This window comes from Vombatus ursinus, unplaced genomic scaffold, assembly GCF_900497805.2.
Source record: "Vombatus ursinus unplaced genomic scaffold, bare-nosed wombat genome assembly UNPS02006779.1, whole genome shotgun sequence".
Lineage (NCBI taxonomy): Eukaryota > Metazoa > Chordata > Mammalia > Diprotodontia > Vombatidae > Vombatus > Vombatus ursinus.
This window is the reverse complement of record NW_020946557.1, coordinates 18,948,896-19,020,984: the sequence shown is the minus strand read 5'-3', so window position 1 is coordinate 19,020,984 and position 72,089 is coordinate 18,948,896. Positions and strand designations below refer to the sequence as shown.

At 37.7% G+C, this 72,089-nt stretch overlaps 1 protein-coding gene across 1 annotated transcript; it reads right to left on the bottom strand.

Annotated features, from left to right (window-relative positions):
- Positions 1 to 12,412: 12,412 nt before the first annotated feature.
- Positions 12,413 to 67,668, bottom strand: RSPO3 (R-spondin 3). The gene is made up of 4 exons (XM_027848582.1): positions 66,969 to 67,668; positions 24,990 to 25,181; positions 21,146 to 21,292; positions 12,413 to 12,711 (listed from the first exon to the last, which is right to left on the bottom strand). Exons 1-4 carry the CDS (start codon positions 67,063 to 67,065, stop codon positions 12,413 to 12,415), a joined length of 735 nt encoding a protein of 244 aa, XP_027704383.1. The 5' UTR covers positions 67,066 to 67,668.
- Positions 67,669 to 72,089: the final 4,421 nt, after the last annotated feature.

The window sequence follows — 72,089 nt, the reverse complement described above, 5'->3', positions numbered from 1 at the left end:
ATCTGGGACTAGACAATCTCAGATGTCCCCTTTTTAGCAGTAAATCTTACAAGAATGCATATTGCCTTGATTATGATGTTCAGTTGAATGGTCAGTCCATGTAATCAGTCCATCAATACATCAATCTTGGTCAAGCAATGCATAGTGAGCTGGGCCAATAATTGGAGAGTAGGAGGAACATAGGCTGGATCACCTTCGAGTAACTACAGAGTGTATTTGATAAGCCAGGTTGTTGTTCCCTGATTTAAAAGACCATTTTTAAAAATGCCAATATTCTCCACTTGATTCTATGCAACTGCAAATCACGAAACACTACAATCTAAGAAGAATCTAAATACTCAGGTCACCCAAAGGGGAATAGGAAGACACAAGGTGAGTGTAAGTAGGCTGCTGCATATTACTAGTGATGATTTGCTCACAATAAAGTGACATAAAAGAGACATCTTCAATAATATGAATGTCTAGGAAGGAAGGTAGTCTAATTATGCAGAAAGAATGAGCTTTACTGGGACCAATAGAATTTAAAAAGATAGAAGAAGGTCTTCAGGACTATGTGTAGATACTTTGTGAATAAATGAATTATAAAAAGCATTTATTAAATATTAAATTTATATATTAAATAATTGTACATAATTATATATTAATAATTTCTTACAAATGGGATTCTAATGTAGCTTATTACTGAGTCTATAGGAACTCAAATTATAAATTGTGTCTCCTATTGGAGCTATTTCTTGTTTATAAGTTGCATATAGATGCATAATTATATCTCTATTGTGTATATGTTCCAACATCTGTTTTACTTTGGGAATTAGGAATTGTTCTTTCCCCCCCAAGTACAGAATGCAGTCTTATGGAAAGGATCCTGAATTTGGAGTCAGGAGACCTGGGCTCAAGGCCCAGTTACAACACTTACTAGCTGCATGACCATAGGCAATATTTTTAACCTTTCCAGACCCCAGTTTCACTACCTGTAAGAGGGAGATAACAATCCTTGCATTACCTATGTTACATGATTTTATGAAGAAAGTATTTAATAAACCTTGAAATGTGAAATATTAAAATGTGAGTTTCCATTTATCTATCTATCTCAACCAGACTTATGATTTCATTGGTGTATGGACCTCCTTGTGAATGCTGAATGATTGATTGATTAAAGATTTGCGTAGGGGTACTCAGAGATTAAGGGACTTGCTAAGGATCTTCTATTGAGACAGCTCAAATGGCATCTTCTGCTGGAGGCATTTCTATTCTCTCTCCTTCCCATTCCCTGTCATTATAAGTGCCTCCCCTTTTGAAATTATTTACCATGTACTTTGAGTGTATCTTACATATATTGAGTTATTAATATGCTGTCTCCACCGTTAGAATGTGAGTTCCTTGAGTGTAGGGACCGGTGTTTTGCTTTTCTTTGTATTCATAGTGCTTAGCACAGTGTTTGATGTAAAATAAGCACTTAATAAATACTTGTTCACTAACTCAGGATGTAAACTCATCTTCTGTAGGCTCACTGAAAACATAAAGTACAACTCCATAGCAGATAGGATATCTATATGATATTTCATCATCATCATCACCACCACCACCACCACCACCACCAAGAATGATTATTATAAGGATAATTTATTTATTATAGTAATTTGGTTTTTTATAAATATCCATCAAAAGTAAAGAGTAAGTGGGCCAAATGACAAGGCAATGTGATGTTCAGAAAGCTAAGACTAATGATTATTTTTCTTGGAAAAAGGAGACCATATTATCTAGTCTAACATCTTATTTGACAGATGAGGAAACTGAGGCTTAAAGAATTTAAATAATTTGTCCAAGGTCACACAGATAGTAAATGATAGAGCCAGGATTCAAAGCCAGGTCCTCTGACTCCACAGGAAGCTTTCATGTCACTGGATTGTGTTGTGATGTACAAAATGGTAATTATTCAGTCTGTTCAGGAGTTTTTCACCCAATCAGATCTCTTGCAGAGATAGGGCCTGCAGGCTCTTTTGCAAGAAGGGAACAACAAATAAACAGAACAATCCTTCACAAGACAGATTCCTCAATTATGGAGTCCAGGCTCTCAGAAGCTGAAGTTATGACCCAGCAGCGTATGTAAAATGTAAACATGAGGATACAGTAATTAGCTTTGAGTTAAATTTGAAGTCTTAGTGGTCTGGTGGGTAATCAAGTAAGAGGTCATTAACCACAGTGGTGTCTCTCAGAGGGAACACACTCACACAGCTGCTATTGAACCAGAATGGGCATGTCTTGACTTGTACATGCATCAGTCTTGTTTATAGTTCCTCTCATCACCATACCTATGAGGATTAGGGAGAGTAAAGGATTCTCTATTGTTTTTGAAACCATTTTATCCACTAGCCACATTCTAGTGAATGAAGACATTTTTACTAGAATTCAAAAACCATGAAGAAGGTTTATTTAAATGAAAAATATCCTATGTATTGTGCCAAAGATGAGCATCCTGGCTAAATTGTATAGATAACACACCAAAATAGATAGACCAGTATGTTTAAAATAATTTTAATTTTATCTTTTCCTTGATGGTTGTCAGCTTATACTTTTGCTTCCAACAAGATTAAATCTAGCAGAATTTCATAAAATGGGCATATGTAAAAGCATATGTACACACATATACATATATGTACATACATGCACATATATATAGTTGGATATACCTATATATATATATTATATATATCACCCTAAATATATAGCAGAGACACAGCTAGAAAGTTTAATGCCTAGGGCAAATGGTCAATTAATTTGGGGTGGGGAGTGGCAGAGATTAAGACACCACAAAACTGGTGCTATGGAGGCTCTATTGCTGGGATAGGGAAATAGGATGGGGGTCTGACTGGAAAGGAGCTTATCTGGATTGTGACCGTCTGGTAACTTCTTTTTTTAACTAGTTATTCTTACTAATTCTCTATGAAACTCAGTTGTTTCTATGAATCTGAAGGACTGGAAGAGCTTCCAACACCTCTCTAAATTTTGATCCCTTTAGGCAAAGCCTCAGTTGCCTCATCCTAGTTATAGCTCTGATGTATATGTATGTTAGGTATACATGAACCCATGGCCGTCTAAAGTTGCGTGTACTGGTGACTGATTGCTATGTCTTTAAATGGTTAGATTAGAGAATTGGCAAGGTAAAGGAAGGGCATTTTTGAAATAGTTTACCAGAAGAGGAGAATTTAAAGGAAAAAAGTTTTAAGGTAATAGAATGAGAATGAAATGAAATTTTAAAATGAAAGAAAATGGGAATTCAAGGTAAAATGGGTAGGTAGTGGAGAATAGGATGGATTACGGGGCTCTGAAGAAGATAATATTGAATTCGGCTCTTCCAGGTACGAGTATGGGAGCCATCTAAGCCTGCCTATGGCACTTGTAATATGTATGCTATTGTTTTACATGCATGGGTTTGAGCAGAACCCACAAGTATCAACCACTGGAGAGAAAAGTCCATATTTATTGAATGAAAATTTTAAGTTACCTCTATGATACTTAAACACTTCAGAATTTATTAAGATAATTTCTCTGTTCTTACGATGTCACAAAGAAATCGTTCATTTAATAGAAATAAATTATAGTCAGGATACATCATTTCAAATCTGAGTTCAGCTACTTACTTACTATGTAGGGAAGCCATTTAAGCTTGCTAAGTCTCACTTTCCTAGGATTATTATGAAGAAAATACTCTATACATTATAAGTAACTACAAATTTGAGTTACAATTATTATTTTAGTTGTCTAGATAGTACATACTGGAAAGTCTAGGGAAAACTGGCTATTTCTCTTTGAAATCTAGTCCTTCAATAGCTGGTAAATGAGAGTTTAGAGGAAAGGAACTCAACAACCTTATCCAAGAATATAGTAGTTATTTTATCTCAAGGACTTTGGAATGTGTTAAGTATAAAGGAGGGTTTTCTGACATGACAGTGAGTCTACTCTGAAGAATGAGAAAGAAGAAGTATGAAATGAAGAAAACCATCTCTGCTGGAGATTTTTTTTAATTGGTAAAGGCCAAGGAATACTTTTTCTGAATTTCTTTGGGGGGAGATAGAGAATTCCAATTAATGTTGATACTGTCCAAGTTGCCCTTTTGAAATATTATTTCATGGAAAGAGAATTCATCTATTGAGCATGCTACAAATGAAGCCAAGGTTGTGGGTCAATCGTCAAATGGGTCACTTAGTTTATTATACCTGTCCCATGGCCCACCACTATAAATTTAACCCTTTTCAAGCCATTTTTCAAATGTATCTTACCATCAAAATGGTGGCCAAAAATAAAATACATTTATTAGCCTTCAGAATGATAAACACAATTCATAATTTTCTCAGCTTAAACAAATATACTTGTTATGTGCTAACTGGCCTTAATGAAGATGGAAACTGTCAGCTAAGTGAATAAACCATGAGCTTGAAAACAGAAACATCAACAATGCATAGTAGGCATTCTACTAATAAGCTGACTGTTGGTGGACATTAGCTGGTTGACCCACTTTTGCCACGGTATAAACACCTTGACTTGTTTTTTAATCAAATGTTTTGATTCTATTCCTAATGAAATTGTAAAATTAAATAGTGTTAGCCACCCACATGGCCAGAATGTAACCATCACATTCTTCTTGCTGACAAACAAATGAACAAAAATTACCAACTATACCCAGGATTTAAGTAAGACATACTACTGCTTATCACTTTGAGAATAGGATAAAAAGGGTGTTTCAGATAATATGTGTATCATGGTATTTATTATATTGACAATTGCCTGATAGGTTCCATAGTGTATCTATTGATACAATGAAGGTATCACAACAGACTTCCAGAGAAGAAAACCCCATGGAACTCTACTGTGGTAACTAGGTGGCTCAGTGGATAGAGCACCAGGTCTAGATTCAGAAAGACTCATCTTCCTAAATTCAAATTTGGCCTAAGATACTTATTAGCTGTGTCACCCAGGGCAAGTCACTTAACCCTGTTTGCCTCAGTTCCTTCATCTATCAAATGAGCTGGAGAAGGAAATGGCAAACCACTTCATTATCTTTGCCAAGAAAACCCCAAATGGGGTCATGAAGAGTTGGAAACACTGAAAACAACTGAAAAACAAAAATGCTACAATAAATGCAATTTTTGCATTCATCCTCAGGTTATGTCTAGATACAAAAAGTAGAGTCACTTTTGCTTCACTTCTGGACATTTCTCTTCACCAAAGATTGTCCCAGCACAAGCCTGACTTTGTAGAATCTAGATTTATCTAGGGATTATACTCTGGCTCTGAGCAATAGCCCACTCAAATTGCCTTGGCCCTAAACACTCACTCTGAATACACAGGGATAGACTTAGCTTTAGATGTGGGAGTGGGGATGGTGGAAGGTGAGCAAACACTCATTGTTGTGGAATATATTTTCCAGTTGCACTCTTGTCCCCATTCCATCTTTCATCATACTTTGCCTTCTTATTATTCTGGTTTTGGAACAGAAGTCTAATGTGTACTTCATGGAATAACCTATAAGATTTGGGCTGTATATAATGCTGAATGGGGTTTTACTCTATGTAGTTGTTTGTGGGGAAGTGAATTGACCTATGTTATATTCAAGTTCTCCTGGTATGGTGTCCAAAAATAGAGTCTCTTTAAGCTGAATTCTACATTTATTATTGTTTGGAGGAAGATTCCAAATTACTGATTATGAAGAAAATTATTTTGGAAATTAGAAATGAGACCTCTGTTATAAGTGATAACATTATTTGTTAAACATTTTCTATCAATTAAAAAAAAGTTCCCAACAATGCACAAATATAAAGAAGTTGTACATTCTTTACATTTTCCACATTTCTTTTTTCTGCCCTCGGAATTAGAATGATACCTTTAATATTTTAATTATTTTATAATTAATTTTTTTTCTTCTCTACTTTTCTATTACACCTCAGGAGAAAGAGTAGTCCTTCCCTTGTTCTCCTTTCCAGCCTTTACTCACTCCCCAAATGAAAACAAAACAACAATGCCTGCTCTCCTAGGATTTGATCCTTTTCTTTGACAATACTCACTTGGAAGAACATTTGGCTAAAGGTCCTTGGTTTGAACCCTGCTCTTGGCAGCTCATGAGTCAGGCTCAAGTTTCTGAGGGGCAATATAATGTAGTAGGGAAAAAACTGGATTTGAAATCAGGAGACTTTGCTTTGAGTCCTGCCTGTTGCTCACTGGCCATGGGACTGTTGGGCAATTGATTTAGTCTATTTTAGCCTCTGGTTTTTCCTTAAAATGTGAACAATAATACCTGCCCTACCTTATCCATAGTTCTGATATGGAGAAAGTACTTTATAAACTGTAAAGCACCCTTGTAAATGAAAAAGTACTATATACACATGTGCTATTATTCTAAGATACTTTTCTGACCTTTATGTTATAATGGCTCCGTCCCTCAGTCTGACAAATTACCTATCATTCAGTCATTAGAAATTCATTCAAAATTTATCTCATTGATCAAACTATTCTGAACTTATTAGAAATGTAAATAAACATGTCTGTTATGTTTCTTTTCCCACATAATATGCAGCTGTCTGTTTGCATCTCTGTCTCTGTCTGTCTCCCTTTTTCTGATTTGGTTCTATATCAGCCTATTCCCCCGCCTCTTACTTCCTTAATTGTAGTTTCTTGTGGATTGGATCACTTTTCTGTATTTTGTAACTCCAAACTTCATGAAGCCTAGAAACATGGCCCAGCAAGGTGGTGCCTATTTGTAATCCTATCTACCTGGAAGTCAAACCTGATGGATCTCTTGAGTTTGTGGTTCCAAGCTGCAATGGCCTAAACTGATCAGGTGTCCATGTTAAACTGGGCATTAATATGGTCAGCACCTTGGAATGGGGGAGGGTCACCAGGTTATTTAAAGAGGGGTGAACTAGCCCACATTTGAAATGGAGCAGGTTAAAACTCCCTAGTGATAGGGCAATCAGAATGGATCTGGGACTATGAGTATCCCCTGTACTTCCATCCTGGGTGAAATAAGGAGACCTAGTCTTTTAAAAAGAAAGAAAAAAAGAAGGGAAGAAAGAAGGAAGGAAAGAAAGGCCAAGAAAAATACCAGCTACCTATTTAGTACATGATGAAAATAAATTGATGATGATTTTGTGTTTGGATTTTAGCCTTTACAATTCTTCAGATTATGTGGTGCTTTCCCAAAGTTCATTTTAGACATTACAGAAGTATTATTCAATAGGGATAGGCTCTGGATGGAAACAGCTGCAACCAGCTGAAAAGTAACATAATGAAACTTTTTTTTATTAAAGATAGGAACCACGGAGAAAGCAAATTTTGATATGACTAAATCTCATATCAGACTAAGAGCAATAATCCCAAATGGTTGATTAATAAATAGGAAGTACATCAAGTGTCAGACAGGAAATCAGATTTAGCTTGGAGACTAAACTATTATATTTATCTTACTGAGAATATTTTGATGGAAATATTCTAGACAGTGATACGATATACATACACTGAATTTTTACAATCTACTTTTCCAAAGTACTATGTAAATACAAGGCAACTACTTCATGTTTGAACAATACGGCCCATCTGTAGCATATTACTTTTATTCTTTACATTCCCTATATTCATTTTGATGGTCCATTTTTAAGCTCTAGTTTTGTTTTGTTTTTGACAAATGGTGATTAATAAGAAGAACAAAGCTGATAGTGTCATGGCTATGATCTTCATGTTTTCCTTATATGAATTGTCTACCTTTTCTGTGTATCAATAAATAACCTTTTATGCCTCATTCAGTGATGTACATTGAAATTTCATTTCCCTCAAATAAATTTTGCAAGCTTCCTCCTCATCTTCTTCCTCAGTCATAAACATGGACCTAGTATTTCCTGAACTCTTAGAATCTCATGGATCCCAATGAATCTCCTTCAAGTACGTAAAGACCTGCTTTAGTGGTAGATACAACCATATCTATCCTATCTGATATTATTCTTTTCCTTGCAGTTGTTATTTGTTTGTTTGGTTTTGGATGGGACATTGGATTTAATTGGTATAGGAAACTGACAGCATGGGAACTCCTTCTACTTATGCAGACTGGCACCTACTTTGCAATTTTGGTCTCAGAGAGTTGCATGGGGCCACTGAGGAGTTAAGGGATGTTCCCAGGATCACATAGCCATTGTGTGTGGGTCAGAGGTAAGACTTGAACACAGGTCTTCTTGACTCTGAGGCAAGCTTTTTATCACAAATCTAAGCTGCTTCTAATGCAGATGCTTTATATTTTTTCTAATGTCCATACTACTACTAATAACAAAAGATAATTTGCCTAGAGAAATTCTATTTTTAATGAGATAGAATCTGAGGAGGGAAGTATTTCATTTGATTTGCCAGTGCATCTTTTTTTCTGTGCATGTCTCTTATTTCTGAGATCACAAATTAGTTGATGACAGTAACTAAGTCTTTCAGTTGTTTCATTAAAAAAAAAATTCAAGCTCACACTGATATATTCTGTCCAAAAGTTAACATTATACTCTGATGTATGCATTACTGGGACCTCCAAGCTATAATGGCCTTTCTGGTAGGTATATATAAGTTTAAAAATAATACTTGATAAGTTGCTATTAAGAGAATTTTAGATTGATTTTTAAACTCTGGAATGTATTAGAGAAGGGAATAGAGGATAGGTAAGGAGGGAGGAAGATTTGAGTGACCTCTGAACTACCCTTCTATCCTTGATTCCGTGAAAAGTAGTAGGTAGGTGAGGGGGTTCAGATATAGAAAAGCAGGTATACAATGGGTGAATGAAGAAATACAGGGTTGAAATAACTGGGATTTTGTTTGGGAAAAAAATCACCACATTTCCTGGTTGCTAAATTACCACTGCAATAGGATGATGATGACCTCACAGAAAATTTAATCATCAGATTTTTAGTTTTATATTTCTGTCTCTTCAGTGCTAAAGATCCCAAACGTTATGCTTAACCAGGGGAAAGAGTTAGGGAGAAGGAAAAAGAGAGAGGGCAGGGGTGAATGGAAAGAAACTATTAATAAATCTCTATTAACCAGTATCTAATCTCACATCACAGCCATGGGCTACCATTTTATGGGATTGTTTATTTCATTAATCACTAGTTTTAAGAGTATACATATAATATTATATAAATATACTTATATATTTACGTAATATATTTAAAGAGTATAACATGGATATTTAAGTCAACTAAATGCTAGCAAGATGTATTTTTTGTAGACCAACATTCTCACCCCAATGAAAAGACAAAAAAAGCAATTGATTTTCATTTGCCCATACTACAGATACTTTATTGACTTCATATCATAAAAAGCAAATGATATTAAATGCTGATTAACCTAGTATATTTATGGAAAGATTAAAATGAATAAAAGCACCTGTAATTCATTTTAGTCAACATAAGTAAATATAACATTAATGGGAAAGTGCCAGCAACTGGAGTGATGAAATGTTTGATTCCCAAATCCACTTCTTAAATCTGAGATGTTTTTAATTAACTGGTAACAAGCACCAGAAAGACCCACCACATTAGCCAACTTTCATTCTTTATACTAAATTTTATTTAAAACTTTATTTATTTTTATTTTTGCAAATCTCTAAAATCCGCTCAAAAACCCAGTGGCTTCAAGACCTTACAGGAATAACTACTTAATTACAAAATGACTAACAGAAAGCTTCAAGAACTCTAATGCTGCCAGAATCTTTTTATTTTGTATCATAAGGCCCTTTGTACTTTCAAACTAATCCAGCACCTCCTGTCTATGCACAGTTAAAGGGCCCATGGAATCAGTAGACAGGTCTATGGAATATATCATAAAAATAAAGTTTGTTAGCTTAAATTCCATCTGTGCAGACTGCCTAGATAGGCAGATATATACATAGAAATCAGCAACAGTTATTTAAATTAATTTTCTGAAATTTCATTGGATTATCATCAATGACAATGGTGTCACAGTCTCCATGTGTCATTTTTTGAGGGAAATTTTTAAAAAATATTGTTAAAGATCAAAACTTCAGCCCTTCCAAACCAGAGATTTCTCAGACTAAATTATATGGAATAGCATGTTTCTTCTACACTACTGTGGGGCAAGAGAATCTAATGCTGATACAGAATCATTTAATATTGTCTTACTAATACATGGAAATGATCTGAGGTTATGTTTATTTTTTAACCATATTCATGAAATACTGAAGTAGCTGATTATTTTGAATGTATATGTGATCCTATCTTCCAGTTATATTGTCATTAAGACACCATTGTAGGACCACTTGCTAGAGGTTATGCAGGTAGACAGAAGAGCCTAAGGACCTTAACTTTTGGGGAAAAATCACTGGGATACTAAGGCAAGTAGGAAGTGTGACTATGCTCAGGTCTTTACATGGTTTGCCAAATCTGTGAAAAGTTCGAGATGGGAATGCTGACCCTCTTGACATTAATTGCAGAGAACAATGGGGCAAGACTAGGTGTAACAGTGAGGTCCTTGTTTAGAAAGAGTAGACTAAGGGAGGAAGCAAGGGACTGACAAGATGAACGTGGACAACTGACTGGAATCTGCATCTACAGTAGTTGGTGAGAACAAAATCCAGCTCACAGCACAGTTATTGTCCCATTCTCTGAAAGGGAATGCTCTGACCTTTTTTTTTTTTTAAATGCTATTTGGTAATGCTATTAAAGTCCATGTATCCTAGCTTATAAGACTTGAGATTGAGAAAAATGAAGCTGACAGAAAGGAGAAGAGATTTTTCTTAGATTGGACTGGGGTAGGGGAGAGCTGATTAGAGAGAAATTTTTGGCATTTTGGGTAAAATTGAACATAATCATATTCTCTTTAGACTACTTATGAACCCAGAGAGAAACTTAGCAAGGAAATAAGCCTAAAAATGAAGATGAATGGGGGTTGTTGTGGATTACATTCAAGTGCCCCCTGTTGACCCTACAGCCTGTACTTAGCTTTGTCAACATTAGACTGCTCCTCATAGCACTCATATGGTACTCACTCCATGTGGGAATCCTTCTTTTAATATAGTTATTATTTTGAAAATACAAAGTATCTTTGCAAAAACTTCACAGTGTTTTGTAAGTAATTTTTAATTAATCAGTTTGTAACGTTCCTCTGTTTCTGTTTGTAAGCAACATAGGGAAGCAAAAGAGAGTTGCTGGTGTCTGTTCACCATTGTCATCACTGGATGGATGGCTTTCTAGTCGCTAGTGCATGTAAATGGTTTAACTTAGCTATTCTCAGCAATACAATGGTCCAAGACAATCCCAAAGGACTCATAACACAGCGTGCTATCCACTTCCAGAGAAAGAACTGACGTTGTCTGAATACTGACTCAAATATAGTATTTTTTCACTTTCTTTCTTCCTTTCCTTTCTTTTGTTCAAATCTTATACAAAATTACTAATATGGAAATGTTTTACATGATTGCACAAGTATAACTTATATTGGCTTGCTTACTGTTTGGAGGAGATAAGGGAGGGATAGAATTTGGAACTTAAAAAAATGCTAAAAATTGTTTTAAAAATGTAATAGGGGAAGAAAATAAACATTATTTTAAAAAGCCCCTGCAATGTAACCCAAGTGGTGAGAATGCAATTCATCTTTTCCCTTATTAGCTAGAGACCCAGAGCCTCAGCTCTTCTTCTAAAGGGATGTTGTCAATGGATACCTTATGTGAGTTCTACATGTAAAAACACTCTATTCTTGCATCCCAAGAACAATTAGGTACATATGGAAGCATCATACCAAAGTAATATTAAAAGGAAGCTTCTTGTGGAACTATGTGAAGTTTTTGGGGAAGAGCAGATCTGTGATTTCATTGGTACAGAGAAAGAAGGAAGGAAACAGATATCTATTAAACATCTACTACATGCTAAGTGCTTTATAAATAATATTTCATTTGTTCCTCACAATAATCCTGGAAGACAGGTGATATTATTATCCTCATTTTACAGTTGAGGGAACCAAGTCACACAAAAATTAAGGGTCACAGATCTAATAAGTATCTGAGGCTAGAGTTGAACTCAGGTCTTTGTGACTCCAGGCCCAGCACTCTAACTGTCCTACCTAGTTTCCTCTGTAGATAGGAACTCTGAGTGGTAAAATTCCTTGCACGAATTGCAGATTGACAACTCATTTGTACCTTATAGTCTTAGAGAACTGCTCAGGTCATTGGGAAATTAAATAACTTGCCCAGGACCACATAACCATATGTGTCAGGACTTAGACCTTGGCCTTCCTAACTCCCAGGCAGGCTACCTAGCATACCTCCCTCCTTCCCTCTTATAACAAATACAATCTACAAATTGAAAGAATCATTTTCAAGCGTTGATATTTGTCTACCCAATTGTAGGTAGGGGCTGATGGAGAGTTAGTGTTGTCAAAGGGACAGATGCGTGAGACAATTTTGGCAGTGCTCATACTGTGTCAAATTATGAGAGCTGAAAACACAAACAATGTGTTTAACTTCGATTGTTGTACCTCGTTCTCCCTTTGGACACTTCTTTCTTTGCACCACACACTTTCTTGTCTCGCTCGTGGGTGGACATAGGTTGCCCTTTGCAGAAGGATGTTGTATGATTTCTCTGACCCGTGTTTCGGTCCCTCTTTTGAAACCACATGTTTTTCCTTTTTTCATACATGGGCTCCAAGGACTCCACTCGCTAGCTTCACAGTGCACTGTAATGGAATAATAGAAACATTCTGAGTTGGCTAATAACCATTTTAATTAGTAATAAGTAAATGGACAGGTTGTTTTTAATCTTCATTCATTGGGACTTTGAAAGGGAAACTCCTTCAAACTTGAAGGTAGGTTGGATGACTTGGAGAAAATAAGAAAAAATAAAGGGAAGGGAGGAGGGGTGAAGAAAGACAAGAAGAGGATGGCATGTATAAGTATGTGTATATGCAGGTGTGTGTGTGTATATGTATATATATATATATGTATATTAAAGACTATAAACTGCAGTGAAAGTGCTGGCTGACTGGCACAGATAGAGGGAGTTTCATTCCCTTTAAATCATTCCCTGATTAAATAAACAAACAAACAAACAAACAATGAAGGGATGAATAACCAAATATACACATGCACATGTGCATACAGGTCTGCACTTTAACTGATATATATGCACAAAACACACACATCTGCATACATACATGTGCATATATAAATGCATGTATAGATGCATTTAGAAATATATGCATATAATATAGTATGGATGTACACACAAACAATGCACATACATGCACATATACAAGCACACATATAGATATACACATGTATATATACACAATACAACACATACATGTGTGTATCTCTGTCTATCTATCTAAGCAGACTTGTGATTTCATTGGCATAGAAAACTTGCTGATGAAACTCCTTCTACGAAGGCAGGTCAGCCAGCACCTTCTCAGAAGCTTATAGCCTTCAAAAGCTACCTGAGATAGGGAGACTTTAAAGTTGCCCAGGGTTACAAGTATGTGTCAGAATCCAGGTCCCTGTGACTCCTCTCTGCCTCTCTCTCCCTCCCTTCCTGTTGATCTGTCTCTCTGTCATATTCATGCTTGCCTGGCAGGTTTTCTCCTCCTGGGGCCAGCTTCAGTTGTCCAAGTCACTAAGGACCTGCTAGGTGCTTGAGCAGCAGTTACTGAAATGAATCTGAATCGTCTCTGGAAGGAACTCCCAAAGGTTCTATTGAGTCTGTCCCTTCCCTTTGCAAAACATCAGTTGCTTCTTCTCAGTTATATCCCATTTCAGCTCTCACAGAAGGAGATTTGTGTCCTACTGATGAAGAAGAACATCTGGAAGAAGACATTTTCTCTCTACGCATAAAAACTTTAACTTACAACACCTGGGGCAACCCAGGATATTAACTCTTTCTGACTGTATCAACTATTCCTCCCACCGTGAGGCTTTGCCAGTAACCTCTCTTATTGCCTCTTGTCCTAATAAATCCTTACTGCTGAGCAGAATGCCATTCCTCATAATAACCTCAAGAAGACTGTGGCTCTTAAAAGTTCTTAGGAATTTAAATTCAATGGATGATACATTTTTCATGTGCTTTTTTTTGCAGCCACTTTTCAGACATCTAAATTCATCAAGGGAGTAAATGGAAGTGGATAGTGAAGTAAATATAATCTCTCAAGACCATTAAAGAGATGCATTCAACTCCTTTTAGAATCATCTTCAACTTCTACTTCCTCTACATCATCTTTTTTCTCCTCCTATTTATCAAATTATGTCACTTCACCTTGATAGGCCTCAGTTTCTTCATTTACAAAATGGGATATTGGACAAGATTACTTTGAAAGTCACTTCTAGGTCTAAAGTCCAATGATTCCTACCTATTGAAAAAAATAACACAACTTCCTTTTTCTAGTTAAGGGTACTTTTTCCAGTTAAGGGTACTTTTTCCATCTCCATAATGTTGTAAGTTCCTTGAGGTTAAGAACTGTCTTTCGCCTCTTTTTGTATTGTTAATACTTAGCACAGTCCCTGGCACATGGTAGGTGCTTAATAAATGTTTATTGATTGATTGGGATGATAATGATTGTGATAATAAATACAAAAATCATGAATTTTATCCACCTGATTAGTGGCCCAAGGAACATTAAATATAAAAGAATTAATCATTCCATCAACAAGCATTTGTTGAAAATGTAAGAACAACTTGTCTCCATTTCTATCTGAATTCAATTGAACAAAATGAGAAGATTGAGATAATATAATGATAAAAATGATGATGATAATAGTCCATATTACATAGCACTTCAAGGCTTGCAAAATATACATAATCCAATTAATTTAATATTATTCTTATTTTATAGATGAAAAAACAGGCTCAGAAAAGTTAAGTAACTTGCTCAGAGTGAGATTTGAACCTGTGACTTCCTAACAATTGATTTAGTGCTCTATTCCAGGGCTCCTTAAACTTTTCCCACACATGACCCCTTCAGCACTTTTTTTTAAGGCAATTGGGATTAAGTGACTTGCCCAGGGTCACACAGCTAGTGAGTGTCAAGTGTTTGGTCTGAGGCCAGATTTGAACTCAGTTCTTCCTGACTTCAGGGCTGGTATTGTATCCACTGCACCACCTAGCTGCCCCTTAGCACTTCTTAAACTGTGGGTCACAACTCCATATCCCACGCTGCCTCATGAATTGAATTTTTAATAGATAAACAACAACTACTACAACCCACTCTTCAAAATCTTCTAATAATAGCTACAACAACAAAGGCCAAAGAAAAATCTACTCCTAATTTAAGATGGAATGAAATCAAACTGATTTTGTGTCAAATTAAGTGGACTCACTTCTGACCAACAAGTAATAATTGGCTAGTAATGTAGGAGAAATTGGAACCCCCAAAGAATGTGAAAAATATCATTCAAGAGTTTGTTTTTATGAAAGAAGAAGATTTGGGACATAGTCTGAATATATCTCACACTTAATGAAAAGATTTCTCACAAGAAAATAAACTTAAAATAACTATGACACTATATTCAGAGAAGCCAAAAGAAACACAGCTCAGGAGAAATGGTAAGCTCCAATAAATGAAATTATGACTATGCAATCTTGAATTCTCTTAGTTGTCAAGAGAATGGGGAATCATCTGGTTACAAAGGAAGACATATCTCAGGAGCTCACATTTTTGAAGAGACACATAGAAAAGACTGAAGGAGGCCATGATGAACATAAAAAACTGTGGTGCAAACAGTAAGGTCAGGAAAAACAAAGACTAGAATGAACTCAAATATTGAAAGGGTTTTTGTCATAGTTGTTATTATTTAATATTTAGAGTGAAGAATCAAACAAGTAAGGGAAAGGTTAGTTGTTTGGGGAAGATGACAGAACAGAACTACGTAGCTTCTAGTCTGTTTCTTTTGCTCTGCCAGAAATAATCTTCATATTGTCAAGAGTGAGTTGAATTCCCAAATAGGAGAGAGATAGTAAGAGCACATGGCCATTTTAAATGAGCTCATGTTTCCAGAGCTGTACAAATAAAATCCCAGGGTACTGAAAGAACTTGTAGGAGTGATTGTGGAACCACCGTCAGCAACCTCTGAGAAATCATAGAGAATGGGAGCGGTGCCAGAAGAAGGAAAAGGACTGAACATTATTCAACTTTTCAAAAAGAGGAAAAAGATGCATTTTGAGAAACTATTAAATTTCAAATCAATAATCAGCAAAACTTCAGAACCTATAATTAAACAAATAGTTGGTGAAAACTGATAAAATAGTGATCACTGAGTCAACTTGAACACACTAAGACTAGAATAAATGATTCCAAACCTACTTTATTTTTCTCAATAGGTTAATTAGAGTAACAGCTCAGGATAGTGCCATAGATATCTTGGCTACAACATACATAAATAGGGACTGAATTCCAACAGTGCTGTTTAATGAATGAATAGCAATTTCAAAGAAAATCTTTACTAATATGATTCAGGGGTCTTTATTTGGTCCTATGTTGCTCAACATTTTTATTAGAGACCTAGACGGATAATGATAATAATAGCGAATAATATTTATTGAATAATAATAATAAATAATATTTATATAGTGCTTTGAAGTATGAGAAGAGCCTTACATATATTATCTCATTTGTCCCTTGGCAACTCTGGGATATTAGTGTTATTATCATTATTCCCATTTTACAGATGAGGAAACTGAGACAGACAAAAGTTAAGTGACATATATGGCATGCTTAACAAATTTTCAAATGCCATGAAGTTGGAAGGGATAGCTAACATGTCAGACAATGGAATCAAGATTTTAAAAGATATTGATACTCTAAGATGGGTCCAAACAAGCTGACTAAAATTAAACTCAGGTAAATATGAAGTCCAGGATTTAGGTTTAAAAACAAAAGAATCAACTACAGAAGTGAGAAATGGAAGGAAAATCTGGCTTGAGAGCAATTCATGGTGTTATAGTTGATTACCAGCTCAATAATTATCATAATACTGGTATTTAAATAGTGCTTCAAAATTTACAAAGAGCTTTACATCTGTCATCTCCTTTTGTCCTTGAAACAATCCTGAGTGGTAGATGCTATTATTACCCCCATTTTACAGATGAAGAAACTGAGATTGAGAGAGATTGACTTGTCCAGAGTCGCATATCCAGTTAGCGTAAGAGGGAAGATTTGAAAATTAGGTCTTTCTGACTTCAAGTCCAACACTGGGCCACTTAGCTCCTCTACATGAATCAATATTGTGATACAGTTGCTTTTAATAAGTAGGTGACTTAGTAATATTTCAAAAGCTATATGATACCTGAGTCCAATAAGAGTCCCATTGTACTCTGTACTGGTCAGAGCACATCTAGAATAACATGTCCTATTCTGGGAGTGACAATTTGAGAAATACACTGACAAACTAGACAGTGACGAGAAGAGAACAACAGAAGGGCTTGAAAAGAGAAGACTTAGAGTGAGGATGTGATCACTGCAAGTAAGATAATCAAATGGCTGTCATGTGTAAGTGGGAGTAGATTTGCTTTATGTGACTCTGGAGGAATCAACAGATAGAAACTATGCATAGATAGCATAATATAAATAAGACTTTTCTAACAATTAGGGATGTCCACCAATAAAATTAACTACCTCCTTAATTCTAGTGCCTTCCCTATGTTGATTATTTCCAATTTATCCTTTATATGACTTGTTTTTCACAAGGTATCTCCCCCGTTAGACCGTGAGATCCTTGAGAGTAGAGACTATCTTTCGTCTTTCTTTGTATCCCCAGCATTTAGTACAGTACCTGGCTCACATTAGGTACTTAATAAATGTTTATTGACTACCTGACTGACTACCTCATAAAGTAGTATGTTTCTTGTCACTGAGTTCAAGCAGAGGCTGTATATTGCAAAAGAGAGTTGTTGTACAAAGGATTTCTTTATTGAATTGTAAGAATGGCATGGTTAAAAAAAAAAACAACTCTAGTTTGCTTAACATTTCTCTTAAATCCCAGAGGGTGCTAGTTGAGATTGGGATAACTAGACAAGGGAAAGGAAGAATACATACTCTCCAGCTCAGTGGATTCAAAAGAAGTTCATGGTTGCACTGATATGCCTGATGAGACAGGGGCAATGTGAACAATGCAGCAAAAGCCATGTCCATCAGTATAGTAGGAAGAGGATACAAGACAGCACCTTGTACAATGCCTGGAAAGTTTTTTTTCGGATGATCCCATGGTGCTGGGGTTGAAGGAAAGAGATAATTGAGTGGAAACTAGTAACCTGAGCATCTCTGCTAGAGTGGAAACCAAAGGAGAGACAAGGAGTAGAAAGGAAAGTGGTATATGATTAGTAGCTAGCTAATAGCTAATATTTATATAGCACTTTAAAGTTTATAAAGTGCTTTGTAATGGGAAGGTTTCTAGAGACAAAGCAAATAAAAGTTCTAGAATCGTTGAGATGTTATTAACTTCCTCCCTGAGCTCCCTGGAATACACTTTCCCTTCTCTTTTCTCAGAAAATAATAACAGGGTCTTCTCACTGACCACTGCACCATATTGCTCAGATCCTGCTGACCATTGTACAAATGATCTCATTTGATCCTCACAGCAATGTTATAAAGTAGGTACTATTACTATCTCCATTTTATAGTTGGGAAAATGGAAACTAACTAAATGATTTGCCCATGGTCATACAACTAGTGAGTGTCTGAGGCAGGAATTAAATTCATGTCTTCTCGACTCCAGTTTTAGTGTTTTACTTACTGCCACCTAGCTGCCTTATCAAGATGGATGTGGTGGTGAGTAGAGTAAAGAAAGGAAGTGGAGCTGGAGAAATGATGCATCTGAGGCACTTTTCAACAAGCTTCCAACATTTCTTCCTTCTATTGTTTGTGAGCAAAGATATTAATGGGCATTGGTGTCTGTGTGTTGTTTGTGCCTTTCCAGGACCCACACATATTGTGTATCAAACTAGAGGAATAAGTGATTTCGGTATAGTGTTCATCTCTACCTAGAGCTACCTACCTAAATTATCTTACCTGACTTCACTCCCTAAAGAAAGGTCTTGAGTGGACATGACACACATGTGACAACATCCAAACTCCAGTGCAGGACATATTTCACTTGCAATCTGTTTCTGGGTATTGGACAGTAGATAAGGTCTAGGTGTAAGTTATAGTTGAGACTCAATCAACTGGGCCCCCCTCTTCTGAGTCAATCAAATGGGCATCAGATCCAGATCAGAGGTAAATGTTGTGAAATGAGGCCAATGAGCTGACCAAGGCATGCATCATAGTTTCAATGCTGCTGCCCCTGCTGTGGTCATAGGTCAGTCATGACCATGGAAAATTAGCTTCCATTAAATGGTTCAGATTTGGCAGGTAGGTTCACTGACTCATTTTTAAAAGATCACAGTGTCTTTAATTAATACCAGCTGAACAGCACCAAATCATTTACCTAAGGACCAATCCTACCGTGCAAAATAGAGATAAAATAGTCCCTCTTGGAATGAAAATATTTTACTATTTTATTATTATTATTTAATATTCAGACCAAAAAGTCAAAGAAGGAAGAGAAAGATTCGTTTGGGGAAGATGGCCCAATGTTAACAGACAACTGACAGAGCACAGCATTCTTGTAAGGGATGGACCTTCTCCACCTAAGGAATTCTCCAAATGGTCTCCCTTTTCCAGGTACAGAAAATAAAAAAAATAGAAAAAAGTTAACAAGTTCTGGGCATTTTGAGGTAATCTTTGCTAGCTTTACCACCTTTTGGAAATTGTTGTCTCTATTTATTATCCTCTAGAATCTACAAAGAAAAGCACTTATTTTCCTGTGTATCTTTCTTCTATTTCTAGTTCTTTTTGTATCTTTTTTTCCAGAGAGAAAAAGAAGAAAGCTGATTTTTAACTATAATGAAACATATGTGGCTTTGAGATTCTTGTTTTCCAGCAGACGATTAGTTAGCTTATGTCAAACATTTCATCTATTTTATCCTATTCCAGATATTTTGAAATGAAGGGTCCTTAGCAAACTTGAAGTGGTTAAAAAAGGTGCATTATTTCTATTACCTCCAGCATTTGAAAATGGAATGAATCAGCAGTGTGGGGGACCCCAGTGCAGAGTCCTGGAGACTATCATGGACCGGATTGGGATGATGCTTATGTGCACATGTCAATAACATCTCAGCATCAAAGGTTCTTAGAGGTTTTGCCCAGGGGATCTTGAGATTTAATATGTCCTTCTCCCATTTGGGTCACCATCTGCTCCCCAAGTGTTCACCAAACTTGTGGCAGTAGTAGCTGCACATCGTTTGAAGGAGAAAAAAAATAGGACCTGACAGCAATCCCTTATTTAGACAAACAGCTTTGTCTGGGGACCCTCCTTCTGGGAAGCTCAGCCTGTAATTAATCAGACACTGGAACTGTCTCATTCTGTCAAAGTAAGTAAATCCTAAAGCCTCCCTTCTTTTAGTCAACAACCTATGTGACTTGGAGGTTTCAGCAAAGCAGTTTGAGGGCAGGATCATAACATCATGAACTATGTCAATTCTAGATTCATGACCTCTGACTGATTTCCCCAGGGCATTTGTCCTAAATAATCTTGATTATTCTCCTTGGTTGGTCTTGACCACTGCTTGGCCCAATACAGAATTCATACCTCTCAGCCCCAAGAAATAACCAACAGCTGTATCACAGAACAGCTTTGGTACTGGGATGGGATTAGACCTGGATTTTTTTTTTTTGGTCCTTTGACATTATACCATGGCAGATTTGTTTGAAATGTATAAAGGGAACAGAAGAATATCCTGGATAATCTAAATAAAATGTATCCCAGGAGTAAGCATCACGAAAAGGAATGCAACATGATGTTATCATGATTTAAAAGGATACAAACACATATAGACTGACCCCTACATGTACATTACAGATCCCCTCAATGTTACATCACATTCCTACATTCTCTGGGGTTGGAATACTCTGGGGTTGGAATGTGGAAAAGAAAATTTTATGTTCATCTATCCATCTGTCTATCTATCTGCCCATTCACTTTGTTTGTTTATTAGCAAGACTTGAAGTCCTTTTTGAGGACAGAGACTTTGGTCTAATGAGTTTCTTATTAATTACTAAGAATGAGCTCAGAGATTCTCCTTACCAATACTGGCGCACTCCATAGTGTGATTGTTGGCTTCCAACCCTTCAGGGCAGGTGTCAAGGCACTTTCCAAGATGTAAGTAAAATCCATTTTTACACTTTGTGCAGAAATTTTTGTTGAAGCAGGTATCACAGTCAGCTTTGCATTCTGAAGCAGAAGAGGGGGAAAAACTGCATTAAGTTTTCATTATCCTCACTGGATTGTTATGGGTCCAGTTTGCATTGTATAAACTGAAGCTATATGTAAACACTAAACCAAATATTTTCAGATCTAAATGATATTGACCAGAATTAATGATTGATTTCTATGTGATCAAAAAGACTGGTCACACAGTTCATACATATCTGTCTTTAAGGTAGCCTCAAACATCAGATTTTCTGGTTTGCTTAAGTATCTTTTTTCTTTGGAAGTAGATGAGAAAGAGAAGATTTTTAGACATAGTTGTTTAATTGGCAGGAAAATCAGGAGACATGGCTGTCTGTGATTTATTTTAAGAAGTTGGTTAAAACATTTTAACAGAGGCTCATAGATTTAGAGCTGGAAATGACCTTAAAGATCATTTAGTACAAACTCTTAATCTTATTGTTACACAAATCCAGAACTAGAGAGTTAAATGACTTGTCTGAAGGCAAACAGCAGCAAATGACAGAGACCGAACTCAAACTCAGGTCCTCTGTCTTCAAATCCAGCACACTTTTGCACTATGTCATACTACAACCACATAGAATTAAGTAGAAATTGGTGAGAGATGAAGAAGAGATGAGATAATGTGCCTCCCTCCCTTCTTTGCTAAGGTGGTAGGACTTTGAGAGTTGTTAGACTAGGTTGATATGTTGGTTAGTTTTGCGGAACTGCTTTTCTTTTTTCTTTCTTTTTCACTCTTTGCTTCAAGAGATAGTTTGCTGGGAAAGAAATGGGGAATGAATATATTCAGAAATGAAGGTGATATAAAATAAAAGTTAGCAATAATTTCTAAAGGAATAAATAGAAACCTTGATATGATGGTGTTCTTGAGGTCTATGGCACAGGAATGTCTCCTATGTAAGAATGACACAGTGAGGTCCCTTTAGCAGTTCTGTATGTAAAATAAGAGTTATAGGGGCAACTAGGTGGTGCAGCAGATAGAGCACCACCCCTGGAATCAGGAGGACCTGAGTTAAAATCCTGCCTCAGACACATAACACGAACTAGCTGTGTGACTCTGGACAAGTCACTTAACCCCAATTGCCTCAACAAAAAAAAAAACCAAAAACAAAAACAAAACAAAACCTCATCTAAAACAAGAGTTATGGGGTCCAGAACCAAACAATAATAATAGTTTTCTTTTCAGCACAATTCACACAACAATCTTATGATCTGGGGAGTGCCAATTTTATTCTTTTTTGGTGCTTGTTTATTTCGGTCTAGACTGATGATTTCATTATTGTAGGGAACTCAGAGTGGGGAAACTACCTCCATGAATACAAATCAGCAATTCCTTGTAACTGTTAGAGAGTGTTAGAGAGTTGCCCAGGATGCTAAATCATCAAGTATGTTGCTTATGGTCCCCCAACTTATATGTGTCAGAAGGAGGACTTGGAACTGACTTCTGGACAGTTCTCTATCCATGAAGCCACTCTATCTACTCATTGATATTTTACTTATAAGCAAACTGAGTCTTAGAGAAGCTAAACGATAAGCCAAAGGACACAATCTAGTCACAACAGTAACAAAAATTCCCTGGGTCTTTACTCCAGATTCAATACTTTCTGCTCTAGCATCCTGCCTTTCTGAATTCCCATTTGTTTTAGCAGTGTTACAGTGAGATCTCAGTATTTCATATTTTTAATCTATTAACCTATAATTCAATTTATTTGGCTAAAATGAGCGTATTGGGATTTTTATCTTTCATAAGAATAAGAACAAGTACAGAATGAGTCATTTTCCCGACATCACAAATTAATACATTTCAACATACATAAATCTTAGTGCTTGTTTCATTGTGCTTATGTTAACAAAAAACTCAGCCACATTTTTGTGAAGATGCCAGTAGACATAAATGCATGCATATAATTATTTTTATCTTTAGAACTCAAAAGAACTCAAGTTTGGCATGCACCTTTCCTGAGAGATTTATGGCTGAATAAAAAGGGAAAGTTGTTGAATTATCTATGTATTTCATATACTTATCAAATGGAGAGTTGAAAATACTCACTTGTAAACACTACCTCTCTCCCTAAGTATCCCAATTTGTCATTATAGGAATTAAACTAAACCAAACATGAAATAAATTTATTTTGTTTTGAAGCTGAAAATAAAGAATGTAATTTTTTTCATATTTTGGAATGTTAATTCATTTTTAATATTCCTTTGTATTTTTTTTTTTGTTTGCAAGGGGAACAAAACATTTCATGTTAGAAAACCATGCCCAGTTACCTTAGGATTTCAAGGGATCTATAGCATTCCTATGTAATTGATTTCATTGTATATTTTATTATTTTAGGTGATGACAGTTTTACATTTAGAAGAAAAAGATGGATTCTAGATATGAATAAGAAGCAATGTCAAAAAGTGGAAAGTAACTGATTTGGAATTGGGATGATTTAGGCTCTTCTGACACATATTGTCTTACCCTGGAAAAGTCACTTAACCGCTTAGTTCCCCAGGCACCTAAGACTCAGAATTGCTGATCAGGAGTCATTTTACATTAGTAGAAGGATTTTCCTCACCTAAGAGTTGCTTGCACTGCTCAGCTTACCCATCTAGACTTCTCTATCCCTTCTCTCCGAAAATATTTCATGATTAGTATGTAGAGATGATACTTTTTTGGAACATTTTTGGTCTGAAAATCTCCTTGGAATGGGCACTCTAAAAATCTTTCCCACAAGCAGATCATGATCCTTCTAGAAATACATTCTCTCATGTTGATGGATTTCTAGATCAGGCTGGGGGATGGGGAATAAAAACATGGAGAAACATAATGAAATTCTGAAAGTGAAAGGGATTGTTGTTGTTGGCAAAGATTGCAGGGTTCGTATTGGCTAAAAGTTAGATTTAATAGTTCTCATTATGTTCAAACTAGTTATATTCTACTAATCCAAATAACTAGTTTATGGAGCAGTTCTTTCTCATGGGTGCCTTTCCATTATTGTTGTAAATAACAATGATGAATTCTGTGGGTTAGAGTTCTTGTTATAGATATGGTTGGATAAGAAGTGAAGCATGTTCCATTCTCCAGGAGAAAGAGAGAATCTGAGCTAGATAGTAAGTAGAGAATTTAATTAGAAGCAACTTTACACTCAACAGTCATTTACTTGTTGGTCCATATACTGTTAATGTAAAGAAAAATCTGTCTGCTTGAGTGTTGGGACTGGTAGGGGAAAGAACAGAACAGAATGACCAGAATGATATTTTGTTGTCTAGAAACACAATTCCCAATTACTTTATTGTAAATCCCTCCTGGAGCAAAAACAAACAGACAAGAAAATGAACATGATTCTTTAATTCTTTTAAAATGTGGTGAGTTGCAGTGGTAAAAGAAAGCTAGAACAGATGAATTGAGGCTCAGGGCACTATTCACTGAATTCAAAGAAAAGTAACCGTAGACTCAGATCAATTTTGCTTTATTATTGTATGTATTTTTAAAAAATGACATATGTTTATGTAAGTAAGCAATGAAAAAATTCCTATAAACGAATGTTCATTGAATTGGGTTGGATTCCCAGCCTAAAGGGAACGTGCAAATGGAGCTTGGGCTAACTCTCAGAGAAACACTATTATTTATTTCATGCTGATGCCGAAAGTGTGTTAGAGGATCTGCCAATTTGACAGAGCCCCCGAGGTGAAATGAACCGGAGGCACTTACTTGTACACTTATTTATATCTGGAGATCGTGTTCCGTAGTATCCACTCGGACATGAAGAGAGGCACACTCCAATCTGCCTCATGCCATTTCTCTCCAGGACAAAAAATAGCCGGGGTTTACATGACAAACATCCATTGTAATCCGAACATGTTGCACAGCCTCCTTGGCAGCCTTGACTGACGTTAGGATGCACTGAGGAAATAGATTCAGAAAAACGAAAACAACCCTTGAGCCAGGCATAGGCAGAGAACTGATACCTTGAGGAGTGGATCCCTAGGTATCTCAATTGTATTTTACATGTTCTGAAATTAAGAGAGGACTTTTGGGGGACTACTTTCTTGATTTGCCATTTCTTAAAATCTCTAGTCTCCTTCAAGGATTGGCTCAAATGCTTCTCCCACATGATACTTTTGCTTATCACCATAGTGGCTAGTTCTATTGCACTACAGAAAATATTTTTTAATTACTTTGTGTGTATATGTATATATATGTTTGTGTATGTGTATGTTATGTGTATATGTATGTATATGAATGTTCCATGGACTTGCCCCTGTTACATCTATATTTTGTGATTACTTTTCTGTGTATGTGTTGTCTCATCTCTAGTGAGCAGTAAGCTTCTTTTGGGCAGCCGCTAGCTTTTGATCTTTGTACACCCAGTACCTAGCATACTGCTCTGTATATAGTAGCTGCTTGGAGTGTTTGCTGAATCATTTAGTTTTTTTATGACTGTGTTTTTAATGTGCAAAATTGCTTTCAAACAAATTCAAAGCCATCTTTGACCTGTTTCTAAATTGTAGAAATGTTAAATTGCAGGAAACTGGTAGTTTTGAGATTGCCCTTGTGGTGCTGGTGTCCTAGAAAAAATTGTAACACATGACTTATTCCCGTAGTTTTGTGTCCATTTTCACAGGCATGTGTGTGTGTGTGTGTGTGTGTGTGTGTGTGTGTGTGTGTTTAAAGCATGGGCATTATTTTTGTTTATAATTTAGCTGGTAGGTGATACATCACCATACTTTCAGTCACTCAGGATTCACAAAATCAATGTCCAGGATCCTTACTCCTTCATTCTCACTAACCCATGTATCCACTTTTCATTTCTACCTCTACAACATTTCTTACATATGTCTCTTCCTCTCCACTTAAACAGCCTCCGGTGTAGTTCAGACCCTCATCACCTCTTACCTGGACTACTGTCTTCCATTGGTCTAATATATCTAGTCTCAAAAGCCTCTTTCTACTCCAATTTATCCTCTATAACAGCAGTGTTAAGCACTGCCTGAGGGCCCATGCAGCGTGCAATACGCTAGGTGTTTGCTGAACCAGATTAAAATCCAACTGAGAAATATTTAACAAAATAAATAAAAATACAACAAAACATAGATAATGTTAATTTTTGGCTTTCTAAGTTAATGTGTGTCCACAGGGATCCTTATGTGTAGCCGAGTGATCCCTATTTCTATTATAGTTTGACACCCCTACTCTATACCACTGCCAAAGTGGTTTTCTTTTTTTTTAATTTATATTTTGTTTTGTTTATTTTGTTTTAACATCATTAAATTTTTTTTGAGTTCCAAATTCTTTCCCTTTCTACAATTCCATTCCCAACCTATTGAGAAGGCAAGCATGTGAAATCATGCAAAACATATTTCCATATTAGTTATGTTGCAAAATAAAAAAGCAAGAAAAATTAAGAAAGTGGAAAAAATAATACTTCAATTTGCACCCAGAATTCATCAGTTCTCTGTCTGGAGGTGGATACAGCTTTTCATTATGAGTTCTTTGGAATTGTCTTGGATCATTATATTGTCTTTCACAGTTGATCATCATTACAGTAGTGCTGTTATTATATACAATGATCTTCTGATTCTGCTCTCTTCACTTTGGGTCATATAGATCTTCGAAGGTTTTTCAGTTCATGTAGGTCTTCCCAGGTTTTTCTGAATCTATCACCCCTCCCCCCTTGTCCTTTCTTATAACACAATTGTATTCCATCACAATTATATGTGACAACTTGTTTAGTCATCCCCCAATTGATGGGCATCCCCTTAATTTCCCATTCTTTGCTCCCACAAAAAGAACTGCTATAAATATTTTTGTGTATATGGGTTCAAAGTGTTTTTCTTAAAGTGCATGTTTCCCCCTTCCCTTCCTCTCTTTAATAATCCAGTAGGCCCCTGTCACCTCTAGAATCAAATATAAACTCCTGCTTGACCTTTTAACTCTTCACAACCTAGCCCCATCCTAACTTGCCAACCTTTTTACCCACCCCTACTCTCCAACTACCCACTCTAAGATCAAGCCATAATGACTCTGGGTGTTCTCACACATAGTGACCCATCTCCCATCTCTGTCTTTGCAGTGGCAGTCCTCTGTGCCTGGAATACTCTCCCTCCTCACCTGAACCACCTGGAATCCCTATTCTTCTTTCAAGGTATCTTAAGTGCTACCCTTTGTTGGAGGCCTTTCCTAATCCCTTTAGCTGTTACTGTTCCCCTACTCCTCCCATTACCTTAAATCTGCTCTGTATGTGATCTGCATATACTTATAAATATGTATGGCATCCCTCTCTTCCTCCTTCCTCTCTCGTCTCCCCCAACACTTATTATGTTACCTACTTGGGGAAAAGAATTTTTGCTTTTGTATTTGTATCCTCAGTGTTTATCACAGTGCCTGGTAAATAGTAATTGCATTTGTTAATAAATTGATTAAAGAATTTGACTTTAATTTTCTAGGCTTAGTCAATGCAGTGCATAAGATTTTAGGTTTAGTATAGGCAATAAGTTCTGACCCTATTTCCTTTCAATTAGGTTCTATTGTGCCAGGGCAGCTGATTATTTGAATCCAATGCAAAATTGTCCTAAAGAGATGGCTTTTTCTTGCCCACCCTGTTGCTTTTCTTGGAACATTCACCAGGGCATGTGTTTAATCTCTCAATTACAACCTTATGTTGAGAGCAAAATGTGGCATTTACCTCCCTTTTTTCCAACATAAAGCATATGTAGGAATTTATAATAATCTACCTTGAATTGTATGAGTTTGTGTCCTACAGGACAGTGTGCTTTGTGGCTCTTCCCTTTCATTCTATGTCTTCTCATCCCCTCAAGTGAAGGTTATGCATCCAAGAGGGCTCAGCCAGTTCCTCAAAAGGAAAAAGGCAAAGTTATCCCAGACCATCCAGGAAACTAAAAGGCTGATGCCATCCAGGTTCCAAGCTGAAAAATGATGGTCAGCTGACCTGAACAAGCACACTTTTAGATGCATTGATTTCAGACTGTTAATGTCCATTTGACATCTTCAACATTTTCAGATTTCCCTACAGCTATTAGCTTGACATTGACCATTGTCCTATATAGTTTTATGTATATGGGGGGTCTGTGTGTCTCTGTGTGTGGGGGGAAATGGAAGGTTGAATTGGTTGAATCTAAAAGTTATTTCCTGTCTCGGTTATCTTCTGTTATCTTAAGTGGTTTCTTTTCCCCAGTGTTGTATCCATTAAAATATAATGCCAATTCTTGCATACACTTGTCTGGAATTCCAAAGGAAAAATTCTTCATCTTTGTAAAGCATAGGTTTTGTGTATAATCCAATCAATTCTGGAACTCCTACCCAGGAACTGAGCTATCTGGTTCAATGAGTACAAACATACCAGGCCTATTATACATGTAACCAGCCCCAGACTGTACCCTGCTTCATCTCTTATCCAGTCAATCACCCCTGCTCTGTCACAGGCAGTAAAGTCTCCTCCCCCAAGTTCTTGCTCTAAGCACAGTAATCAAATCAATACTATTATTCCTTCCAAAAAGGGCATACCATTGACCCTACATGTTAATTCACCATTCTTTTGACTTCTCAGATAAAAACTGCATTCTTTGACTTCCATTCCCCTATATTTGTTATTTCCCTTATTAGACTGTAGGGTCCTTGAGGGTAGCAACAGTCTCACTATTTCTATTCCCAGTACTCAGCATAGTGCCTGACGTATAGTAAATGTTTTCTTTTATTCATTCATTGACTTACTCATTTGTTTGAAGACTGGAAAAGTGGGGGGGGGGTTAGATTATGAAGGACTTTGAAAGCCAAACAGAGCATTTTGTATTTGATCCTGGAGGTGCCAAGGTTTATTTAGTAAGGGGTGTGTGTGTGTGTGTGTGTGTGTGTGTGTGTGTGTGTGTGTGTGTGACATGATTGTACCTGTGCCAAAAATCATTTTGGTGGCTTAATGGAAGATGGATTGGAGGGGGGAGATATCTGAGGCAGGCAGACCCACCATCAATGGGTTATTATTGCAATAATCCAGGCATGAGGTGATGAGGACCTGTACTAGAGTGCTGGTAGTGTGAGAAGAGAGAAGGGGACATATTCCAGAAATGTTGCAAAGGTGAAATCTATAGGCCTTGGCAACGGCTTGGACATGGAGGGTGAGTGATAAGGAGGAGTTGAGGATTACATCTCAGTTGTGAATCTGAGGGACTGGGAGGGTAGTGTTGTCTTTCATAGTAATAGAGTATCTAGTATAAAGAGGCTCCTCATCATTACTATCTTATGTTGGTGTCAATGACAATGGTTTCAATGCCAGACGGTTACTCATGGCTGAACACTTCACCCTTAATAGAACTGTCTGTCTTTTCAAATAATTCTGGTGACTTAGAGAGCCTTTTACCATGGATACAAATCCTGCTAGACTTACTGAGGAATAGAACCAATGAGACTGAACAGTGTGATCACAAGGGAGCATGGTTTAGATGTAGAGAGGTCATTCAGTTGACCAGCATCCTCTGCTTGGAGAAAAAAAAAAACCCTGAAAAAGCCACAGGAACCACAAGCAGCTCATTCTCATTCCAAGAAGTTTTGTAAATAAACTGAGGAAATCTTTTTCTTTCTTTCTTTCTTTCTTTCTTTCTTTCTTTCTTTCTTTCTTTCTTTCTTTCTTTCTTCCTTTCTTTTTGAATCAGGCAGGATAAAGGGGAAGAAAGGAAGTCTTTTTCCTGTACATAAATTCATAGAATTTTGAAACTGGAAAGGTCTTAGCAATTATCTAGTATAATATAGCAGGCAGCTAGGTGGTGTGGTAGATAGAGCACTAGGCCTGGAGTCAGGGAAACCTAGGTTCAAATCTGAGGCTAGATACTTTCTGGCTATGTGACCCTGGACAAATCACTTAAACCATTTGCCCCAGTTTCCTCAACAGTAAAACAAGGTTAATAATAAGTGGGTTGTTGTGAGGATCAAATGAGGTGATATTTGTAAAGTACTTAGCATGGTGCTTTGCATATAGTAGGTGCAATATAAATGATCATTCTCTTTCCCCTCTTCCATTATCCTCATTTTTATAGTGGAAGAAACTGAGACCCAAAGTGGATGCTGCATTGTTGGGAAGGATGGAATGAGATGGGATGGCAATCTTAAGAGTATAGGATGTTTAGACATCTAAGGCTCCGAGAGAACTGGAAGTGAATATTGCTTGTTGAGTAACGGCATTATTTTTCATGACAGAACCACAGACTTAAAAGACTTCAGAGATAGTGAAGAGGCAGCCCATGAAGTGCATATAGTGTATTAAGAAAATCACTGAACTGGGAATTAGAACCCCTGAGTTTTGGTCCCAGCTCTGCTGCCAGCCAGCTGTGTTAAGGTGGGTCTCATTATCTGAAGTAAGAGAGGTCAATGATTTCATGGAATCTCATATTTGGAAGGGATCTCATAGGCCAAGTCCAACTCATACCTGAACAACAACTCCCCTATGATAAACCTGACGAGCAATTATCCAGACTTAACTTGATGACCTCCCCCCCCAGGGAAGGGAAACCCACTACCTGCTAAGGGATCCTATTCTACTTTGTGATCCCTCCGATTGTTAGAAAGTTTATCCTAACACCAAGACTTGCTTTGCCTCTTTTCAGTTCCCATGTATTACTTCTAGGTTTTGTTCTCTGGGGCCCAGAAGAAAAAGTCTGCCCCTTCACCCACATGACTGCACGACATACTTGAATACAGCAATCGTATCCCTCATCACTCAAATCTCCTTTGGCTAAATATCTCTGGTTCCTTTAACTAATCCTTATTGGGCATGAACTCCAGGCCCATCCTGATTGCCTCTTTCTAGATGCTCTTTGGTTTAACAGAGTCCTTCCTAAAATGCGATGCCTAGAAGTGAACAAACTACTTCTGATGTGCCCTGGCCACATTATAACCTTATAGAGTGAAGTATCCAATAAGATTTTCCAGTTATAATAATTGAACTCTAGTATTATCAACCTTATAACTAATCACGGGTTCACATGTACAGAGCTTAAACATGACATTTTCCATGACATTTCTTAAATTTTTTTAAATTAAAAGTTAGAGAATTCAACCAGGGAGAAATCTGTTCAACATATCAACATATAATACTCATTGGAGACATCAGCTCGTTATATATCTTCTAATCCCATTTTGCCTAAAGACGTTCAGCTGATAGAAATAGAGGTGTGTATAAATTATATATTTGCCTGGACCTATGGTTCCATCAATGTAGAGAATTTCCAGCAAGGAAACTTCTTCTACCTATGCACATCAGCAACTATTCTGCAACTTAAAGTCCTAAAGAATTGCCTGGGTCACTGAAAGGTTAAATGAATTGCCCAAAAACATATGATTATTATGTGTCAGAAGTAAAACTTAAACCCAGGTCTTCTTGACTCCAACATCCATCTTCTAGAATAGATTCACCATGCCATTCTATATCTAGATAGAAATATGTATGTATGTATATGTGTGTTTATATATGCACACACACATGTGTATATAGTATGTATACATGTGTATACACATATACATACATGAACACACAAATGTTACATGTAGGGTGGCTGGGTATCACAGTGAATACAGCATTAAGCCTGGAGGCTGGAAGATTCCTCTTCCTGAGTTCAAATATGGCCTGAGACAATAGCTGTGTGACCCTGGACAAGTTATTTAACCCTGTTTGCCTCAGTTTCCTCATCTGTAAAATGAGCTGGAGAAGGAAACGGCAAACACTCTGATATCTCTACCAAGAAAACCCCAAATGTGGTCATGAAGAGTTGCACATGACTGAAACAACTGAATAATACACATATATACACGTACAAAAGTGTATATTTCAACAATTCCATGGTCTCAATGACGTGGGTATCCCTTACATGGTGAACACTGCAACCCATCCATGACTTCCTATCCTGTGTAATTTATTCATCTTCTTCTATAACTTTTCCACAAAAGATCTATTCAACATGTTGGAGGCTTTTCTCTCACATGAACATACACACACACACACACACATATATATATTTAAGCACAGATAAGTATATCATTGAGACAAAACACAGTATAGTGTATATAGAGATGACCTTCAAGCCAAGATGACCTGGGTTCAAATCCTAACCCTCACAATGACTTCTCTAAATCAGAACTTTGCAGCAGCTAGGTGGCACAATGGATAGATCACCAGCCCTGGAGTCAGGAAGACTCTTGACACTTACTAGCTGTGTGACTCTGGTCAAGTCACTTAACCCCAATTGCCTTGCCAAAAGAAAAAAAATCATAATTTTGATTCAAATTAAAAGGAAAGGCAGCTTCAGAGAGTAAGTGCACAATACACATAATACATAGAATAATGGCCTTGGATCCAGTAAGACATGAGTTCAAGTTCTGTTGGACACATGTTGCCTGTGGGACTCTGGTCAAGTCACTTAGATCTCAGGCTTATAAGCTACTTTTTAAGGCCTTAGTTTGCAGAGAAAGTGCTCACCTACAAGGATGGCGTTTCACCAGGGAATTCCTTGTACCAGTTAAATCACAGATCTAGTCCCAGACCCTTTGTCTATATGCATATTTTCTCATATATAGTCATATATAGTTCCACATACTCATCCTATCTTGTTTCTCTCAAGTTTGTTCGTATTAGTGCAAATTTTTTTAAAATGCTAATGATTATAGACTATGGAAATGTATGGGGGATATTAATTTACTAAATCTCAACCAAACTATATTCTAGGATTTTTTAAATAGGGCATTGCAATGGATTATTGAGAGAATTATTATTGTTGGTAAAATGATGAGATTCTTACTCATCTGGAATTGTTCATAGGCAGTCCTGACCCAGAAGCAGGAGAATAGATTGAATGACCTTTTAAGGTCCTTTGCTACATTAAGGTTCTACGAGCCCTTGGTTTTGTGATCTTAGAGGTCATAGTTGTGTATCATACTTGCTCACTTGCAGGCTGTGCAAGGATCACTCAGATTAGGCTTAGTATTACACAACTAGACATTCTACATTTCCCACACTTTCCTTTGAGGCCAGACTTTCTGCTTTATTTTATTTTATTTTTTTTTAAATCACAAACCACAGGAAACAGCTGGCCCAGATGATTGCTGAAGGCCCTTTGCTCTAAAATGCTATGGCTGTTACTTTAATACTTCCCCGCCCTATGATTTTGTCTGCATGGGCACATCCAACCCCCTCTTCCCACCCTCAACACAGAGTGCCACCCCTGTACAACTTTGTGGGCTCTGTCTGAGAGCCATTGAAGCTAAATAATCACTGTATGACCTGCTTGATAATGGCTCTTACCAATTTAAGGTAGGCCGGTCATTGAATGGCAGATATCCCATCTATTGGCCTATACATAAAGTTTTATGTCTTGATAGGATCTGCTATAGTTTGTATTCTGCTGGCATAGTCTTCAAGAACCACTGTTGTGGCGCAAGCAACCACAGGAGGAATTTAGTAGAGCAGAGGCCCTGGAGTCAGGTGGATGTGAATTCAAATCCAACCTCAGACACTTGACTCTTACTAGCTGTGTGATCCTGAGCAAGTCATTTAAACCCAAATGCCTTGCCAAAAAACAACAACAACAACAACAAATAAAAACAAAAACAGAATTTAGTGAGGTTGTTTGTTCTATGGGAGAAAATAGTTCTACAGGATTTCTCTCTTAACAGCACTAATATTGTACTTTGTATTTGTATAGTTCTTTAACTTTTAAGAATACATTCCTTCACAGAATCACAGCATCTGAGAGCTGTAAGTGTCCTTAGAGGGGCAGCTAGTTGGTACAGTGAATACAGTAGTGGGCTTGGAGTCAGGAAGATCTGAGTTCAAATCTGGTCCCAGACACTAGCTGAGTGACCCTGGGCAGGTCACTTTAACCCTATTTGTCTCAGTTTCTCATCTGTAAAATTGGGGCACACTGCAGAAGGAAATGGCAAACCAGTCCAATGGCTTTGCCAAGAAAGTCTCATGGAGAAAAGTTTATGAGATACATAAAATTGGACATGACTGAACAACAACAACTACAAAGGGTCCTCAGATGCCATTCAAGTCGTAGCCACACTTGAAGAAGAAACACCTCTATAATATGCCCAAGTGATCTTCCAGACTTTTCTCAATGATCTTCAATGAGGACAAAACCACTGCCTCTCCAGGCAGCCTCCTCCACTTTGGGATAGCTCTAATTGTTAGAAAGTATTTCCTTGCATCAGGCATAACTCTGTCTCTTGTCAACTTCCACCCATTGCTTCTATTTCTGCCATTAAGTTCAAACAGTATAGAGTTAATCTCTTTCTCACATGACAGCCTATATAATTATGAGTGTAGGTATCAGAGCTATCCTAAATTTTCTCAGCTCTAGGCTAGTTTCTTCAATTGAACCTTCCATGGCATGCTCTCCAATCCCCTCACCATCCTAATTACCCTTCTTTAGAGGTTCTTAAGCTTATCTGTGTGCTTCCTGCATTGTGGTACCTAGACCTGAACACCATCCTCCATATGTGGTCTAAAAAGAGGGCAGCAGAGCTCTTACCTCCTTGATCATGGACACTATGCATTTCTCAAAGGACTAACATTGTAATTTTCAGCTGTCATTAACACATTCGGACTTATCTTCAGCTTAAAAGCGACTAATACTCTGGGATCTTTTTCTGAAGAACTGTTATCTAGCAATGTCCCTCTGTCCCACCATTCTCTTCCCTAGTTACCAAGGTAGAGAGGTTCTACAGTGGATATAGTTCTGGGTCTGGCATCAGGAAGATGTGAGTTCAAATTGGGACTCAGAATATGTAATACTGGGCAAGGCAATTAACTTATGTCTGCCTCAATTTCATCAATAGTAAAATGGGTATAATAATAATAATAATAATAATAATGATAATGATAGTAATAGCACCTATTACCCTGGTTATTGTGAGGCTCAAGTGAGGGAATACTTACTAAGTGCCTAGCAGCTGGTAGGTTCTTAATAAACGTTTGTTTCCTTTTATATCTTGTAATTGCAAAACAGATTTGTTGAACCCAAGCATAAAACTTTACACTTACCTCTATTAACTTTTATAAAATATGGCCCAAAGATCTATAGCCTGTTGAGATCTTTAGGGATCCTGTTATTGAATGTATTAGAGATTAGTTTTGTGTCATTTATAAATTTGATAAGAATGCTATCTATGCTTTTATCCAGTCACTGATAAAAATGTTAAATAGCACAGGGCCAAGCACAAGTACCATAGATATTCTGCTAGAGACCTCTTTTCCAAGTTGAAATAAAACTACTAAATATGACTACTTTTAGGGCCCAGCCATTTTACCATCTCCAAATCTGTATGATTATTATCTATTCCATATCTCTCCAACTATTCCACGAAAATAGTTTAAGAGATTTTGTCAAATGCTTTAGAAACAAATCTAGGCAAGCTCTATCTACAGTTCTGCCTCAATCTACTGCTATAGTAATCCTGTCAAAAAACAAACTAGGTTAATTTAGCAAGACATATTCTTGATGATGTCATGATAGCTTGAAGGAATTAGGGATGCTTAGTGTAGAGAAGAGAAAACCAAAGTGGCAGGGGGTGAGTAGGTGTGTAGGGAAGAGAACATGATACTTCTCTTCAAGTATTTAAAATTCTATTATGTAGAAGCAGAAAAACTATGAGACTGGATAGAAGATGTGAACAGACAAATTTAGGCTTCATATAAAGAGAAATTTTCCATCAATTGGAGCTATCTAAAAGTTGAATGAGCTGCCTTCATCGGTGATGGGCCCCCTTTCACTGGAGGCTGTATGACAACTTGATAAGCGTCGCATATCTTTTTCACATATGTGTTGGACTCGACTTCTGTTTCTACTCGTAGATTCTTGTCTATCTAAGGTGATATCTAAGGGCAAACTAGAGAATGGTTTCAAGGTAACAAACAAACAATTGTGTGATCACACAACAGAGAATGGGTGTATACTTGTGGAGAGAATTCCTAGAAATGCAAAGTTTAACCTCTGATGAAGTTTTCTTTTCCTTGAGGAAGTTCTGAAGTATATTCTAAAGTAGAAATAACTTGGTTGTGAGTAATGACTTATTATCAGGAAAGCAGAATTTTTTTCTTTCAAAGCACTCATCTCTGTGACAATATTTCATTTTATCTTCACAGCGACTCTGAAGGTAGACAAGGACAAATGATATTATCCTCATTTTATAGATGGAGGGAACACAGACACAAAGAAGTTATGTGATCAACCTACTCCTTAGAAAAGTACTTCTTAAACAAAGATTAGAATCCAGGTCTCTTTTATATAAGTAAACTATGGCTCAACAGTGGAGAAAGAAAGGATGAGGGAAAGAGAAGGAACACTGCACCAGTCTTACAGTTGGATTCTAGACTTGGCTTTGCTACTTATTAATTGGGCCAACTTGAGCAAATCACAACTCCTCTGTGCTTCATTTTCCTCAACTTAAAAAAAAGGGCTGGTTGAACATGATCACCCAAATAATTTTGACTCATGAAAAATGAGAATAGGAATCTATTAAATACATGGGCATGTGAAAATACAGTTATCCCTTTCACATGGCAAGTTTCCTCATCGAGGTTTCGATATGTTGTGGGTCGACATTAAGAAATTAAATGTGAATTTTTTGGGAGTTTTGCAGAAGCTGCAGATGGCATGAGAAGATCAGCAAATGACACAGAGGCTATGACTAAATACTTAACTCAAATTTTATAGTAAGGTACCGTAAACACCAAATTAAACAAAAAGAAAAAAAATCATACTTGTTTTCTGGTATGAAGGAAGGGCCAAAAAATTTTATGCAGATTTTTCAGATCGTGGGAGCACCATGTCCCTAACCCCTGCAATGTGGAAGGGTTAACTGTATATGCATTTGCATGTGTTATATCCTTTTTAATATATTTAGAAATTTTAAAAAGAAGTATTTTAAAAGAGAATATAATTTTTAATTAAGGTTAAGTACGTGAAAAAAGTACATATTAATACACAACTGATATCCAATCTTGCAAATGTTTGGACTGTCATTTGGTCAGTGTTCCCAGAGTAAATTGTTTTCCATGTCTATCATTGCTGAAATTTAATTCTCTTACCCCTTTATAAATTAATGTCTTTCTACGTGTGACAAGTTACTAATGTGAAAATTCCCAAATGGAATCTCTAGTAAGACAGAAAGAATTACTGTACCTCTTCTCCTCTGATGAATTAATCAGAGCCCAAAGACTTTTTTAATAAGTGATTACAAAGTGCTTGGTAGACAAAGAAATATTACTTAGATTATTTAACTCAATCAAAAAATAGATTACTTAACTCAAATCTTAAATGCTTATGAACACACAAAACAGACTGCATTAGAAATGTTATATTTTGTGATTAAGTAAATTTCAATGACCTGCTTTAATTTATTCCTTCCTAAAGCTCAAAGACGGAAGTGCTGTGTGAATTGCATGTTTCTTTTTTGAATTGTCATCAAAGCAAGGTGCTGGTACCTCTCAGACATTCATTTGAGGCTAGGGACCAGTTGCATCACATTTTCAAAATATTACCCATGAGTCTATATCGCAGATTTAGAAAATTAGCCGTTGTACTTCAACAGAAGTGTCAGGGGTCACAGGAGGTGAGGTAGAAAGAATCTCATTGGCCCTCTAGTCCAATCTGGACCTGAACAAAAATACCCTCAAGAATATATCGAGGGGCAGGTAGGTGGCACAGTGGATAGAGCACTGGCCTTGAAGTCAGGAGGACCTGAGTTCAAATCCGGTCTCAGACCAAACACTTGACACTTACTAGCTGCGTGACCCTGGGCAAGTCACTTAACCCCAACTGCCAAATATATGTATATATATATATATATATATATATATATATATATATATATATATATATATATATATATATAGCTCTAAATGTTTGGGAAGTTTTCCTTTACATATGAAAAAACAAAGCATAGGTTTCATTTAGCTAGCTTTAAAAGTGGGCTCATATGTTCCACAGAAATTACTTTCAATCTACAAAATGTGCTTTGATCCACACAATGTCATTTCCATTCCTGCCACATTCCTGTCCTTCTTCTAGCTACGTGGCTGTTCTTAGAGGACAATTTAGAGAGTGTCGAGGCAATATATATGAGCTTCACAAAATCAGCCCTTCTTCTGTATCTGTATTTTCTTCCCATTTGTATCTGCCTTTTCTACATATCAGAGAAGGGGAAGGGAATAAGCATTTATTAAGCACTTACTATATGCCAGGCATTGTGCTAAGTAGTTTACAAATATCTCATTTGATCCTCACAACAACACTGTTTGGTATGTGTGATTATTATACTCATTTTACAGTTAAGGGAACTGAGGCAACTGGAGTTAAGTAACTTGCACAGGGTCACACAGCTAGCAAATACTTGAGGCTGGATTTGAACTCAGATCTTCCTGATCCCAGGCCCAGTTCTCTATTCATTATAGTTATTCCATATTATTAGCTCATCTTTTGTACATTGATTACTTTAGGTTATGCATGTGAAATAGAAAATATTTTTATGTTACCTATGAAGCAATGAACCAAAATGTGAAGGTTTATAAATATTTCATTGAAAGCAGGTACATATGTGACAATTACATGTCAGTTTGTAAATATTTGATGAGGGAATTACACCTAAATGACACATAATACAGGGATATTTAATTGTAGCCATCAATTCTTCAAAATGAAACTTTAAAAATGTTCATGTGTAGTTTACATTTTGTCCTCTACTAAGTTTGAGATAAAGCAATGCAACTAGTTTTAATATTAGTCATCTTATCATAGCCCAGTTCTATTGTAACTGAGGACTCCATTGTTTCAAAAGGTTTTTTTTTTTAATTAGGGTGGTGTTATGGTAGCTTAAAGTTAGAAAATATTTTCATGGCTCTTTTAGAATGTTTGGCATTGCTCACTTTAAAACTCAAATCTGACATTCAAGGTTTAAGCTACTTTTCAGTCCCCTTCAGGCTGTGTGTCACATATTCAGAATAGTGTTGGGGTATGGAGTTTCTCTTTTTGTGCTTCTGTTTGTTCTGAACTTATCCAAAAGTTAGGCAGTCTGTCCAGGCTTCAGAGGTAGAGCTGACTCTGGTTAGGGCTGTGCAATTAGACAGAAAGAATGTCATAGAAAGTTTGGCACAGTGTAGATAACCAAACTCATGTCAGAATTTTGTATCAATTATCAGACTTGTTCATCACATTGCATCAACTCTTTCAAACCTCCAAGGCACCAGTTCATACCCAAGAGGTATAATTTTCTAAATGCTATCCTAGTCCTGTGGTTCTCAAAGTGTGTTTCAGGGACTGCTAGTGGTCAGTGAGGGTTCTCCAGGTGGTCTGTGGGCTAGTTCCTTATAGTATTAATGCTTTTAAGGACATCTATTCTTTGGGTTTGGGCATATATAAAAATTGACATGTGATTTAATAAAAACTAAATCGCACCTAATTGGCATCTCATCAAAACACCCTAGCCTCATAGATTCTTTGATATCATTATATTCATTTAAGTGAGGGACTTGTGTGTTTGTCATGATCCTAAGGGTGGGGACTGTGTCTGTTGCCTCACTGAAATAGACCAGAAAAGATTTAAGAATCACTGTCTGGCAGACCTAAGGAGTATTTTATTCCATGGCTGGTTTGGTAGTCTACCATTATTCTGTGGTAGAACATGCTGTTTTAAATGAGAAAATTTTTTGAGAGCTTGGAACATTTTTTTCTTACTCAATAATAATCTGCTGAAGGGAGCCTAATATTTTTATTCTATCAATACTTTAAAATGAAACCACAGCAGTAAAAGAGATTTAACATTAACCAGCAATTAGATGGGTAGTCCACTAAAATCAAACTCAGCAGATCATAGTAGCTACAGTATTCTTAAAATCTCAGATATGACAAACATTTGACTACTAATCTTTTGTTGGATTGCTAGGGTGAGGGGCTGTGCTTTGTCTGTCTCTGGGACAGAACCAGGCCTAGAAATGAACAGCCAAATAAGGGATAAGTTTCTTGATACTTAGATGCCCTGTGGAGATCATGCATTTTATTCTACATCAATGACCCTGAGAAGAAAAGAATGGCATAGATACCTTCATTCACTTATCCAAGTGTAAACGAATGGGTCTTAGAATTGACCAAGCATCTTATGCTTTATGTATATATTCTTTTCTTGATCATCATATTCAAACATTTCAAAAAGCAAACCCATTTGAGGTTCTATTCTCACAAGAAAACAAAAAATATGCAAAATATATTCTGTTTAATGGAGAGAATCTCTTTTGGATTTCGTCCCCCTCTTTCCAGCTGCTACCAATGGTTTAAGACTGTCTTGACCTGGCAAAGGCAGCAACTATTTTTAAAAGTTTTCATTTGACATTTTGTCAAGGATGCTGCTTAGGATATGAGGATTTGCAAGAGCCATGATTGGGAAGAAGAAAGGGGAATAGTTACATGTCTTGCATATATGCTTTCTTTATATCTTACTGAATATTTAAATATAAAATAGTCGAGGTTCAAATGATAATTTATTGCTTTATTTGTTTACTTAAATAAATTGGAATAAAACTGGAACGGAATAAAACACTCCTTAAGTCTTTCAGAAAGTGCTTCTTATTCTTTTCTGGTCTGTTTTAGTGATGCAAGTGATGCAATCCCCACCCCCATGATCATGACATATACACAAATTGTTCACCTAAAAATGACTATATCAATGATATCAAAGAATCTATGAGGCTATGGTGTTTTGACGAGACACCAGTTAGATGAGATTTGGTTTTTATTAAATTTATTTATTTATTGCTATTACTTTGAATAACAACTATGCTTTTCTATTTTCTTGTAACCTTTTCTCTGTATCTTGATTCAGCATTTTGTTGTTCAAAATGAACTAATTAAAACCTATCTTTTTTCAATAGAATCAAGATAGATAAATAAGGATTTTTCTGTGATGTGCCAATGCTGATATCATCTCATTGCTTCTGCTACTGACATTATAACAACATGCACTTTTAATAATAAAAAAGCCAGGAGTCAGGGGGCAGTGACTTGGGCCTGTTTGTGATGGGTGACCTATATGAGGTGGGTTAGAATTGCATATGTTAGACTGTTGGTGAGGCAAAATTACCCCTTCTTCAAGGAGGCATTCTCCCAAGGAGAGGTGAAAGGAGGACAGATTGGTTGGGAAAGGGGAAAAAGTATATCTAGATTTTGTAAAGAGAGTCTGGACTTGTTGAGGACTTAGTGGGTGGTATTAATAGCATTTTGCATGAGACAGCTCTAATGGTGCTCATATAACAGCTGGATTAATTATGAGCATTCACATGACTGAGAAAGTCCCTTTTAAAGGCAGGGATTATTACAAATCACCACAAACAGAAAATGAGCTAGTTTTTTTTTTGCATTCATAAAATTATTTATGATTCAAAAACTACTCATGTCACAGGCATTTTCTTTCATTGATTGCACTGTTTTTCTTAAACTCTCCATTGTGGCATTACAAGCAAGCATCCATCTTTATGTTACACGAGATTTTAATGTGCCATATCTGATGGCAGAAACCTCAGTGCAAACAGATTGCACTTATACCTATTCCCTAGTTTAAAAAAAAAGACAAAACAAAACACTGTTTGAGTAAATATAAAGGGGCTTGTAAATATGGAATTATGTGGTTTCTGATAGTTCTTGTATTTCTGAAATTCTTTGATTCTGTGAACTTATCTGGGCTCTAGCAGCCTTGAAGACCACTGTTACAGCCCTGGAGGCTGAATCTGACCTTTGGGGTATAGATGCCTCTCTCTTGCTTTAAAAGCAAATAGCCCTCCAAAGTCAATATTGAAGAAAGGCTACTTTAATAGAGGCTGATTCACATCCTAGATTAGGGAAGTAAGAAATCCTTCTGCATTCTTCAATGGCCATATCACATCTGAGTATTGTGGCCAGTTCTATGTACCACATTTGAACAAGGACATTGACCAGTTTTCTCATTGATTATACCTTCACAGAATCTCTTTTATCAGTCCCCCTCTTTCCACTCACACCACAACCACTGTAACTCAGGCCTTTTTCATCTCTTTCCTGGATTTTTCCAGTAGCCTTTTAATTGGTCTCCCTGAAATTCAATCCATCTTCCTGCAAGCTACAAAACTGATATTCCTACAGCACTAGTCTGACCAAGTTACACATCTTCTCAAGGAGTGTCAGTGGTTCCTCTAAGATAAAATACAAACCATTTCAATTTGATTTTAAAGCCCTTCACACTCTAGCTCAAGAATATCTTCGTAGGCTGATTACACTTGACACTCTTCCTCACATATTCTATGTTCCAGATAAACTGGCCTACTTACTGTTCTCTGTACCTGACGCTGTTATCTCCTGTTATTGTATAGGCTCTTTTCCCCCATGTCTGATTCTCCTAGTGGTTAGTGACCCCTCAAATATCTTGGTATTTATATTGTATATATTTTGTATTTACTTATTTTTACACACGTTGTATACACCTCTCCTTCCCACCCCAGTAGACTTTAACTTCTTGGATAGTAGGAACTATTTTTTTGAAAAAAAATATATTTGTACCACCAGGGCCTAGTATGATGCCTGTCATATGTTAGGCACTTAATGAAGGCTTGATAAATTAGACTATTCAGAGGAGGATAGACTAAATGGTGAAAGACCTCAAGATATTTAGCCTGGTGAGGAGAAGATTTGAGGGATGACATGTTATCAGTCTCTAAGTATTTAAAGATCTGTCCAGCAAAGGAGGGGTTAAATTTGTTCTGCTTAGTTTTAGGGAGCAAAATGAGGAGCAATGGTTGGAAGTCCCAGAGAGGCAGATTTAACAATCAGAATCGCAACCAATTAACAATTAACACAATTAACAATCAGCCTAACAATCAGAAGGGTCTAAAATTGTAATGAGCTGCCTCATTAGGCAGCAGCCAGCCCTCATTGAAGGCCTTAAAGCAAAAGCTAGAATGATCAGGGATGCTATAGAAGGAGATTCTGTCAGTGAGAGATATGTCTCTTTTACCTTGGGGTATGCATACCCCAAGATTTTCAGATTTATCCAACTTTAGTGGTAACTCCTGGTGAAATGCTGTCAAACTACTTGGATTTGGACCATATGTTCAATTTCTAGCAGCTACTATATTCAATTACAACTTCTATACTCTATTCTCAGTTCAGAGATAGCCTTCATTATTAGTGGAGAATGTTCAAATTCAGGGTAATTATTGTTAGGGGGTAGGAAAGGTATGGAGGCCCTGAAGAATGGACTGCTTCTATTTGCTGCCTCCTGCTTCCTACTTTCTCATTCTACTGAGATCCCATAAAGAAAGTTTGTCTGTTTCAGTCCGTATGTTCAATATTTTCCTCCCTCAAATAAAGTAATGAAGTAGTCATCCTTTCCCTTTTTGGATTTCATCTCCCCTTTTAAAACTAGCATCTAACATTTCCCTTTTCATCAAGGAGATTGTTCAGTCATTTCAGTCCTGTCTGACTTTTCATGACCCTGTTTGGGGTTTTCTTTGCAAAAATACTGTAGTGGTTTGCCATGTCCTTCTTCAGCTCATTTTAAAGATGAGAAACGGAGGCAAACAGGGCTAAGTGACTTGCCCAGGATCACACAGCTCATAAGTACCTGAGGCCAGATTTGAACTCATGAAGATGAGTCTTCCTGATCACAAGCCTAGTGCTCTGTCCACTTAGCCATCCAGCTGTCCACATCAAGGAGAGGCATCTTAAATTTAATATCTCCTTTCTTTCACATATCAAAATTTCAAATATAAATTAGAAAAAATAGCAAAATGGAAAAGTTTGCTGCGCATAGAAGAAATACTTTCTTCCACATGTCCACATTCTGGTAGACTCTTTTAAATTATAGTCATTTGGGGAGGAGTGTGGGTAGAACTTTATCTTTTGTAATCTAGGAAATTTTTGTTGTTGTTGTTGTTTAATGATCCTATTGGTCTGATCAGCCACAGTGGGACACACTGTAACTTGACTCTAGCATATTGATATAATTTTAGTCTTCTTTGAGAACAAAGGACGACCACCACCAACCATAACAGGTAGCTAAGTGGCTCAGTGGATAGAGTACTAGACCTTGAGTGAAGAGGACCTGAGTTCAAATCAGGTCTCAGAGACTTACTAGCTGTTTGACACTGGGCAAATCACTTAACTTCTGTTTGCCTTAATCCACTGGAGAAGTAAATGGAAAATCATTTCCTTATCTTTGCCAAGAAAACCCTATGGACAGTATTGGCGTGCTACGGTCCACAGAGTCACAAAGAGTCGGACATGATTGAATGGCTGAAAAACAACATAGGTCTGTAAGTTAGAATGTAGAGGGACATCATGGCGCCCAATAGCAGGATACAGAGCTAGCCTCAAGACCAGGAAGACATGAATTTAGGCCCCACCTCTCACAATACTGTCTGTGTGACACTAGGCAAATCACTTAACCTTTCTATGCTCTGGCAAGAAGGTGCCTATCTTCACTGGTAGAGGGAGTTGCCTCATTTGCAAGGTAGGTCCTTATATAATGAAATCACAAGCTCAATCCCTATGATGTCTCTACCTAGAGACATCATAAAGTAGGAATGCATACAGTTTTGGACATACTGATTGAGTCTTTGATTAATGATCCCACAGACTATTTCTATAGGAAAGGATTAAGCGAAAGCACTTTCCAAGTCTCTGAATTTGAGGGGGACTACATCCTTTAAAGGAATTAACTATTGCTGAGGAAAGCCCCTAATTATCTTTTAGGTTACTTGCATAAGACACCCACTTTGAAATGACTTGCTGGCATGTTTGAGAAGATCATATTGGGCTTCTTATAAATCATGGCTTTAGAGTCAAGGAAACTTAGAGGTCATCTAGTCCAACATTTTTATTTTAAATATGAAGAAACTAAGGCCTAGAGAAGTAAGTGATTAATCTTAGGTCACACAGGTAGTAAATGCCAGAGCCAGGAATGAAACCCAGGTTCTTTGACTCCAAGTTCAAAATTATTTTTCTTCCTTTTTTTCCCCCAACATTCTTTCATTTGCACCACATTGCTTCTGATGGAGCAGTCAAGGCTGTTATGATACAAGGTTTGAGAAATGCTTTGGAAGGATGGCAAATTATGTACTATTTGGAAAAAATACAGTTTTAGGGAATTTCCAAAATGAATTTCAATTAATAAGCTAATGTTAATATTCTACTGCAGAAATTACAGTCAGCATGTTGAACATAGAAATGAACAATACCAAAAAATATTGCTCCATTACAAGCTTAACCTAACAATGCTAACTACGTTGATGGTATGTATAGCTTACTTCCTGCGATTGTCACAAACCTTGTGCTCAATGATGATTGCAATTCATTTGTCATATGTTTTAAGACAGGAAGATACCAGGAGAGCTAATAAATGTCAGCCTTGTCTGTTATCTGAAGCTCACATTCCTGCTTTGTCCCCTTAGGCTTTTTCAGTTTTCCAAGGAGAAAACTGGGTATGCATTTAGGTTCAGTTGTCACCTATTCCTTAACTTCCATTACCATTAGGCTTTGTTTTCATACAGTTCAGGTGAAAAACTTCTGAGTTGTATTTTATTGGTAAATTTATAACACTTTAAGCTCTCTCCCAAATGTAATTTACAACTTTAAACTCTCTTCCAAATGTAATTTCTTAATCACTGTAAAATATGTTGCTAAAATATATATTTATATTGTTAGAGCTCCATACTTCATAAAAAAATAATGATAATAACTAACATTTATATAGCACGTTCTATTTTCCAGGCACTGTATTAAGCACTTGATCATCACAACAACCCCGAGAAGCAGTTACTATTATGATCTCTATTTTACACATGAAGAAACTGAGGTAAACAGAGGTCAAGGGACTTGCCTGGGGTCACACAGCTAGTAAGTATCTGAGCTCAGATTTGAACTCAGGTGTTCCTGACTCTAGGCCCAGTGCTCTATCTACTGTATACCTAATTCAAAGTTTTGTTATATATCCAGGGTCCAACTTGAATTTTGCATTGGTTGTAATAAACAGTAGTTTCCTAAGTGAGCATATTACAAATGAAATTGTCAGGAGAACCAACTGTTTCAGAGACAGCATGATATAGTAGACAGAATGCTGAGCAGGGAATCAAAAAGAGCTGGATCTGTAAGAGGCTGTGTGACTCTGGGTGAACAACTTAATTTCTCTGGGACTCGTTTTTTTTAATACATAAATTGTGTGTGTGGGGGGAAGGTAATAATAGCACCTACCTCATAGGTTTGTGGTAAAGATGAAATTAATCTATGTAAGTATTTTGCAAACTTTAAAGCTCTAAAAATGTAAGCTATTATCATTAACATCAATAATAATGATAATAAATTTCTAGACAGCTAGATAACACAGTATATAGAGCTCTGAACTCATAGTTAGAAAGACCTGAGTCCAAATCCAACCTCAGGTACTTACTAAATGTGTGATTCTGGGCAAGTGACTTAACCACTATCTGCCTCATTTTCCTCAAATGTAAAATGGGGATGATAATAGCACCTATCTCCCAGGTTTATTATGAGGATCAAATGAGTTAATATTTGTAATGAATTTTGTAAATCTAAATGCTAGTTATTATTAATAATAATTTCCATTCTTTTAAAAGACTTCTACTTGGTGACAATGTCATCATAACTCAAGGTATTATATATACCTTAGTATAATGAAATTGTATTCTTTCAGACATTCCCAAATTCAACTCCTGACTAATTTCGACTATTTTTCCCTAGTAAATTTGAATTTTTAGTAGTTTTCAAAATTCAAAATTACTCTTAGTTTACCTTGAAGCATAATCTACCAAAGATTATTACTTTGTATTACACCTAGTACAGAATTTAAAACATACTTAATGATAATGATAAATAAATCCTGGGTCTTCTGATCAGTTACTCAAACCCACTATTACCTTTATCAATCCTACTTCATCACACTAAACTGAATGAAAATAGATAAAAATTTGTTACAGAAATGTTGAAGCCCAGTTGGGATTACCTTTGTGCTGTGATCCTCTGATTTCTAGGGCATTGTACTTTCCACTGGGACCAAGTTCCTTTTTTTTTCCTTTTTATGTTTTTCCATACTCCAGACCTTATTGCTTAAAGAGGGTAATGGTCTAAGGAACTTGTACAGAGCTCTGTGGGGAATCATGAAAATTTGGCCTGAAATACCAGCTCTAACATTCTTGACGTTGTTATTCAAAGCAGGAATCTAGTGCTGAGGGTCCTGTCTGAAGGGAGCAAAAATAGGAGTCACAGATCTGAAAGGAACTTTAATACATCACTTGCTCCTGTCCCCAATAAATAAAGGCAAATAAAACAGTATTATTCCCATTTTACAGATAAAGTAATTGAGAACCATAGAGATTACAATGATAAAGTAATGCCACTAGTAAAGAAATAGAAAGGGTGTTTGGAATGCAATTCTTACTTCCTAGTGTAGGGCTTTTTCTGATTATACCACATTGCCTAATAGTTTCCAGGAAGAGGAAGGTTAGTTCAAAACAAGTTAGAGGTATGATTCTACTCAATTCAATTCTATTCAAGTTTATTTTTTCCCTCCTTCATAAAGCCCTTCTAGTTTTTGTTTCTGATTTCTTAAATTTAAACACACACACACACACACACACACACACACACACATACACACACAGTGCATTGTTGGAATAACAATGAACACCACCACAACAACATAGGGAGGTCATCTAAGGTCTATGTAAATCTGTGTGAAGTCCAAACTATGTATCATTAAAATATGATTGCTGCTATTTTCTGAACAGTACTTGTATGGTCTCTTTCTGTCAGGATTTCACTGCTTGTTATGGAACAACATTGTAGAAATCTCTGTCTTGGGAGATCTCTGTTGTGAAAGCAAAAATGCGGAGCTAGATGAAGAGAGTGATTATGAGTTTTCAAAAGAGAGACTAGATCAAAGCTTCTTATTCTAGTCCCTAGTGCCCTTATGAACCCACAGTTTTAGCCAAAAAATCTACAGAGAGGGGAAAAGTGATACATTTAATTATTTTATAGGTTATACTTTAAAAATTTCAAGTACTAGTAGGTGCCACCAAATTTAACAGCTGGAAGGGATCTTGGGGATCATCTAGTACAACCCCTCATTTTACACATGAATTGTACCGACTAGATTTCCATCAGATGATTATCTGTGGTCTTGGACTGTGGTTGACTTTATACTTCTAGGAATGTAAAGGGAACTTTCTTGTGTTCTCTAGAATTGTGCCTGTCTCTGGGTTGTTCCTATGCCTGTGAATCCCCCTCCCCTCTTAAAAAAAATCAATTTGAATTCCAGGTAATGATCACATTGATGCCTTTAATTACATGGTCATGCAATTCCCTATACCATAAGCACTCCAAACCCTGCAAACTATACAGAACTGATTAGAATATTACTTGTGAGCTCCCCTAACCCCTGTTAGAGTGATGGGCTTAGGATACTAATACTCTTTGAATATATGATATTTGATATAAGCATTAGAGCTCAGCTTTTATTCCTTTTATGATTTCATAGATAATAATATATGAACCAAAGCTTTCATTCAACATGATCCTAGAGCTGTGACTCATTTGGTGAGAACATAGACGAGGGGCTGAGAACTGTTTTCTGAATTGGCATGGGGGTAAGAGAGATCATTGGATGGTTCACTTTCTAAATCAGTAGGACACCAATGATAACCTTTGAGTGTTTCCAATGGAAATGAATTCATTTGACCATTATTTTCCAGCCTGTGTGTCTAATGTGGAGTGTCTATAGTGACTCTTTATGCTACCATTCTGCAGTTCAGATCACAGTGTACCCGAATGCCCTATTTGATGCTGTCCCTCCTTATTCCTTCCGCAGGAATCAAGGCAGGATTCTCTGAGTCAGATAGCACAGGGCCTGCTGGCGCAAACATTAATAAGATCCATCATTTAAGAACAGTTACTTACACTTTGTTTAATCTCTAATGGAAAGGATTTTTCTAAATATTTACATCAGAGCAGTTGTCAGAATGAATCCTGCAAATTACTGGCCTCCTCCCAGGAGGAAGGGGATTGACTTGGGCTGGAGGTGGAGAAAGACAGGGAGAGGGAAGAGAGGGAAAGGAGGAGAGGGAGAAGAGGAAAAAAAGGAGAGTCAGAGGAGGAAGAGAGAGGGAGAGGAGGAGGTGAGAAAAAGTGGGGAGAGGGAAGAGAGGAAAAAGAGAAGAAGAAGAGGAAGAAGAAGAAGAAGAAGGGGAAGAGGAAGAGCAAGAAGAGAAGAGGAAGAAGAAGAAGAGAGGTAGAGGAAGACAAGAAGGAGAAAAGGAGGAGAAGGAGCAGAGGAGAGGGAGAAGAAGAAAAGGGTATAGGAAGAAGGAGAAGGAAAAGGCAAGTAAGAAAGAAGTGAAGAAATGGGAGGAATAGAGGAGGAAAGGAAATAAATGAAAGGGGAAGGAGAGGGAGATTCTTAGGGATGTGCTTTTAGGAAGTCTGTGGGCTTGAAGATGAGGAGCTTGCATGAAGAAAAAGATATTTCAGTGCTATAGAGCTATCAGTTTAAAATAGTTGAGGAGCCACTTTAATTTTATTGCTCTTGTAAACATGATTCTCCATTGCTTCAGATTTTGAAAGCAATGGGGATTGTTTGTGTTACTGAGACTCTGTAAAAACATGGTACACAATGCAAGCAAAAGCACCAAAAGTCTGAGGAGGCTAAGAATTTGATCTGAGCCACTGGCCCCTTTGCTAGTAAGGATAAGGAAAGGACTTGTTCCTTCTGGGAGTCTCTGAGAGACCAAGCTTGTAAGAGCCGGAGAGGGAGAGGCAAAATCTTAGCTCCTGAGGCACCGCTGCCAAGATAAATGCTTCAGTATTTTATAAATTAACTCTGCTGTCTGCATGTTTGTTTTTGCTTTGGGAGCCTCTAAAAGGAGGCTGTTCAGCTCATCTTATTAGTGGCCTCTGGGTTTGGGGGTGGAGTGGGGTGAACAGCAAGCTGAATAGGACAAGGGATGGGGGAATAAATATATCGCACTGGAAAATATTAACAGTTTAAAGCTACAGAATATTCTTTAGCACTAACCCTAGGTACTCCTTCTCCAGATCATATGAATTAGGTAGTTAAGCCATAAACCATTATATTAAGCTTTCTGGGGTTGTAAAGTCTCCATTTACAGCATGAGGAATACATTAACTGTAGAGGCAAAAGGTTTATTATGAAGCATTGGAATGTCAATGGGGGTATATATGTGGGGAGCTGAAGATGGTGGCTGCCTCTGGAAATGGTTAGCAGCTCATCTGATTAGCAATCTCCTTTTGCTATCTGAAATGAAGGGTTTAAGTTCTCTGTGTTGTCTTCTCCCATTAGAATGTAAGCTACTTGAGGAAAGGGATGTGTCTTTCTTTTTATTTGTATTTGTACATTTATTACAGTGCCTGGTACATATGTATGTATTGCATTGAGCAAATAGGTGGCCAGGCAACTGTGCATGGGGGGGGGGGTCCTCATGAAGTTGGCTGTCCAATAAAATACATGGCTGATTACCATACCTGCCCCTTTTGCATCATTATGGTGACAGGAACTATGTACTACAAATATGGAGTCTATTATGTGTTTCCAAAACTTTAAGCTCCCAGTATCTTGAGGTTATCCCATTAACAAGAGACTAAATTCATAGTAGAAGAAAGATAAATATGTTGTTCAATGGAATCAGTCATGCAGCATCTACCACATCTTTACTGTGGGTAATTAGGATTATTAAGTATCCAGTGTGTGTGCACTATGGCAGGGCTTGTTTTTCAGAATGCTATCTGGAGACTGCCAGTAACCAATAAAGATTGGCCAGAGAACAAGAGATCTGACTGATTTTCAATGTGAGTATTTGAAAACATGAAATTATCCACTGAATGGTTATACAGAGCCAATGGTCTGAACATGGGTTTACCTGAATAGAAAGATGTGCTACATTCACCTTGGAAGCACTCAGGATATAAACTCTTGGATAAATTGGTACAGCTCTCTGACATTTAAAGGCAAAAAACAGAATGCTCACACCAAGTCTTTTCTGAATATTCACTGTGAACTTTCAGTAGTTTTAAGCAAAAAAAACCTTTGTACTACTAGAAAACAGTTTTAAAGATATATACAAACATATGAAAATTGGGTATACTAATGCTTTAAATTAATATCTGAGCCACAGGAAGGTTCTAATAAGTTTTTTGTTCTATTTCTTTTGGATTAAGATTCCATTTGATTTTTGACAACGGGTACCACTTGCATTTTGGTAGACTAATAATGTCCTGTATTTCTAAATAGTGTCTCTTGTTTCAAACAAAAAATGCACATTCCTAGTTTAGATTGTCTTTTCAGAATTACTACTCTATTGTATAACTAGATTCTTATTTCCAAATGTTAGAGATAGTTACCATTGGTTTCATCTAGGGATGCTTACATGAGGTTCCTCCCCTCCCTTCTCCTCCCCTGATACTTCTTTTACAGAGAAATGAGACTGAATTCCTCAAGTGCTTTTCATTTGTTTAGGAAGAGAGGAAAAGCAAGGGCAACAATGACATCATGGGCACTCTGCGTGTGTGTGTGTGTGTGTGTGTGTGTGTGTGCGCGCGCGTGCGTGCTTCCACTAATAGACGCAGACAAGGTAGTTTACAAGATAGAAATGAAAGGAACTAAGCACGTATTGGTGGCCTATATGCATGTGTTATATGCCCTGATTGAATAAGGCATGGAGGAAAAAAATTGGTGGAAAAGCCATTGTTTTCTGATGGACTTCCTGTGCTATGTAGCTTAGATGATTTTATCCAATCCTAAAGGGGAAACAACTAAGTCTGGCAAAAGCAGGGCAGTGGCTTCAGCCTGCTGTGACCAGTCTCTCCTCCCAGGAGCTGAGTCTGTGTTTCCCCCAACCTAATTACTTTTTGGCAATTGGGCTCCTGGGATTTTGTCTTATTGTAATTCACTGGGGCCCCGAATCCTAAAATGGGGCCTTCTCAGTTAGCTGAGCATTAGGTTTGACCTTTATAGGGAGCTTTTGCTTGTTGGTGAGGAGGCATTGAAAATCATTCAAGGACTAAATAAAATAAAATAAAAGACTGGGTCAAGAAGATAAGCATCCAAGGAAGAGTAAATAAAGAATGAAGCAAGAAAAGATAGAAGCCATGAGAAACAACCTACCCTCAAACTATTCTCTGAAATAACTTTACAGTTAAAACTATGATTTTTACTAGTTTTCCTCATTCTCAGTAGTTAGTAAGTTAGAAATTGTAGAACACATAAAATGGAATGAATATCCTTTTCTTTGGGAAGTCCTGGCATCTCTTTGAAGGGAATATCTGTAGCACGTTACTATTCTCTTGGATAAGACAAAATGAAAAATACTGGTTTTCCTTAAATAAAGATTTAAAGATTTATTCTTTAAATAAAAATTTAATAATAGATATTATTTATAGGCTTTATAGTAATTGCTGAAATATGTTCATATTTCATGTCCACAATTGTCCCTTTCCTTCCACTCTCCCTTTGTCTCATTAAATTGCAATCCCATGTCATCCACTCCCCTACCCCAAGCTCATTTTTTTCTAATGAAACACACATTCATTAAATCCACTATCATGCCCTACTATGTGTACTTTGCTCTTTCTCCCCTCCTTTCTCCTATTTGGTCTCTGTGGCTGAGACTATCTCTATCAGTTTGAGTGTTTGTGCTAGGAAATGCCATGAGGATAAGCAATGTTCTTTTAATACATAATGGACTCCTATATTATAGCTTTATATTTTAAACTGCTCTTTATCCCCATCACATCTCTTAGGACAACAGCCTCTGACTGTCTGATCCTCAGACTGTCTGCATGATTGTCAACAATTGTCATTGTACAACAGTTACTCTTAAATTAGAGATACCATCTTAAGGGCCCATTAAGAATTAGCTCTGAGTGAAAGTTACCATCATCAGAGCTTTAGTGAGAAATAGATGAAGTTACTGATTTGGTCTGCCATCATAAAGACATAAAAATAGCTCCTCTGGATAAAGACAAAAGGCAGTAGTCTACCATGACAATAAATTTATATAGAGGAATTTTGGTGTTTAACTAAACAAACAAACTAACAAACCAACAGGCATTTCCCCCATGTCCTAAGTGCGATATTCTCTTTAAGTTTGTGTGATCATAAAGCCTTATTTAAAATTATGTAATTCTATAGCAATTCCGAAGTAAGTGTCAACAACTCCATTATCCATAAATGCCACCAATAAAGCTGAATGAGAACTAAGAAAGATCTTGTAAGAGAAGGGCATAAGTGGGACAATGGGGCTGCTAAGGTGCTTGACAACTCTAAAATTTTGATGATTCTGTGAAAAAAGAATGGAAGAAAGGAAAAGGGGAGTGATAAACAGTAAGAGAAAAATGCATTACAGTATTTTGAATGTAGTGGACTTGCAAAAAACATATATTGCTGATTGAGGAGGAAAAGACGAGGAAAAAAGAGGAAAAAGTATAAGTTAAAATAAGAAGGGAGAGAATGCGCCACTTATCTGTTTCAGGTGCTACCAGGGGCACTCAGGTTGCACAGGTTGCTTATCCTAACTCTAATGCATGGAGTTTTCAAATCATTGAACATAACAATAAATATAGTTACAAGCAAATCAATGTAACAGCAGTAGTGTGTGGACCATGACATCCTGATTTAACAGTGAAACATAAGCCTCTTGAGGGCAGAATAAGTTAGCCTTCAAAAAGTTCTATGATGAATAAGCAGACACGGGAGGCGAAAGGCAGGAAAGATGATTTCCTATGTAATGAAGAATGTCATTGTAACCAACAAGTTTTACTGAGAAGTAATCTTTTGATTAATGTAATACTAGTTCTTTAAAGTTTTCAAAGTGCTTTACATACATTGTCTCACGTGACGATTGAAACAAACCCATGGGGAAGAGACTCCACTTATCATTTACTTTTACAGTGAGGAATCTGAGACTCAGAGAAATAAAGCTAAATACTCATAAATAACACAGGAAATGGGCAGAATTCAAACTCAGGTGTTTATGATTCCTAGGCTAGCCTGTATTCATGGTACCATTCTGTCTCTCTATATGCATTATGTGGACAGCATTGCAGGACTTAAGAATTGGAAGGGACTTTGGATTAGATGATATCAAGATCTCTTCAAGGTAAATCCTAAAATCCTACAGACACAGTGGGCACTGAACATAGTTATTTTAAAAAATCTACTTCCTGAAATGCCTCCTCTTTCAAATCTTCTGTGATGACCCTAGTCAAAAGTGCTTCCCCCCTCTCTAAATTCCTGTGTGTCTTAAATAATAATTGCTATTCACTTTTCATATACTGCCTTATTCTGAGGCTATTTGTATATATCTTAGCTTTTTTTAATTGCAGTCTCTTAGGGACTTATAATTATTTACATGTCCCAAAACAATGACTGACTGGAAGAAGAAATGGTTGGAATAGGTAGCAATGGCAAGGGGTAACAGATGGACAACCCAGGCATTACATTTATATCCACATAATTCAAAAATACCTAGAGGAAGGCATGTAGGATGCTAGACAGATCCTCTGTGGAGGATTTGTGAGAGGATGTAACAAAAGCCACACAAGGTGATAAAATGCATAGGGTGTCCCAAAAGTCTTAGTGCAACTTTAAGCTATTAAAGCTATAAAGTTTAGATACCTATATATGGATTTTGATCTACACTGTTGGAGTGAAAACACACATTGATGTGATAATTAAGAATGAGCTCTGAACAGCAGTTACTATCATCAGTGTTTCAGTCCAAAATAGCTTAGGTTATAGATTTCAGGCATCATGAAGATGCCTTTATTGCTAGATAAAGACAAAAACATATTAGTTGTATGACCGTGGGCAAATTATTTAACCTCTCAGTGCTCTAGGGATCTCTTTAAGACTGTAAGTTGCAGAGGTGGTGTTAATTTCTATTGGTCAAAGATCTTTTCCTTACCTGGAAACTCCACACATATCAATGAAATTACAGGTCCAGGCTCTCTGTCTCTGTCTCTCTGTCTCTGTCTCTGTCTCTGTCTCTGTCTCTCTGTCTTTCTCTCTCTCATTGATCTGCCTAGCTACCAATCATCTACCTATCCATCTATCATCTATCTATCAATGCTTTGATGAACTAAACTTACTACATAAATAATCACGCTTTAAAATATAAATGCCTAAATGGTAAGGACAGTATCTAACATAATGGTTTATATATAGTATAAGTAATTTATGAATGTTCACTGAATTGGATTGAATTAGAAAAGCAAAATTTAAAGACTAATGTAGGACATCTTTTGTTATACATTTAAATGATTTGCTTAAAAGAAATCATTATTCTGGTTCAATATTCTTTTGAATAATTGTGCAACTAATACATAAAGGTGGATGAGAGGACAAGCCACACTGAGAAACTTGCCATTCTTTTCCTTACCAATCTATTGAGCATATGTTAAGAAAATAATGTTCTAAAAAAAGCAGCTTGCAAATTCTGTTATTTTATGTTGTGTGGTAGTGGTTTATATCATGTGGTTATAAAACGGGGCTCCGTGCTACCATTTACTCTGAGGAATGCGCTTTGTATTGGGGTATAATTATAAATATGCTTACCAGCTAGTTTTCTGCAGACTTTTCCATGTGTGAGGGAGAATTTAGTACATAACTTTATTTTGTATTCACTTGTAATAAGATGTTTTAAGGTGATTCTAAATTTGTTCTGTAGTAAGAATCTAAACCCAATCCAAACTCTTAGAGGAACTTAAGTAAAGAAAAAGACAAGTTTTGAAAATCTGGCTTCCTTTAGATGGAAGTCATCAAATGGTAGGATGTGTAAGACTGGAAGGGGACAGGTAGTTAGTTAGACAAAACCAGAAAAGAGGAGGTGAGGTGCAGGTGCTGTAAAAACAGACACTCATTTTCCACAGCTCTACTTTTGGAAATAGAGCCCTCCTGATTTAGAGACTAAAGACTTGGGTTTAAATCACAGCTACACTCCTTTCTAGCTGTGTAACCTTGGGCATATAACTTTCTTTCCTCAAGTTTCTTTTCTTACTTGAAAAATGAGGGGATTGGATTTGATAATTTCTAAGGTTCCCTTCCACCTCCAAGCAAATGCAACTCTTCAAAGCAGGAAAAGGCCATTTTTCCTATATCCAGGTGAAATGACTTTTTGAAAAATTGCATCAGGTTCTAGAGTATATGCATGCTTCTGCTTTACTACCTTGCTTTATAAATCTCTTGTGAAAAGTAATTACTGTATAGTATTACATAGTATTATATTATATTGTATTATGTTATGTCATATTGTGTTGTGTTGTGTTATATTATATTATATCATATTATATTATATTACATTACTTTCTGGAGGGAATAGATGACATATAGGAAAAAGTAAGGTAGGGTCTTACTGCCTCATTCATCTTTCTACCTTAGCCCCACCTCAAGCCACTGGATTGTTTTTTGCATAAAACAATCTCTTAATAAATGAATTTGTCAAACACAATGGTGATCTGATGACAGAAAACTTCAAGTGATAATCTTTGTCTTCTTAGGACTTGGTAGACAGTATCATGACTGAAAACCCTAGCTAACATTTTCTATGACTGTGCATAATAGGGAAACTATTAGATGAGTAAAAAATCCTGTAGTTGAAAGTAATATATTGAATAGCTAACAACAGTCAAGATACAGTACTGCATGCTATATAGTTAATTATGCTTAACAAATATGAAGAGTGGTTCTCTCTAACCATTTTAGAAAGTCTTGCTCATTGCTTAAAAATACAGGCTAAAGTTCAGAAAACAGATGCATTCCTCCCTGGATTAGAAGCCCTTTACAGGTTCTTACTGATAACAGGTTAAGTAATTTAACCTCCCTGAGGCTCAGTTTCCTTATTTGCAAAATGGATCTAATAACAGCTAAAGTATCCACCTCACAGAATTATTATGAAGACAGATGTAATAGTTTATATAAAATGCTTTATAAATTTTAAAGTACTATCATCATCATCATCATCATTTATATAGCCTATGACAGATGATTCAGCAGTTCTTTGTTGTGTTCAGTCATTTTTCAGTCCTGCCTGATTCTTTGTGACTCCATTTGGGGTTTTCTTGATAAAGCTACTGGAGTGGTTTGCCATGTCCTTTTCCAGCTCATTTTATAATGAAGAAACTGAAGGAAACAGAGTTAAGTGACTTGTCCAGGGTCACACGGCTAGTAAGTATCTGAGGCTGAATTTGAACTCAGGAAGATGGATCTTTCTGACTCCAGGTCTGACATTCTATCCACTGCACCACCTACCTTATTAAATTCAACTGGCTTTTCCCTTCTTCTTTCTTCTTCACCCCATCTTTTTATTTACTGAAGATGACCACATCCTCCCCCTTGCCCAGTCAGGAGGCAGCAGGCTGAGGTGTGGGACATCCTACTTCACCAATAACAAACTCATGGATAGCAGGTGTCAAATATCAGGTGTTTCCTGAGGGTTTATAGATAGAGTGATTTATAGCAGAGTATAAGTGACAGAAATAACCTGAGGATTGCTTTTACATGCTCTGACTAAAATTAACTGCCACATGCCATTCAGAAAGAACATTAGGAGTCCAGAAAACTGGTCTCTAGTTCTGCCCACTAGCTTCCTATGAGATCAAGTAACTTATATTACCACTGTGCCTCAGTTTCTTCATCTGCCATGTGAAGAGAGTGGATAGATGAGCCCCAAAATCCTCCTATTCTTAAAGTCTGAAAAATTTGGCCTTGGAGCTATCTAGATTGACTCAGGTTATTATAATTAGCTGATTTGAGTTGTGCAGTTCTACCACATAATTAACTGTATGAATCAGTAGGAGGCAAGAGTAAGACCAGTCAATAGGAGAACAGTTGCAGTGGGATTACAAAAAAAGCAATTTATGTCTTATATCTCTAGCTGCAGATACAGATACAGAACTAGGCTTGGAGTCAGAAAGACCTGAGTTCAAATCCAGATGCATGTGTTTACTAATGGTATGACCCTGGACAAATCACTATCCTCTGTCTGCTTCTGTTTTCTCAATCGTATAACGAGAATAATAAAAGCAGCTACCTCCTGGGATTGTTGCAAGGATCAAATGAGATGTCATTTGTAAAGCATTTCTCACAATGCTTGGCATATGTTAGGTGCCTAATAAATGCTGCTTCCTTCCTTTCTTCCTTCAGTTGGTGGTTAGATCTATGAGGCAGTGGTTATAGGAGAAAGATTATTACCTACTGTTTCTGTCTCTAATTAGTGTGTGACCTTGGACAAGTGTCATAACTTCTCTGGTTTCCTCATCTATAAAACAAGGTCCTTTCCAATTCTGACATTCCAGGATTTGGTGATTCTATTTCCTCAAGGGTTTGACATAAAAACTCAATGAACAAAGTGGTTAGGATGGAGTCTGGCTCATGCTGGACATTTTAATACTTCTTGAGTAGAATTTTATTTCTTGGGAGTTGTATTTCTCAAGGGGAAAAGTCCAAGTGCCTCTTCTTCCCTTCCTGGTTGTCTAGAGACAGAGTGCACTACCTGCCACTTGGAAGACTCAAGGCTGAGGGCAAGGCCTTCTCTTTTTTTTAGTCAGTTGGGCAATTGGGGTTAAGTGACTTGCCTGGGGTCACACAGCTAGTAAGTGTCAAGTGTTTGGTCTGGGGCCAGATTTGAACTCAGGTCCTCTTGATTTCAGGGCCAGTGCTCCATCCAGTGCACGACCTAGCTGCCCCACAAGTCCTTCTCTTTCAGGCAGTCCTCTTCCTCCTCCTGCTGGGCTAGCAAGGTGAAGAAGAGAGGGAGAAGACCCAGCCCCCAAAACAAGTATGCGGCCACAAACACCAGGAACAGCACCACTTAGCATGATTATAGGATGACCCTCCCTACAGATGGCATAATAGAAAAGTGTAAAAAAAAAAAGTAAAAAAAAAAAGTGAATATTGAAAACATGGTGAAAAGATAAAAGGGATTGTGATCTTCCTGGAAATCAGAGATCTTTCAAAGTATCAAAGTAAATGTTCATTAATATGTTAGCTAATTCAGATTTAAGATTTGACCTCTCTCAGGTATATTTGCATTTTAAAAGGAGAGACTCAGGAAAAACATTTGGTGAAATGGCAAGAGGTGAGGTTGATAATTTGAGGATTGGTAACCTATTTTGTATCCTGCTAAGGTTGGTCAGGCCATTACAGTACAGAGTCTGTGGTGTTAGTGATGGACAGGGAAGAAGAAAGCCCCTTTACTCTTTCTCCATCCGCTTCCAGCAGCCTTTCACACCATAGCGGGCTCTAAGGACTTGGGGGAGTGTTCACTAGACTGTGCTTCTCCCGAGGGCAGGTTTGCCTCACAATGGCTTCTTTTGTCTGTGTATAGGAGAGGGAGGCAATGTTACCCCCTATCCCACAGGGGTCAATGTTGGGTTTCTCAACCCCATTCCTAAGAGAGCGAATAAACGAACACTTGATTCACTAGCTCTGGAACACTTTTAATTCTGTCTTCATAGAACTAAACCCCAAATTGGGGCTGAGACAAAATGCCACCACTGTATTGGTTGGGTTGCTGCATTAGTAACTGGACAGTTGTACTAGCTCACTATGGGGGGTCAGCTAGTGAATAATGAATATGCTTCGTACTTGTACACATTTCATAATAATGAATTGTTGCAAAGTGATCTTCAGTTACATTGTAATAAAATGTCAAATGGGTCTAGATACGTTGGATAAGGAAATTGGATTTGGGATCATCTTATTCTCCTTTTTATTGCTTATGGCTTACTAAGAAATTAGAATCATTAGCAATTGGAGCTTGAACCAACCAACCATGGAGATAATATAGACTAACTCTTATTTTATTGATGAGGAAACTTTGCTTAAGGAATAGTTTAATTTGCTCAAGTTTTTATAGTTAGTAGCAGAACTGAGATCAGAACCCTGGTCTCCTGACTCACAGTTCTGAGTTATTTCCATCACACAAAGCTTCCTACCCTAAATTAACTTCTCTATGGCCTAGTGTCTGTAGTAAAGCAGAGACAGATGCTTGATCTACAGGCCAGCTGAAACTTCACATGAACAAGATAACATTTTATAAGAGCTAGTTACCTCTCATATTAAACCTATGTATGAATTTCAAAGCATTATTTTAATTGGGCATGTGTGCTGTTCAGAACCATTGAAATTTTCTGGAATAATTTTCAGCAGGATTCCTTGTAGTAACAGCAGATGGTGACTAGGTTCAATGCCAAGATTACAAATAAGACAGAAATGCTCTTATCAGATAAGAGGCACCTGCAACCATACTTTAAAAATGGAATTTTTGAAATTATTCAACTCTCCCTATGTTAAAAGAATTCAGGTATTTTGCTTGAAAGTCTCATGTAGATGAAACCTTTGAAGCAGAAAACAGGATTTCCTAGCACTCAATGGCAATCAGAGGTTAACATTCTGAACACCCCCACAATGTCCCAGAATGGAACATTCCATTCTTCTCAGTATGACTGGATGATGGTCAGAGAGTAAGAATGCCTGAAATATTCCTGAATGGAAAGATCCCATAGGCTGAATACATTAAATAGGGAAAGAAGTAGCACCTTTTTTTTTTAGATGTATAGTTTACATATTCTCCATTTCCTCAAGGTATATTTGCAAGACCATAAAATAAGGCATTTCAAAACATATATCACCAAACATACGGCAAATTGTAAAATAATGTAATTATTTGAAATTTTGCAAACTAGCCATTGGAAAAGAAGATCACATTCTTTCTCCAGTATAACTAGTAAAAGCAATTTCTTTTATGCAATTTACAAAGTTCCCCTAGAAGTTAATTCTTGGCAAATTTTAGAAAACCGAAGTGGTATTAGACAAAGAATGTCAGTGTAGAATTCGATGTTAATCAAGGAAACCATCCTAACCAAGTGGAATATGTAATTTCAACACACTGTCCTGCATGATCCTTACCATGCTCTCAAAATTGAATGATGTTTTCCTAATGGTAACTAAAGTTGACTCTTGCATTTCACGAAACTCTATACCCACCCTGATGGTATTTCAAGAATTCACTATTTGGGAAAGGATATTTGATGGATTTTTTTTTGGTTGGTGTGTGTGGGGAGGTGGGTAGGAAAGGAGGTGGGGAAATAGAATGAGTGGTGAAGTGGGGGAGGGAGAATTCAGTTCATTGTCCAGTATACAATATTTGGATGGAAGAAAATTGCAAAGGTGTAAAGGGCCTCTTAGTAATGCACTGTGTCCAAAATAGTTTGATTTTGACAAACAGATTATCCTCACACTGTAATTAATCACAAGTTTAGAGATGGTGGAGTCTTTTGGTCTTTCAAAGACTCCTGTCACTTCTACATAGGGTCAAAAATAACTCTGGTACTTTTTGTAAGATTAAACATTTGGCTAAATATCCCAGATTAGATTTTAGGAATGTTGAAACAAGCTAGAGCTCTCTCTCTTTCTCTGGGCTCAAATTGTCTAAAGCGATTAGATGCCCAATAAATTCATTTTTATGGAAGCAATGTAGCTAGAATTTCCCTATAATAATCTTAAAGTTAAATTTTACTATATAGTGAGATTTCTTTGCCATGTTTTCTGGGGGCCAAATTTGTTGAATGTTATGTACGGGGGAAACTTTTGATGGAAGAATGTTGTAACAAAGCTTTACCACATGCTAATGGAAATACTGTTCATATTTCATCCTTAAAGAAATGTTGAAATATTAATAGCAAATGTGTTTCACATTCTTTCCCATATTACCCATTGGTTTACTTACAGTAACTTAGGACTAAAATGGCAACACATCACCATTTCTGATATTTTAAGTAGGATGTTTATATGGAAGTAATAAACAAAAGATGAAAAAAATGGAATAAAGGGATAACTCAGAAGTGATCCCAATATTGGAATGATGATTAGGATAGGATTCAAACAATTAAATTTCTTTTGTATTTTTTTATATCTATTACTATGTATAAGTTTGGTTTTTGTGGTCTTGATTTACAATATTATTGTGCAATTATTACTATGTATACCAGAATGTACTTTTCCCAGAACATTTTGCACTTGTCTCTGTCAGTAAATCCAATTTCCTCCCCAATGAATGACTGAAGGTAGAAACATTGAATAATAGAATTGCATTATCAAACAACATTCAAACTCTGATTTCAGGAAAAGAAAAGCAACATGAATAAAAATGCATGGTGGGTTCATTTATAATTCATATGGATTGTTAGAACAATCTTTTAGCAATCCAGTCACCAAGAAGTATGTTAAGCATATAGAAGCAGTTCCATACCTAAAACAATGGCAGAGTATTTTCTTATAAGCTTGTGTGGGTTTATTTAACAATTAGTCAAAAATATTTTCCCAGTATTAAATTGAATTGGCTTTCTATCCAGATTTTCTTTTTTAAATATGCTTTTTAAGCATATGCATTTTAAGAATTGTTTTGGATAAGAAAGAAACATTAAAATGATTATGTTCTATTTAATCTCTATATAGAGTAATTGGGTTTTTATGGTCTATGGGAAATTTCTGTTTATCTGGAATCTAGGTAACTGACCTTCAAGTAATCAGTTTTTTCCCCTATACTACCTTGAAACATAGCAAGATCCTAAAATGCTATCTGAATCATGATGGCAAGACCACTATGCTTATTACTTTCTAAAAATGTTAATGCTTTTTAATGTTTTAATATTTGATCCAGTTCCTTAAAAGTTGGTAATTTATCTATTAATTATTTCGTTTAACTGATTAGTTAGTAATGCAGAACAATCTTATTTCCTGACTATTCAGGATAAATGAGATTTTGTAACTTTTATCTTTCTCCTTCCAGAGAGACCATCAAATTTCTTTCTTAATGATCCTCATAACTTACATCTTGAGTGGATCAGAGTTAACTGTATTTACATGGTACCAACAGAAAAACTAAAGTACAGAGAAGCTAAGGGATTTGCCCAAACCGAAATAGTGGGATTGTTGTACTTGTCTTAATAATGTAAATCAAGGCTTTGGATTTTGCATCAAGTGCCTAAAATCATTTCATGAATCAATAATAATTGCTTTGCTGGGACTTAGCTAAATCCAGGTGGTGTCATTTTTTTCCTGGTGTGTCAATCCAAACAGATGAAAGGCAGAAACCATATATTTGTTCGCCTATAACTCAGTTGCTCTTTTACAAAACTGCTTAGATCTTGTTAAAATGTTAGCATTTTCATAGAAGGAAATCAGGTTACTCTTTTGTATTAGGTGGGGGTGGGGAGTAAGATAGGTGTTTTCCGAAAGAGCTCACATCAACTAAATCTGATATTTTTGATAATGACCCTCATTAAAGTTACTTGGAAATATTTAATATTTATAAAAAAAACATTTTATGAGTGTGTAGACTGAAAAAGCACTAGACAATTAGAAGATAGATAAAACAATAAGTTAGATAAAAAGAACAACTATCCTTATTCCATTTTTCTATTCACAACTCTCTTATCTGATAGTGACTTAGGCTGAATGCTAACAATCTTATCGAAAGAGTAACTGTTTATCTCTAAGCTGGAGAAAGCAGGCCTGAATGTTATACCCTGGCTGTCTTTAGGAGGACTGTCTGGTCAACCTGTGTCTTTTCTTTGTCCACTTCCTCAGAGCCCATTGTTTAAAATGGCAAATCTTTTCCAAGACCCTAACTAGGGGAAAGGCAGACACCAATTTGTTTCCAAATAATCCGCCTGTTGTTAAGATGTCGCCACTTAAATTTGGATGAAGGGACTGGCCTTGAGTTTCTTTCTTTCCCAAATCTTCCTTCTTTTTCTTCTCTCACCCCGTCTTTGCTCATCCTCCACAGTTCTGTACTGCACCTGCATATAGCATCTTGTCTGTCTCCGCAGAGAACACAAGGGGTCGCACCTTCCACAGTATTGGAGCTCAGCAAACAAGTCACCGCAAAAGAAGAATGAGGTGCGGAGAGAGAATGGGAGGTAGCAGAGCATGGACTTTTTCTAAGCGAGTTTTTCTCTCGGTCTTTCCCACTCGCACTCCCCACTTCCCAAAGACTACATTGTACATCAAAAATTCGTCTTTTCTACTCTTGCATGGCATGGTCAATAGACCGTGAGCCCTACCTTAAGCGGAAGATGCTAGACAGGTGAAACTACTTTGTGGAAAAACAATCGCGGTTTGTAAAGCATGGAGGAGTGAAGAAACGGTCGCCTCCACCCAATTTCTGAAGCAACTGTGGACGTCGTGTTGTCCCCACGGACTCCGCCCAGTTTTCTATCTAAGGCAGTGGGGTTGAGGCTGACTTAGAAAATCTTCACGTGTGTCAATTCTACTGGCTGGTCCCCTCCAAGAATCCTCTTTCGAGATTGGAGCTAATAGGTCAGGATGAAAGTTAGGACTCTAGACCCCTGCTCAAAGTTAACTCTTGCCTACTTTCAGTGGGTTAGGTTACGTTGGTTGGGTGGTGGTGGGTGTTTGATGGCAGCACAATTAGCCCTGTTCCCGCTTTCCTTTCCTTATCAAGCTCAGACTAAACTCGATTTTGCTTGCTTTCTTTGGGGGAAGGGAGGGTGGTGATTGACAGCGGTGAGAGGGCACGGCTGGAGCCCTGAGCCGCCGCCTCTCCTGTTCGTCTGCCGCCGGGCCAGGGGTTAAAAGGAGTGGGTGGGAAGCTATGAAGAATACAAACCATTCAGTGGCCAAGGATAATAAATCGGATGCCCTGACATGTTTAACTTAGTCCCTCCTGCCCCCTGCTAAGTGAGCCGAGAGCCTAGAAGGCAGGGCCCGAGCCTCTGGCGTTCTTGCTGAGCTATGTTTCTTAAAAGGCAATTTCGAGGTGAATCAAACCTTGTGTGCCCGAGGCAAATGATACAAAGGGAGCTTTCAGGGGGACCGTTAGGCACTGGGAAAGGTGCAGAGACAAACATCGGTCCATGAAGCGATTTCCAAATCCGAACTAAAAAACAAGTCAGTATTTTCTCTTCCACGTTGACATCCCCCAGCCTTCTCTTAGAGCTTCTCTGAGCAAGAGGACTGGAGGAGAACAGTTCCTGAAGGGAGACAGGAATTCAAGAAAGGAGGAGGAGGGGGGTGAGAAGAAGGAGGAGGAGAAGTTGGTAACTAATTCTTATTGGCTCTACCCTCCCGGGAAAACAGATTCAATGAACATGGGGAAGTTGGGGGGAAAGGCTAGATTTTGGGTTCTGGGACAAAAGTTTCCATCTCTCTAAACTATGGATGAAAATACTTAATAGATTTCTTTTTTCTGTCTTCTCTCTTTTCTCCTCTCTTCGCTCCTCCTAACTCCTAGTCCGGGGGAAAGAAGTACTGAGGGTCATGGACCATTTACAGAAATGCTATTAACCTTGGTGGGGGCTGGGGGAAGGAGGAATCAAGGGAAGACTGAGTCGTTCTCTCTCATCTTCTTTCTGACTCTGGGCAGGCGTCACCTTTCACACCCGGGACAGACTGACTCATGGAATGGTTCTGGTCACAGTGAGCTTGGCTCTCAGTGTTGCAGTCTCCGCGGAGATGGGGATTTAAAACAATCCAGGGCCGGGACTACTCAGCAAAGTGGTCAGCCTAGGGAGTCTTTAAAGACAAAAGGAGTAGGATCATTACGAGAGGTGGACACAAGGTATTGGAATTGCTTTTGGGTTAAAAATCGTCTGTCAGTTGTTCTGTTCCTGGCTGTGTTGGAGACAACTAAGGAAGACTTCATTCGCTTCTGGATCAGAAATAATAAAAGAGAACGGTTTGAAGGAATAGCTCTGAGTAAGAAGGTGCCTGTATGTTTACTCCAAACTCCTCTGAACTGTCCCAAGCCTGCTCTTAAGGTCTTTCTATTCACCCAGAAGGACGCTTGGATTTAGTGGAAATTGTGTTATCAATACTTTCAATGACCTTTCTTTTCGGATTTTCCTCACTCCCAACTACCATACAGAGAGTAGCGGGAAGTGCTTCCATCCTCACGATTAATCGAAGGCAAAGAACTTCATTGCACAGAGCCTTTTTAGTCCTGGCCCTGCTTCATTCTAGCATCCTCCCAAGGCAGCAGTAGGCGATATTAGTTGTAAATGATCAGGACAAGATGAAGTTCAAGAGCAATAGGGATATTGGAGAGAGAGGCATTTCAGGGGGCTCTAAGATATTTTACTCACCGGTCTAGGAGAGCGGCAAGATGGACCAAGGTGCCTGCTGTTGAAGGATCCAATAAAAATGATTCTCTCAGAGAAAGGCCAAAGACCCTCTGTCCAAGAGGGGGCGAACAAATGTGTAGGATCCCCAGCTTTAAAGGATGGCGAGTTTTATGAGGAGGTGAAACTTGTCGGGGAAGTGAATGTTAAGATGGAGGCGGGGGAAAAAAAACCCACAGTAGGAACCTGTCTCTCCCCCAGCTCCGTTATCTCCGGGGTATGAGTGAATCCCACCGTAGGGAAAGGACGGGAAGGGAAGAGGAGGGGGAAAGCGGGTCACAGTTACACACTCAATAAAACGCTGTTACCTCTTCAAGCGGGGATGGAGTGGGCGGGGGCGGTTGGGGGTGGGTGGGTGGAAAGAGACACTTCAGAGCAGCCCGACAGGTGAACAGCCCAGCTGAGCACAAGTACATACATACAATAAAGCCACACTTACTTCTTCGCTGTCGCCTTCCCCTGGAGGCGTTTTGGCTGCCGATGTATTCCATAAAGTTCAAAATGATAAAAAACCAAGAAATCAGTCGCAAGTGCATAGTAAACCGGTAATGGTGTCTCTTCCTTTCCCCCCTTGTCTTTTTGGTTGTTAATTTTGTTGATGATTATTAAATATAGATATAGATATATAGATAAGCACGCATATAACCAAAACAGCTGAGCAACTTCTCGGCTCAGATCCGACAGTAGCGATGAGGTGGAGGAGAAGGGAGATGAAGAAAATGAAGCGAAGTGGGTGGGAAGGAGAGAAATCAATTATTGCACTTTCAGATTGTCCGAGCAATTCAGTCCAGAGGATCTCAGGGGAGAGCTGTCATCAAGGCGGGAGAGGGGTCTAGAAGAGGCGAGCCGCCACGCCGAGGCTGCTTCAGGTAGCATGTTGCGAGGAGGCGGCGATCCCGAGGGTTAAGGTCTAGGAGCTGAGGGCTGGGGGTAGAACCAGGCGGCGGCTTCTGCGGCTGCGGCGGCGCTTCAGGCTCTGTAGCCACGGCTGCTGAAACTGCTCTGCCTGCCGCGGTGGCTGTTGCTGCTGCTGCTGCTGCTGCAGGGAGCGCTTGCCTTCAGCACCTCGGTCACAGCCCTAGTTGCCATAGGGCGCTCTTGGCGTGCGAATCTGCAGCTCCTACTGCTGCTCGCATGCAGGAGCCGCACCAGTCTTCTGCAGGGCTCCCGGGAGTACCCCATAGGAGAGGGGGGAGTGGAGGGGGGAGGGGGGGGCGGGGGGGGCGGGGAAGGAAACTGCTGGAGCAACAACCCGGAGCGACCTCAAGAACTTTCAATTTCAGAGGGAAAGAGGGATCTGGAAAAGTACAGGCGATGTTACTTGGCTGAAGGAAGGGAAGAGGCGCCTTTGGGGCTCTGGGGCTTCAGGCTCCGGCGGAGCATCCCTGGATTGACTGAGGCGCGCTGCAAATTAAATAACAGTTAAAATTCAAAGGAGAGGGTGGGGAGTGGATGCGAAGCAAAGTCCCACCCCAGCTGAAGGGCAGTCTCAGCCAGTGGGGTGAGAGGTGGGCGAATCTGGGGGCCAAGACCGCCTGGGTTACTGGCCGCAGCTGACTGAGGCTCCTACGCTAGAGTGAGATAACGCATCTCATCTCATCCTCTCATCGCATCAGCCTGAGGTTGGGCTCCTTTCCACACTTAACCCACGCCCATCCCACTCCGCCCCCGCCTAATGCCCAGGGCAGCCACGGAACAGTGAGGGGAGCTCAGCCTTTAATAACTTCTCTCCGGGAAGTCAACGCTGAGGCCAGGGTTCCTTCCTGCTTGAGGTCTCTCCCCTCTCTTCCTGCTCCCCCCCTCCTCTCCTCTCCTCTCCTCTCCTCTCCTCTCCTCTCCTCTCCTCTCCTCTACTTCCCTCTCTCACCGAAGTAGAAGCCTGCAAAAGGACGTAAGGCAGGTCCTCCTGAGGTGACTTGCCTTCTCTGCCGAGAATTATTTGAAAGGAGGCTGGCGGGGGGGTGGGGGGAACCACAGATGAGTGTATGTGTGTGTGTGTGTGTGCGCTTAAGACATTTCTTTTGGAATTACTATCATGCCACGTACCCTCCCCCCCACCAAAAAAAGGAGGTACCCAAACTTAGCCCTTTTCCATTCTGGCAGATTTCTCCTACCCTCTCACTCCCACCCCAAGTAATTCCCTCCACAACCTTCGAATCTTGGTCGCTGTCCCTTTCTCTGTCTCTATCTCTATCGCCGTCTCTTTGTCTCTGGCTCACTCTTTCTGTCTTTCTCTCTCTATTTACTAGTCTGCTTGCTAGTTTGTCTGCCTGTCTTTCCCTCAACTACTTTGCCCTCAACTACTATTCAGAGATTCTTTAGGGGGGATTTTTGCCCATGCGTGAGCGGGGATGAAAGTTTGGAAAGCTGCTCCCAGTATGTGGAGACCTCAGATCCTTTCTTCTTGTCACTCAGGAAAGTCTATGGGAGGAGATGGGGGTAGGGAAGGAAAGAGGGGTTGAGGAGTCCTGCAGCGACTGGGAATAAGGTTTCCTCACCCTTAGCTGGGGTGAGGGGAATGGAGGACTTGCACATCTAATATTCTAAGATCTGCCTATGTAGTTAGTCCTGGGTAATCTTCCTACCTCTTTTCTCAGAAGCACAGATCTGTTAGCTTTCTATGTTAATTGATGAGGTCTGGAGGTGCAGGTCAAGAACCCTAAAGCCTCTTTAGAGTAATTCACAGAATCATATAATTTTATCTGTGTTTTGTAATTAAAGTAGGGGGATATCTGTTGAACGATTTCTTTACCATTCAAGCAGATTCCAATTGATTTCAAAGGGACCATGCTTTTTTGGAGATTGTCCAAATTATTTAGGTTTAGAGGACATGGCAGAGTCAGAATTTCCCAGGAAAACAATGTAAGGTTCATGTTTTTTCTCTCCTCCCTTTGTGTATAATCTTTCCTATTCTTAGGTTTTATTAGGATTGCTTCAAAAAGGCTAGTGATAAAGCAGAGAAGAAAGGACACCTCCCCATCTACTCCATTTTGCAAGCTTGCAATATTAGAAATTACCACCAGTCTCAGGAGTCCATTTAATGGACTAACTATGTTTTAGTAATGTCCCCAAAGCCCGAAGTGAAGACACTCCAAAATGGCTAGGGTGTAACGGGGAGCACACATGGAATATGAATTCTTGTCAGGCTGACAAAAGATAAAATGTGAGAGAAGAATAGTTCTCTGCTATTTACTTCATAGACTATTATTTGTGATTGCATATACCTGGTACAGTCTTAGCAGCTAAAGTAGGCATCATATTTGCTTTCAGTTAGCTATTTGAGGAATCTTTACCAAAGGTGTCATAATAAGTTTTTTTTTGTTTTGAGGAGGGAGGGATTTCCAAGAATTCCCATTCCTGTTGTTCGGCAAAATTTATCTTCTCATAATGGGAATATTTTTCCCTCTCTTCGCAAAGAAATGATAGCAAAGCACCACTTTGAAAAAATCTTTGAAAATTGGCCATTTGTACATCCATGAGTACATGAGTTTTGGAACAGGAATAGTAACAAACAACAGATGATTTCAGATGAATTATCCAATCAAGGAGCCAATCTACCTTTCTGTGTCTGATTTTTCTCAATCTCCTCTTATTTAACAGATCTGATCTTGAATATCTGTACCATAAAACTTGGGGGATTTAAAGGACTGTGGGAGGCTCCCTTTGAAAAAGACTCTAAGGAGAGCCTTTCTAATCCAGGACACTTGAGCCGGATAGGATGAGATTGCAAGAGGGACATAAAAAAGCAATTCAGTGAACAACTTCAGAGATCTAAATGACTGCAAAGACATTTACCTCTTCATATTTGTTGTTCAGACAGTTGTAGGTTTCAATGTGAGCCAGAATGGCAAAGTGAATAAAAGAGGAAAGGGGATGGGGGTGGGGGGAAGAACTGTAGCTACTGAAGCAGTTTAGGGGAAGAAATTCTAGGACTAGGGTATGAAATAAATGCTATTTAGAGGAAACATCAGGAAAGTATTAAATAAACTGTGGGTATATTCTTTCTTTCCTGACGATGTGCTTTAGAGTAGTTTTTTCATAATCAATGGTGCCATACTACTACTACTACTAATTGTGTTTATTTGCGTGGCTGAGCCTTACACTTCCTCATCTGTCTATGCAGCATGTGGAAACATTACTTGATGTACTTTGTGCAGCATAATGCAAATTATTTCTGTAGGATGCAATGCTCATATAAGCATTAGAAGCTGCAATTAACTCCACAATACAAGTCCAAATGTGTTTAGTGTAAGAGCCCTGCCTTCAAAAGTGTGATTTGTATTCATTTTTCATTAGAAATCACTATGTCCCCTGGAGTTGTTTTATAGGAGAGAAGTGGCAGATGGTAGATAGATGGAGAGGTAGGGACCATCATACACATAGCTTGTTATCTCATTCTCCTTCCCTCTTTTCCTCTTCCCTCTCCACCCCCACCCCCAATCCCAGGCAGTAAGTAACAAGCTATTTTTGTCCTTTGCAACAGTGACATTGTAAAAAAAGAAAATGACTCTCATATTGTTGAATCCATACTGCAAATATGTGGAGGGGGGGAGGGGTTGGGTGGGTTTGCTCTCGAAAGAGTTTGAGCCCAATAGTTTGGAAGGGGATGTAACTAGTTGTGATGTGAGATTGTTGGCAAGGTTCAGGCTGACATCAGTTATTATACCACAAAGCTAACATGCATTGCCTGAAAAAGCTGAACTCTTTTCCTTGTTTCCCAATGCCTGCAGGGGAATAGTAGGAGTTAGAAGATTTGGAGGCATCTGGGTGAATCAATTGAATAGAGTCCTAGTGTAGGGGTCCCATGAAACAGATGCAGCTAGAATTTATATATAAATATAAATACATATATATGTATATATATATATATATATATGAGCAGACAACAATATTTTGTTACTGAAAATTGACACTGAAACCAGTGCATCAAGTACAAATGATGTTTTTGGAGGGGAAATTATCATTTCTATTTGAAAAAAAAAAGCACAAGCTTTGGAAAAATAGATTATATATGATATTAATCTTCATTAAAAAAGATTTCTGTTTCCTCATGAACAAATGATAAGCCACATAAAATTATAGCAGGCACAGTTCAGTATACCTCACTTTGAGAAAATCCAATACTTAACACTTAGGTTCCAAACTTCATGAAAACATGGTCTCTGAAGTCCTTTCAGATTTAAATCTATGATCCTGGTATTGGAAAGTTTGTAAAGGGAACTTAAAGTTCCCTTTACAAAACAATTCTCAGCAAGTTTCATCTAAAAGAGACTTTGCATTTTATCTAGTACATTGAACGTTTTCTCAATATTTGCTTTAGATATAACTTTTCAGGAATGTCCAAAAAGAGGAAGCATGGTGGGAAAAGCATTGACTAGGTAATAAGGGAAAGTCTTGTGTTAGTCCAAGTTCCTCACTTGGGAGCTGTGTGACGTTGGTCAAATCATTTAATTTTTCTAGCCACTAACTTCCTACTTTGATTCCCTCATTATAGTATCAGTGTGATACTGACTTCTTAAAGCATATGTCAGGGAAGTATAAACTCTGGGGAGTTCAGTCA

Bases quoted from the DNA above. Each gene is read 5' to 3' on its own strand.
- RSPO3 (XM_027848582.1), bottom strand. From the start codon at position 67,065: ATGCACTTGCGACTGATTTCTTGGTTTTTTATCATTTTGAACTTTATG. The intron at 25,182-66,968 runs GTAAGTGTGGCT...CTATTTCCTCAG, and splicing joins GGGAAGGCGACAGCGAAGAA to TGCATCCTAACGTCAGTCAA. The intron at 12,712-21,145 runs GTAAGGAGAATC...ATTCCATTACAG, and splicing joins TATGGAGTGCGCCAGTATTG to TGCACTGTGAAGCTAGCGAG.